The sequence below is a fragment of the Ctenopharyngodon idella genome, chromosome 16 (genome assembly GCF_019924925.1).
Source record: "Ctenopharyngodon idella isolate HZGC_01 chromosome 16, HZGC01, whole genome shotgun sequence".
In the NCBI taxonomy this organism is placed as follows: Eukaryota; Metazoa; Chordata; class Actinopteri; order Cypriniformes; family Xenocyprididae; genus Ctenopharyngodon; species Ctenopharyngodon idella.
In genome coordinates, this window is record NC_067235.1 from 34,232,593 (window position 1) to 34,300,000 (window position 67,408).

Here is a 67,408-nt window from a genome sequence, read left to right on the forward strand (position 1 = left end):
CTTTAAAGCGGTCATGAATTGAGAAATCAACTTTTCCTTGAGCTTATATATAGGACGTCAAATACTAAAAAAATATAAGTACTTTTATTGACACCAGGCCCAGCGAACGACTCGTCCTGGAATGTGCCTAGAGATACGTGAAACTCCGCCTCCGCAGAAGAAATCAACTCCTACTTCATCATTGCATCATTAGCCCCGCCCACTGGTGTGTTAGTGAGATGAGGAGGAGAGAAGAGCGATACAGGACTAAAATAACATTACCTTTCAAAGGATCCTAATGCTAGGAATATGGTTATTTATTTTCAACAATGTGAATGTCTCAGTTGAGCTTTATTTATTTGTATTCGGTACATTTCACTGTGGATTCTTTGTTAAATCAATCGCATTTCGGACTTTAGACTCTTACGACAGTAATGCAACAACATGTCAGTAACTGTGTTAATTAATGCCTGATCTGATATTAATGATTCATGTACAGTCAGATGTTCTTTGTCTATGTGTCAGTAAATCAAACCAGTGACTAAACGCTCAACTTCACATTGTTTCTCTTAGTAGGATGAAAATAATCTGTTGTTTAAACGGTGATTAAATTATACATGGAAAGCGATCAAAGAACGCTCCCTTTACAATCGCTGGAGCTGTCAATCAAACAGAGCGAGTTTATCAGTGACTGAGTTCTGGACTCGCGCTAAAACTCCCGTTTTATTTTATAAAGCATTCGTTAGTGTGCAGAAATTGAGTTGCAATGACGAGATCACTGCTTTCATGCGCTCAACAACATGTCTGTGATCGGCTACAATGTTCATCACTGCAACCTTTCACGCCACGATCGAAATATAATGCCATAGATCTAAATGTAAGTTTTCGAGAGAGTAATACTGTTAAATAATTTCTTATTTCTTGGGCTTCACTTTTTTACTTTCTTTGTGTTTTGGGCTTTTTCCATTGTGCGTGCAACATCATGTACCTACTTAGACAAAACAAGAAGTAGTAGTCCTTGGACACACTGACACTCTCACACGCAACCAGAAGTTGAAGACAGACACACACACACACACACACACATACATTTCTTGTTAATATATTCCTCGAAATGCCATACATGGTAAGGTTTGATTCTTAAGTCATATGATTGGATGCTCAAGCCATCCTGGATGTTGTTATTTGACCTATGTCTATAAATATGACCCTACTTCCTGAATAAATCAGAGAATGCTTTGTACCACATTCGCTCTGTGTCTGCTTGGTCATTCTCCCGAGATCTCATGCTACCACTGCCACACATCACAGGGGTTGAGGCGCCTGTTTCTAAACTGATGACTGAGACTACAAATATTCTACATAAGATTGAGATTTTAATCTAAAAAATACTTAGCTATTTCATATGCAAAGATGTCAGCCAATCACAGCAGTGGGCGTTTACACTGAAGTCTCACAGCAGACACGCCCCTTAAAACAGAGCGTTCAAATCAGAGGGATAAAATCAGGGTAGGAAAAATGCCTTTTATTTCTAAATTATGATGATTTTTTTTATGTAAAAAGCATACTAACATTATAAGTGCACCCCAGGAAACATTATAAAACAATAAAACAACGCAGTTCATGACCCCTTTAAAATATAACATCCTGTGCAGAATTCAAATGGGTCTGATACGTTATGTGGTCTGCGGCGACTCTCCTGCATATGATCCGCTCTGTGCTCTCTTGTGTCTCTGAACCGGAGCAGACTGTGCTCACGCTGCCGCAGTTCATGTGACACTAACGAGAAAACTGACTGTGACAAGCAGGGCGGGGCGAGAGCCTTGAGGGAACGACGCGGGGCCGGTGGCGTGATTGCCAAAGAGCGTCACCTGCGCTTGGCACCGGTCTCGTATCTCTCACGGAGGAGCTCCGGAAGCATAAAAGGAGGAGTGACGACAGTGATGGACGAGAGAGGACCAGGCCTGGACTTTATGTTTGTGTGGTCGGCAGTCGGCCGTGAGGGACTGTCGGCATTTTACTTTCATTTTGTTGTTTGTTTATTTTATATTAAAGTCTGTTAAAACGTTCGCCGGTTCCCGCCTCCTTCTTCCCATATCTACTAACCTCGTTAAACAGACTACATTCGTGTCTGAATCGTTCCCTATCCCCTATATAGTGCACTATGTGCCATTCACCATGTAAAAAATAGTCAATGTGAGAACAAGTGACCGATTTCAGCCGCAGCTTCAGCGTCTATTATAATGTAGGGGGCGGGGCTTCAGATTCTAGAGAGCATTTGATTGGACAGAAGACCTGATGAGAAGCTGGTGATATCATGAAAATCCGTGATCCATTTTAGCGGAAGTAAGAGACTCTTATATTTGTAGTTTTCATGTTTCTCTTTAAAATATAGCATTACAAATATTGCTATTTAGGTTTAATTTATTTTATTTGAGTTTTAGTTTTTATTTTTATTTATTTCCAGTTAATAATTTTAGTGATTCAACTTAAACTTATTTCAGTTTATTGCCAAGGCAACATTTAAAATTTTTGTTCAGTTTAAGTTTTTCAACAAACATTTATATTTTATTTAGCTTTATTTCAATTAACGGAAATGTTTTTCGTAGTTTTAGTTAATGATAATAACCCTTCAAATCCTAAAAAACAACAGATAGTGTTTAAAGACAAAAACTGAGGCTGCGTCTGAAATCGCATACTTCCCTACTATATAGAAGGACAAAAGAAGTATGTCCGAATTCACAGCACTCATAAAAGAGTCAAAAAATGACCTACTTCTTCTAGCGAGATTCTGATGTGTGCATACGATGGACACTTTACTATCCCATGAGGCCACGGGAGAGGATTTGTGAATGGCAGAGAAGCGACGCAACTGACTCTGTCATGATGATGACAACAACATGGCGAATGTAGTGCGTCTGGATTACATTCATACTATAAAGAGAGTATGTGATTTGACCAACATGAGGGAAGGTCAGGCCTCTTATGTGAAGCTGTGTTCATGTTGTAATTACCGCAATTTCGTGAGAACAACATGTGACGTTCGGATTATGCATTTCTATGGCAACACTATCAACAAATCAATCTGCAGCGGTCAAGTGGGAGCTCTCCGGAAATTCCCAGGTTACAAGTTGGAATTACAGTTGGAATCGTGGAATTACAGTAATTACAAATGCACCGTTTGCAGTGTTGCCAAGTCCGTGTTTTTCCCACAGAATTGGGCTACTTTAAAAGTGTTCTCGCGGGTTGTTTTTCATGTCCGTGGTTTGAAGCGACCCCAATAACGTGATATTTAGCCCCTGGAATGCTAATTTTACCAGGGGAACCCCGCCAAAAAAACGCAGATTTTACTTCATGGGACACGATTTTTAGCGGGGGACGCTATTGGGCTAATTTTGGGCTTGTTTTGAGTAGCAATTGGCACCATGTCATAATAACCGTAACTATTCTGACTTGTAAAAGACATGATCGAAAAACTCGTAATTTCTGAGAGCTACGACTTATACCACGCAACCATCGTTTTTTTTATTTTGGAGTTAATAGTGCAAGAGAAACGCATACGTCCGAATCCGAGGACGTGAACAGCTCTAAATATTTACGGTAATTACGACATGTCGTGAACGTGGCGTTTATTCTCTTCTTTCGGATTGGTGACATAGGTGAGCAGTCGCGAGGCTAATGAGAGCACGAGACACGCGGCTCTGACTTTAAACTATGGTTCAGTGCGCAGGATGTGTTTTAACACACGCTGAAGGTCACACATGATGTTCTCACCCCTGCTTAATGAGGCGCTTCATTGAGGGACAGACGCTAGAGACCGAGCTACTCGTCAGGTGTTGTTCACAAATCACCAGCCATACTGTTAGCATTGGTAATTAGCATTTGTCATGCCTGGTTTTACACGAGCACCCCCTGCGGGGATCAGGTTTATGAACGTGACGCTGCCTGAACAGGACCAGCCATTTGTACTCAATTACAAGATCATGAGGCAGAAAATGTTTGCATGCAAGTAAATAAATAAATAATAACTGCAGTAATGAACACAATGTCGAGGTTCTGAAATGTAACGCTCTACTCTGAAGAAGTTAAGTAATTTAGGCCAGAAACATGCAGCATTTTCACAAAGATCTCACGTGTTGTTTTCTAAGGCTGTGTTTCAACATATTTATAAATGATTATTAATGCAAATAAATACACATAAATGAAATGTCAAAGATATAAATACAAATTAATTTCAGAAACATACCTGTATTTGCTTGGTAAAACATATTAATGAAAATACGTGTCCTTTAGTGTGGACTGTAAATAAATAAATAAATAAGGTGAATAACATTTATTATAATGGGTTTATGTGAAGATTGTTCACTTATATTAAAGTATATATTTTAGAGCCTATTAAGTGTATTTAAAAATTTTGGCTTATTCATACTTAATGATTTTGCTTGTTAAAATTTTTAATGAAAACATTAATATATAAATATAGATTAATAAATATATAAGTTAACTGTCAAAGATATGCATGCAAATACATTTCAGAAACAATGAATTTGCTCAGTATAAAAAATATGAATGAAAATATGTCCTTTCATGTGGACATTTGTGTTATTTAATTATTTATTATCATTTTATATATTAGATTATTCCATACTAAGTAATAATACATATATCGCGGTCAATCAATTAAAAAAAATAACTAATTAATCGCACATTTTCTGTAATTAATCACTATTAATCGCATCCTAACATTAAAGTTATTTTTATATTGTAATAATTTCACTTTTAATCTCCAAATTAATAGACAGTACATTTTAAATATTTGATCAAACAGGTAGGAAATATACAGAAGTTGAATTAAGTTATCAAACACTTCAGTTTTCACTGCATAAATAAAATAAATATAGATTAATCCTTATTAAAGCTACAAAAGTGATTCAGTCAAGAGCAGTGAGTGATTTTCTCTGTCTTTTGTTCTTTGATTAACATTAATGAGTTTTATTAGGCTGCTGTCGCTTTAAGAGCTGACGCACATGACGCGGATCTGACACACATTCGGTGTCCTCACAACTTTTTACGGTCATTTAACTTATTTAGGACTTTGCGATCTTAAACTTAGAAGTGATCCTGTGCGATGATACTCGACAAAGCGTGCATTATGACATATATTTGTGTGTTTTTGTCCGTTCAAGAGCGAAAGAAAAATTCAATGCAGCTGCTACTTCTCTCTAGGCTTGTTTGAGGTGCATCGACGCTGCGCAGACCGATCGGTACTTTGATGCACCTTCACTCTCGTCCATTGTAGTAGTGAAGCCGCCAGTGTGCCAATATGGCGCTGACATCTTGAGTCAGTGAGCGCGAAGTGGAGCCGCGATATCAAAGCCCCGCCCACACTCACGCAGAATCGGTTAATAAAGCAGAACAACTCATTATGTCGGTATGAAATAACTAGTTCTGTAGAAATTAAAGTTAAAGCTTCAATCTCCTCCGGAAGATCCAGAAAAGTACGTTGGTGCTTCAGTGACTACTTCCCTCAGAGAAGCTGTCAATCTCAGCTGTCATGACCTCAAAACCCGCGTTTTTATAGCATCAAATAAACGTATTTAAGTAACGAACACTTTAACTAACATCAGCGTGATAAAAACGGCCTAAAATGACAGAAACCATCTTTGGAGAAAAATATATTTTACGTGTATTTGACAGTTTAGTTTGTCTCAGGTCTCAGGGATGACGTGTTTTTGTAGGCCAACCCGGAAGTTAGCGGCGCACGGGTTCCCTCGATCGAAAGCCAATGCATTTTTCCCATAGACTTTTGGAAAATCGCAAAAAATAAGCTCTGTGTTTAACAAAGGGTTATAACACGTTTTGTCTATCAAGATAATCTTTAGAAATTAACACAACATTTGTACATTTTGAAGCTGAAATAAAGTCGTCAGATATAAAAAGCTAACAGTGGGCTATAAACGGACTACAGCACACCATGGTCGCCAAGCTTCCTCAAACTTTATTTAAAAAACAACTTTATTTAAAAACATGCTCGCTGATTATGATCTGTGCTGTGTATGAATACTTATCCACTTTTTCATGAGAAATGCTGTCCAAATGTCCTGTTTGTCATGATGACGTCTAAAGTCCCCGCCAAAGGAAGTAGTCCCTTTTAGCAACTTGTTAGCAACCGCCGTTTTTAAAGACACAATAAAGGTTTAAAAAAAAAATAAATAAAAAAATCACAAGCGAGTTATAACTGGTGTGTTTTATGTCATAGATCAAAACGTTAAAATATTTAGTGGATTTGTTAATCAAATTTCAGGCAATTTAGCAAAAACACATTCAAAAAACCCATAGACTTCGGGGAGATGGAACCAGAAGTCCTAAAATGCTAACTCGCTTCTGGGTTTTGCCTACAAAAACACGTCATCCCTGAGGTACTCTATTACATTTCATGGAGAGGGCGGGGTTTATGACCTATACTGCATCCAGCCACCTGGGGGCGATCGAGATGCTTTGGCTTCAATTTTCAGAACTTGTGAGGCACGTTTTTTTTTTTTTTTTTTTTTAAACCTTTTTCTTTTATTATTTGTTTTAAAATTAAACTTGTGAGGCACGCTTGGACGAGACACACATGGGCGAGTGACATGTATGCAATTTCCCGTGAAAATCATACACAATATAAACATATTAAACTTACAATAGGAAGGAGTATGTATGTATGTATATTGACATTTAAATTTTGAACAAAAACAAAGTGTACCTTGACTAAAGTATTAAATTAATTTAATCTTCGAGTGAGCTTATGAGACACAGTAGAACAAAAGCGTAACAATCACCCAAATTTAATATTATGATCATTGGTTCTTGTACAAAAAGATTGTATGTATTTGCAGCAGATTTGTAAGATAACTCTAGATGACCTCAACCTGTATCATCACAAGTTTATTAAGAGACTGTACAATACAAATGAAAAATAAAATTAAAAATACATAGATGGAGAACATAAGAAAAACAAGTTTTGGACTGGTTCTGTCCTATAACAGCTGGAAATACTGTACAGCAGACAAACATGCTGAAACCAGTCGACCGTTCAAGAGTAATAAAGACCGTCCATGTATTAAGACACCAGTCTGCGGAGTACTCTAATAAACATACAAAAAAATATTACGTTAGCTGTCTTGGTGTACGTATACATATTTATATATAATATATAAAAAAATAACTGAAATAACATTAATGAAGTTATAGGAGGTGGTCAAAGGATATTGACGAGACAGACACTATATTTTGAAACACTTCTGCAGTAAGAGAAAAACTAAATCATAAGCCAAAAGGAGCAAATAATACGTTTGCCCATCCCCTCCGGACGCCATTTGTGCATTTACAATTGTTTAATTTGGCCACGTTATATGGGTTTCTTCAGGTTTACATGTTTTCAAGGGGGGAAAATAGAGCACAGTCATATTCTGTTATGGAGGTTCGTGTTATTTGGTTGATGAGTATCGCTAAATTTGGAATATAACAGCAGACATCAGCTGGTAAGTGAATTTGTTTTAGATCGGTAAGGGTTTGGCTTGACGTTCATGAAGGTCCACGAACAGCTCCGAGTCTGAAGGCGACGCGGGTGTCGGGTCGGGGAGGATTGGCCAATGAGAACAACCTGATCATCATCGAAATCATCTTAAAAGATCTTCCCTTTCTTCTTGTTCTTTTCCAAAGTCCTGTGAGGGAAAAAAAACAGAATGATGATTTCAAAAACACTTTCAGTGGCGGATTTTGTCATTAATTTCTTTTTAGATCATCATTCACAGTGCTTCATGGGAGTGGGCGGGGATTAAGAGCTCTTTTTTTTGCTTATCATGACTCTGATTGGTGGGATTTTCCATAGAGCATTATGGGTAATGTAGTTTTTCACCACAAATTCCCGTTAAAGGGTTTGTTCACCCAAAAATGAAATTTCTGTCATTAATTACTCACCCTTGCACACAAAAATTATTCTCGTTGCTTCATAACATTAAGGTTGAACCACTGCAGTCACATCGACTGTTTTAACGATGTTTTTACTACTTTTCTGGACCTTGAATGTGGTAATTTCATTGCTTTCTATTGAAGATAAAAAAAACCCTCTCGGATTTCATCAAAAATATCTTAATTTGTGTTCAGAAGATGAACGAAGGTCTTACGGGTGTGGAACGACATGAGGGTGAGTAATTAATGACAGAAATTATATTTTTGGGTGAACTAACCCTTTAAACAATTATTTTAAAAATAAGTTGAAATAATGCAGGTTGACGGCTTGTCATGTTACCATGTTTTACCATGTTATTACTACATTTACCCCCTTTTTAATTAAAAAAAAATAATTAAGAATTCTTTGAAATATAAAATTTTACAATGACTACAGCAAAAACCAGGGTGATGCAAGAAAATATATATATTTTTATTAATACTTATGAGAAATTTTATTTGAATATATTACTATATTAAATTTATAAGAACATATAATATGAGAATTACCATGAAGTCCATTGACTTTAATTAAATTCCTTTGAACTTATAGCTCATGACTGCTCAAAACAATCTAAATTTATGAAACCTACATATTCCTTTTCTAACAAAACAATATCAGTATTACTCTGAAATGTTTTCAAACTAAATATATTAATTTTACTTGTGTATGAAAAAAGATGATAAACAGGCTGAATCTGGTGTTCATGCTGCAGTGGTTCATCAGTAGGGGGCAGCAGAGCGAAATGGGCACTTATTTTTCAAACTCTCTTTTTCAAATTTAGACTATTTTTGGTTTATTTTAATTTCAGAATTATCATGTGTTTGCATGTGTGAGCATGTTTGTAAACAAAAAATGTGTGTGAGTGTAATAAAGAGGATAAATGTATTTTACAGAAGTCATTTGAGACGAATCTTACTAATAGATGTATATAAAAAAAAAAAAAAAAAAAAAAGTATAATTTGAAGTATAAAACCACAGTTCACTTTCAGGCCAAAACGGACCAGAACGCAAAAGGTGTAACAATTTAGTTTAAATGGTTATATCTCTTACATTTTTTATTTTAAAAATATCTGAAAAACAAATGATGTGTATTTTGACAAAAAAAAAAAATCCATAGTTTTTAGTACAAAAATGAAACTCTGGACATGTGTTATGTACCTCCTCTGGGTCAAAACAGACCCGAATGCAACAGAAAGAAGATGTAAAAGCAGTGTTGTGATCACATACATTTTCTGCTGCTCCAGGATTCTCTGCTGGGTCTCCCAGGTCGATCTCTCCTCCTCAAACTGACGCCGTCTCTCCTCCAGCTCCTTATGCTGAGCCTCCAGGTTCTTCTTCATCTGCTCATGACGCCGCTGCAGCTGCACACATCACACAGACACACACCAAATCAAATCAAACACAGAATTACACTGAAGTGTAAGAGTTCTGAAAGCATTTCGAACTCGAGTGTGAAACAGCGTTATTTTAGTATCATTAGGAAACTACTTTTATTTAAATTTTATTTTGTTATTATTATATTAGTTTTTACTGTTTTAATTTTAAAGTTTCAATAAATGATTTTTTTTATTTTTTTATTTAAAATGTCTAGTTTTTATTAATTTTTAATTCAGTTTTAGTTATTTTAGTACATCAATTTAAACTAAATAAATGAAAATGAGAATTGCTGAAATAAGTTTGTTTTTTATCATTTATTTTAAAGGGTTAGTTCACCAAAAAATGTAATTTCTGTCATGTCGTTCCACACCTGTATGTCCATCAAATTCATCTTCAGAACAAAATTTAAAGGGGTGGTTCATTGCGATTTCACTTTTTTAACTTTAGTTAGTGTGTAATGTTGCTGCGTGAGCATAAACAACATCTGCAAAGTTACAGCGCTGAAAGGTCAATGCAAACAGAGATATTGTCTTTTAAAGTTATGGCAGTTTAATGCCTACAATTACGACCGGTTTGGACTACAACGAGCTTCTTCCCGGGTTGGTGACATTATAAACCCTGCAATTAACATAAACCCTGCCCCCGGGAACACGCAAAAAAGTAGGCGAGGCCATGTCGCGTGCATACAAGTCTTCCTCCTAGAGACGCTGGACTTCGTGAACAATGTTTAAAATTTATGTTTAATTCTGTTCCTGACAATTATAATGCTAATTTAGCTGTCTGTGCTGCACATTTTACAGAAGACAGCTTCCAGAATCTACACAAGTTCAATGCTGGATTTACACAAAGGCTTTTACTGAAAGATGAAGCAGTTCCCACTTCAGCAATTCACTTCTGCTTGACCCTCTTACTGCTATCTGGGTCTGATTCGGGCTCAAATTGATATGGCAATATAGACGCCATTATTTACATTTCCACTGAAAGCAAGCAACTATTACCCGTAATGGTAAGGGGCGTGGCGTTTCCGGACAACATGAATCGTGACAACATATTCCGGACAGCGAATCACAATACACAGGGCCAGCTAACCAATCTGAGCCCATTGCGTATTTCTGAGGGAGGGGCTTCATAGAACCAGGAACTCAACAGAGTGTTTTTAGGAGAAGGGAAACAGCGGTGTAGAATAAAGGTAAAATATATGAGAAATACGGTATCAAAAGAAGAATTAAGCCATGTTAAACTGCGCCCCATAAACACAATCAAGCCTAGAAAAAAAACAGTGAACCACCCCTTTAAGATATTTTTGATGAAATCCAAGAGGTTTTTTTTTATCCTCAATAGAAAGCAATAAAATTACCACATTCAAGGTCCGGGAAAGTAGTAAAAACATCGTTAAAACAGTCATGTGACTGCAGTGGTTCAACCTTAATGCTATGAAGAGATGAAAATACTTTGTGCGCAAAAACAAAACAAAAATAATGACTCTATTCAACAAATTCATCTCTCCCCGGTCAGTCTGTTATGCTTTTTACGTTCAGCGCTTCCAGGTTCTACGTCAGAACGCAGTCTCAGTATTGGCCGACGCTGATCACGTGATCAGCGCGACGCATGCGTGTGATGCTGACGCAGGAGCCGGCCAATAACGAGTCGCCATTCTGACACAAAACACGGGGAGCGCTCAACTGCGTACGAGTCTGACGGGAGAGAAGATATTGTTGAATAAAGTCATTATTTTTGTTTTGTTTTTGCGCACAAAAAGTATTCTCGTCTCTTCATAACATTAAGGTTGAACCACTGCAGTCACATGACTGTTTTAACGATGTTTTTACTACTTTCCCGGACCTTGAATGTGGTAATTTCATTACTTTCTACTGAGGATACTTTCTACTCTTGGATTTCATCAAAAATATCTTAATTTGTGTTCTGAAGATGAATGAACGGGTGTGGAATGACAGAATATTTTTATTTCTGGGTAAATTAACCCTTTAAAAAAATTTTTTTTTTAAGTTTTAGTAGCTTAAATGACTTAAACATGACTTTTTACTGTTTTACTAGCATTTTGAATGTACAATGGCAATGTGGATCAAACTATGGTTCCTTCTAAAATAGTCTAAAATAAAGTAAAACAAAATAAAAGTTTATATTATACTACAAAAATATAATATACTGAAAAATATAGGAGCATAATTCTTTCAGCTTTATCATCCAATCGATGTATTAGTGTTAGTACCTCCGCCTCTGAATCTTTCAGCTTCTGGATCTTCTCCTTGACTTTCATCTCAAAGACCTGCTCCATCTCCATCTCCATCTTCTTCATCTTGGTCACATGCTCCCTTCTCTCCTCCTCCATCTGGGCGAGGGGACTCCTAGGATTGACACATGCAATTAACAATCACGTCCCACAGACAGTTCCCTCAGAGCGATGCATCGCTGTGCATCTTCAGAAGACAAGAAGAGACGGAAAGGTGAACCAACAAAGCCCTCGATGCCCTGTGCGAGACACCCGTGACCAACCGCTCCTGCAAAACATCTCTGCGCTTCAGTCTTGCCCAGGCAGACAGACAAACAAACAAACAAATATCCTGGTTTAACTGTTAATGGCCAAAGCGTTAGTGAGCGCTGCAGGAAAGCTGCGAAGAGGAACATATGCCAGATGGAAAAAATGAACAGGAATCTTTAGATTCGATTTTGAACTCTCTAAATGATTCATCGATGATGCATCTCAATTTCTGCCACTCAAAACAATCAATAGATCTTATTCATGATAAGATATGAGCAGAATGAATCTCTTGTGCGCGTTTTTTGTGAATCAAAGTGCGAGAAAGAATTGTGATGCATCAGTGAATCAATGAGACCAGAGTCCTGGAGCACATTTCACATCAGGAACATAAGGAAGGGCTTGTCTTCCGCTGATCTAATCAATACAACAGGGTCAACAAGGTCGATTACTCCCCGGAAAAATTGGTGGAAAAGGAGGGATGATGACAGACACTGTTCCCAGAGGAAGAGAGGATCCATACTACACAGGGATTTGGAAAAATGTAAATGACCACTTACATGCCTTCAACCGTGTCACCTCTAAAAAACAAAAACACACACACACTTAGCATGCTGCAGATCATACACTAAAGAGCAAAACAATGTGTGAACAGAAGCAGATAAGACAAAAACGCTAGTCTGGATTATAACACTTTTAATGTGGTTTCCTGCAAGGCGATATTTCAGGTTAGAGGTGACGGACTCGTTGGAAGCTGCACGGCGTGATCTGTGAGCGTGTGTTCATGCATATTCGTGCTTGTGTTAAGAGTTTGGCTTCTTAAATTAGGGGTTAGCGGCCAGAGCAAACTGTGAAGCGAGCTCTTATTATAAACCAAGACAAAAGTTATTTTTTTCAAGCTATTTAACCCCTTAACTGTCACCATCTTGGTGCTCTTTTTACTTAGCGCACATATTTTAGTCATCATCATAATTTGATGGCAATTTTAGAGTAAAACAAAATGATAAAATACACATGTTACATAAAATAAAAATGTTTAGTATAGTACAATTGATTTACAGTAAATAAACTTCCATAACTTTTTCAGACTTATTTTTTTGTGCTTTTTTAGTAATATTTTAGTAATCATAATAATTTAGGTATAATTCAAAAGCTTACAAACTCAAAATTCATCCTGTGAAAACCGTTTTGAAATTCGATGTTGCATTACCATGAAAAACACTGCAAATTCTTTTAGTGAGCTCCTCCCCTAGTGGGCGGTGTCAGGTTTCGTATTACAAATTTTATTTTAACTACTTTATATTTAAAACTTTTTCTAATCTTGACAAAACATGTCTGAAGGTCTCAATGTTCCATATTTGGTGATTGTTTTGTGATATTTGGATAGAATTTTATAAATTTGTTACCAGGAGAGTGCATCAATTTTTTTTTAATGGAATGTGGGTGACACCCGGTGGATATTTTTAGTACAGCGCCTAAACAAAATTTCATGGGAACTTTAATTTTTGTGATATCAACTTCAAATTTGGAACTCAGCTTGTTTAGACATATGGCTTTGATTTGATGGCAACTTTAGAGTAAAACAAAATTTGATAAAATACACGTTACATAAAATAAAAATGTTTAGTATAGTACAATTGATTTACAGTAAATATAACTTCCATAGCTTTTTCAGACTTTATTTTTTGATGTGCTTTTTTTTAGTAATATTTTAGTAATCATAATAATTTAGGTATCATTCGAAAGCTTACGAACTAAAAATTCATCCTGTGAAAACTATTTTGAAATTGGACGTTGCGTTACCATGAAAAACACTGTAAATTCTTTAGCGAGCTCCTCCCCTAGTGGGCGGTGTCAGGTTTCGTATTACAAATTTTATTTGAACTACTTTATATTTAAAACTTTTTCTAATCTTCACAAAACATGTCGTCGGAAAGTCTCAAGGTTCCATATTTGGTGATTGTTTTGTGATATTTGAATAGAGATTTATAAATTTGTAACATGAGAGCGCGTCAAAATGTTTTTAAATGGAATGTGGGTGACACCCGGTGGATATTTTTGGTACAGCGCCTAAACAAAATTTCATTGGAACTTTAATTTTTGTGTTATCAACTTATTTAGAAATATGGCTTTGATTTGATAGCAATTAAAAAAAAAAAAAAAAAAAAAAATGATAGAATATATATTATATAAAAAATGTTTAGTATAAACATTTTATTTACAGTAAATATAAACTTCCATAACTTTTTCAGACTTTTATTTTTATTTATATAATCTGCTGAGTGTCTTCTTTAAAACGAGACCAACTTTATGTCTATATTCCATAGTATTCTTGAATTACATCCATTTAGGTTTGGATAGTGCATTTTCATGTCTATGCTCAAAACAGTTAAGGGGTTAAGCGATCTGGAAATTAAAAGTCAACATGGAATCAAAACAGACCTCATTTACTTCGTCAATTTTTTTTTTTTTTAATTATATATTAAATTACATATTATATAACATATTTGAGTATTCATTATATTTTTCAATCACACTTTTTAACTGCCTCTTCTCATGAACCAATCACTCTAATGGACAAAATAAAGCCCTGCCCTACATTTTCCCCTCAATGAATATCCTGTTTAACTTGTAAACTGCATTTCATGTTGATTTAAAAAACAGAAGTGGGCCGGCCACAAATGTAAGTATGGTGGTTTAAAGTGTGCTCATCATTTTACCAAAGAACAGGAAATGATGCAACATAAAATTTAACAATGCCGTTTGACAACTGAGCATTACTTAAATAAACTGATCTTAAACCTCAAAAAAAAAAAAAAAAAACTTTTTTTTAAATCTACTTCAAAGTGTATTTATGTAATAATTATGGAATTATGTATATTCTAATCATTGAATTAAATGGCATATAAAGTTTATTTTGTAACAAAATAATCAATAATATCAGAACAACAAATGTTCTGTTTAATGCTTAATTATAAACAAGTCCAAAATACACCGGGACTCTTATTTTGAAATGTATTTACTGCTTTTAGCTGCTCATTCACACATATGAGGGAGCTGCTCTGAAACGGCAAGTCTGTAGAACGAGCAACAGCGCTGTGTTTTAACTTTAAACATGCTCATGTTTATTTAATTAAATCATCGTCAATGGTTGAGCATGTTCTAAGTGTCTGAAATGGATTAGTATGGAACGTAACCACACATATAATGGATGCAATCTGTCGCTTTACGTTATTCCAAGCATTTCTGCTCACACTTATAAACATCTTGAATCTGCATGTTGAAGTGCATGTTCTTGGATCAAACAGATAGAGAATTGCTTAATATTAGTGATATAATGTTCCTAAACAACTTACTTGGTGAGCTGGCCTTTGGTTTTGTTGTTGTCGATTCCGTTACAGGTGACGGCCGCAAGCTTCCTGCTTCTGTAGTTCTCATAATGGACGTTATTCGTCACGTCCTTGAGGTCCTGCATGTGGGTTCTGACACAAAACACCTCATACTTACAATCAGTTCCATTTTTATACAAAGAAGCCACAAAGTATAAAGACAGTACAGCCATAATTACAGTATGCAAGTCATTATATTAGATACATAAAACATCAAACCAAATGACCATTTATGGGCACTGAAAATGGCAAGAGAACACTTCCTAAGCAATGCATTTCACTTTCACTCTCCAAAAGCTATTGCTGTTGTGTTTCCACAAAACATTGGATGTTTTTACCTGATGAGCATATTCCTTAAGAGTGTGAAATCACAGTGGTCTCCATTCTCAACTGAGGAGAAAGAAAAGAGAATGAGGTTTTAAACATATTAAGATATTATTCAAATGCCATTTATAGTTGTTGCTGGACAAATATTGACCTCAAAAACAGCAATTTCTAGCTTATGGAATTAGAGCATCAGCTAAAACTGCTCACCAAGACTTCATTTATTTGATTAAAAATACACTAAAATCAGAAATATTGTGAAAAATTATTATAATTTAAAACAGCTGTTTTCTATGTGAATATATAGTAAAGTGTAATTTATTTCTGTGATCAAAGCTGGATTTTCAGCATCATTATTCCAGTCTTCAGTGTCACATGATCCTTCAGAAATCATTCTGATATGATTTGCTGTTTAATTAAATATTCTCAAATGAACTGATTCTTCACAAAAAGTAAATTACCATCCATAGTTTTTTAATGTTACCTTCTCAACGAAACGATCGCACATTTGAGATTAAAACTGTAACTCTAAAAATTGTGACATCTACCTTCTGCCACTCCCCACGGGTACTGCCTTCCTCTAACCTTCTTGCCGTTCGCCTCGATGATAGTGTTGCTTCCGACCACAGCCAGGGGCAACCGATCCTTGAGAGAGAGAGAGAGAGAGAGAGAGAGAGAGAGAGACTCATGGATGGCTGTGTACAAGGAATCCGTCTGCTAAAGCAACATGCAAAGCTTGGCAGTCGTTTAATGTGCAGTAGCCACCTGTGAACCGCATGTACCGCCCACCGCCAGATTCAGACTCATTAGAGGAGAGACTTCATTCTCCTATATGAACAGCATTTAAAGGGGACACATCACAGAAAACTGAATATTTCGTACTTTTTCTTTTGAAATAAGTGCGTTTGATATAAAGTACAACACAAGGCTCCTCCTTCAGAACATTTAATGAAACTAAAGACATAAAACAACTTGTTTAGAAACTGTCTTGTTCATGATATCACAACCTTGAGCTCATTAACCAGGGCTTGACGCTGACTTTTCCCCCCAAGGAGCACATGTGCTCTTAATTTTCTTATAAGTGCTGTCAAAATTAGTGTGTTAACGCATGTGATTAATTTTTTTTTCAGTTTAACGTGTTAATATTTAACGCAGCATCCGTTTTTTCCATCATAATTTGGCTAGCGTTACATAATGATCACGCTCTTATTCACGCAAATGCTTTTAAACCATTCAAGCGCCACAGGACAAACGAGAACGAGCCGTCTGTGAATGCCGTGTCATGTGACACACACACGACTTGTGCGCACAGAAAGACACGCGCCAGTATGGAGTTCCCTTTCACGCTTGAACAAACAATAACACGCATTATTATGCCAAAATGCCCGTTTTGTGGAGTATCCTCATAAGAGCAGTCCTAAATGAGTTAAATAACGTCTTAAATTAACTTATAGAGTTGAAAATGAGATGCACGTCAGATCCGCGTCATGTTCGGCAGCGGCAGCTCTTAAAGTGACAGCAGCCTAATAAACCAGTTGCTGTGATGACTGTCATTAATGTTCAAAGAACAAAGATAACAGAAAACTGTAGCCTTAATAAGGATTAATCTATATTCAATTTATAATTTATGCTGTAAAGTGTTTGATAACTTTATTCAATTTCTGTATATTTCCTACCTGTTAGACAGGTAAATATGACATTATTATAATGGGTTTGTGTGGAGATTGTTTTAAGTGCACTTAAATTAAGACTTTTTTTATAAAGTCTAATAAATGTTGAAATTAATTGTTTTAGTTATACTGTAATGTTTAAGGTCTATAATTAATGTTTTAAAAAATCAATTTCATAGAGACATCAGTACAGTATTAGTATCAGTGATACTGACCTTCATTCATAAAAAGATGCCATTAAACAAATATTTAAAATATTCTGTCTTTAAGTTGTTTCTATTCATTTGGAGAGTAACTGTGAAATTATTTCAATACAAAAATATAAAAAAAAACGGCAATTTTTTTTAATTGTGATTTATAGTGATTAATTACAGAACAAATGTGCGATTAATTTTTTTTTTTTTTTTAATCGATTGACAGGACATATATATATATATATATATATATATATATATATAAATAATTCTCAAAGGGATAAAGAGATATTTACAAGTAAAATTATTTCATTTATTTGAATACAAAAACGACATGATTTTTAAATAATTTTGCATCAATTTATATTTGTATTTTTTTTTTAAATGATGTATATTCTAATTATATATATATATATATATTCTGATGTATATCCAATTAAATGCCAGATAAAGTTTATTTTGTAACAATAATAACCAAAAAAAAAAAAATCTGCTTAATGCAAGACTTAATTATAAACAAGTCCAAAATACACTGGGACTCTTATTTTGAAATGTCTTTACTGCTTCTACCTGCTCATTCACACATATGAGGGAGCACTCTTACAACCATCTAAAACATATTACAATACAAACACCATAAACATTGTCATAATTCATCAACAGTGGATCATTAATAATATATTAGCATAAACGCACAGTATTTATTGATTGTGAACTGCTCTGAAACTGAGCCTGTAGACTTTGAATGTGCAGCACTCATATTTATTTGATAAAATCATCACCTATAAATCACATTAAGCTGTAACGTGTAATATATATGATTTATATATAAGTCACAAGTCATTATATAAATGGATATTATACCGTTTAAAATATTTAAGACTTCATGACCTGAAAAAAACTAAATTTAAGACTTTCAAAAGTACTTTTTATGTATTTTTACAGTTCACACACATCTATTTTTAGTCGCAAATGCTGTCAAGTCCTGATAACGTTGTCAAAAAACAATAAAAAAATGTTACACAAATGTGGAACTCTTACTTTGATTTTCTTCACGATCTTGTTTTCTTCCTCATCATCCGTCTCTGGAAACTCGTAGATTTTGATCTTGTGCTCCAGAATTTCTCGCATAATCTAGAAAAACATAAAAACGTCACACAAACCCCATGTGATTCCGTCGGGCCAGCACACAACCTCCAGAGGATCGCCAAGAACGATTGTTTAGGGTTGAGGAACATCCTCTGTTTATTTATTTGTGCATGTGCTCAAATCTTTTCATCTGATCTTTCCTGTCTGGGCGGTAATGCCGCGCTCCTGCTCCTGGTTCCTGCAGAGATAATACTCTGACAGATGGTGAAATGCTCAAGACACACATGGTGCCGGAGGCTTGAACTCCTGCCGTCTCTTCTTGCCTTCTTAATCAGGAGTTTAAACAGACATGACTTAGAGGCCGACTGACCTGTTTCTTGAACTGTTGGCACTCTTCGGGGGTCAGGGTATCTGCTTTGGCAATTAGCGGGATGATGTTGACCTTCTCATGCAACCGTTTCATAAACTCGATGTCCAAAGGTTTCAGTCTGGTGGAAAAATACACAACACAACACCATGATAAAGATGCAATGATTACATGGTTCTCTCAGTCACTGTAATGGATAACGCAAGAATCACTGAAACTACAGTAGTGGGCAAACATCTTCATTCAGTCAAATATTATAATATTAAAGCTTTGACAAGTACATTCAAATCTGCGTTCTGATCCAGAGAGAGCAGCTATCATGTATAATAATTCAGATTATCACAGAGATAAAAAAGTTTATAGTTCGGATATAAACACTGATGTCTATGATTGTGATCAAAATAGAGTAAATCACCTTTTGAAAGTAGCTTGACACGTCAAATAAAGATTTGTTACACCAGTAGGTGGCGACAAGTGACTTGCATTTGTAGTTGAATCATTCATTCAAAAGATTCGTTCAAAAACGCTGATTCATCCAGTAATGAAACAAGAGATTTACGAGATTATAAATTCTAAACTAATTAATTACATAATGTGCTGATTAATTAATCGCACATCAAATTTGGCTGAGAAATTACCCCCAAAAGATCATTTAAAGTCATTGCACCGTGTCCTAATCACAGTTTGTCTATTCACACCAGCTATGAGACGCAATACAGTCAATCAAAAATCACAGCCAATCAGAAGAGCACGTGGGCGGAGTCTCTCTGCAAGCTCTTGGCACTCGCAATGAAATTGATAAGTACATAGCCTAATCAAATTCATGAATATTACACCATTTTAACATCATTAAAAATACATATTGTGAACAGACAAGTGTATTCTATGACAAAGATTGTTTCAGTAACTTGTTTCAGTAACGTTTTTGTTTCCTTTTATTTATTTCGAAGATCTGAGATGAATTGTCCATTGTTGCTTTCAGTACGGCTATAAAAAACAATGATATTCAAACTCACATTAGACGCTTTTAACCTTAAATAAAGCACATAAACAGTACCTGAGATTATCATCTCCATACTTTGTGTTGTTGTTCCAGCCGCGACGTCGCAGAAAAATAGAAACCGTTTCTAAAATAGAATCGTTGCGCGTCGCCGTCGCGGCTAGTTAGGACAAAAACTCTGATTAACATGGAAAAGATACATTATCGCGTGTTGCGGTGTCGCGTCTGGTTATGACACGGTGTTATTGTGTTAAATTAGAAAGGCATCAAATAATGGGAATGCAGAATTGGAATCGATATCGTTAAAATTCAAATAAGCATATTTTTAAATAGACTGCAGCAATTAACATTTTGTCAGAACCTCTAGTAAATTACATGTTATTTTGTTTAGATGTCTATTCAGAATCATGGGAGAATCGTGATCTCCATTTTAAATAAAACATGTCAAATTGTGCTAACATAAAATGTTAGTGGCCGTGTGTTATAGAAAAGTCCTTTCTGTGCTGGTTTAGAAAGAAATAAACAGAAAATCACAACATATGTTGGACGTGATCTTTATGTTATGAAGAGGAGCGACTTTTCCACTAAATTGAAAGACTTTCCTGCCATCGAGGAGAATGTGAAGCTTCAGGTCTATTCTGGTTTGTTTATATCGCGCTACATTTCAGCTAGTGAAGTTAGGGCAGTATTTTTGATTTTTTGTCGTGATTGTGAAAAATGTCGCCATTGTAGGTCATTTATGCTGAATCGAGAATTGCAACAGGAGCTCACATCATCGTTCAAAGAAAAAACTGGACGGTGTAATACAATTGTCGCCTTTTATACGTGTAAAAACACACTAAGGGAAGCAGGTTGAGGAGGTGATGGGAAGACGACGTATAGCAAATGTAATGTCACTGATTAAACCCACTCCCTATCACTCAATAAAATAATCACAAGTGTTGTATTTTGTTTTGGTGTAATAACATTAACGTTACATCTGCGAGTATTACTCTCACCCGGCTTGTGAATGAGTATAACTTGCACACAGCCACTTCAAAACTGTTCAGCTTCTATGGGTTTGATTTTGGCTGTCATATGTCATTTGTTGAAATAAATAAAAAAATTAAAAAAATACAGTGTGTCGGTGTCTGTCATAGACTGTAAAAAAGGGTGACTGTCCACTGAATGTGACTCCTCTGTGGTCATATGGGAAAGTGAATATTTACAAAGACAACATTAAAACTACAGTTACATTTAACGTTACACCCTTCCAACAAAGAAATGAATTGACTGTCAGCTTGTTAAACATTTATTTATTCTGACATTTTCTACCATATGATGGCTGAAGCAGCAGCGCGTGACACTGTTACTCATAGTAACCAGATCAACATTGTGAACGAAATTCTACAAAACTGAAGTGAAAACACCAAATTATCATTCAGTGGGATAAAAAAAGCTTCTTTTCCCTGCAAACGATACCATGAAGAATGTGGATATTTAACCAAGTCAAAAACAAAAGGTAAGTAGGTATCCATATTCATTTCAGTCTCAAAACGCTATAAAAGGCGACAACTTTTAAAAAGTTAAAAAACTATATAAGTTATAAAAAAACGGTATAAGTTATGTAAACGATATAAACACCTTCTGGGTTCTCGATTTTATCGATTTGAGCAACCATAAACGACGCAAAACATACGAATTTTGATTTTTTGATAGGATTCCTATATAGAAAAATCACTCCCTGCCCTCCGGACTCATTCGCGCTGCTGCAGTGACGTCATGTGCAAACAACCGATTAAGCTATTTACTTCCTACCACGCTTCAGTTCTGATAATCATCAGGATTGTGTGGACACAAGACTGAATAGAGCCACACGTTCCTGTGTCTTCACTGCAACTGCGCACAGATCAGCTATTGTCTGAGAACAGCTGCTTACAGTAACAGTCATTCTCATGCTTTCACTGACTAAGAGGAAAATTACAGCGACCTCAGCTCCAGTTTGTAAATGAAATCCATTATAAGAGCTCTTAGAGGGAAAAAAAACCTGACAAACATAAGAGGAAAAAACTGCTAAATTGAAGTATGCCACACACAAAGAGGAGGATTAAAAAAAAATTCTCAGATTTGCATACAAATACACTAATATAGTTTTGTTGTATGCAAACCTGAGAATCCCAAACATGCTCAATCACAACACACTTGCCCAGCCGACCAATCAGAGCACATTATGCTTTTCAGAAGGAGGGGCTTCATAGTGACAGGAACTAAACAGAGCGTTACTGACAGACTGGGAAGAGAGGAGCTGCAACAATGGAGAATATGTGTTTTTGAACACTCAAGCATGAAAATATTGTAAATGGGCATAATAGATCTTCTTTAAGAATAGTAAGGAGCAAGAGAGCAGAAAGACTCACCCATGACCTGAGGGAGCGATGAAGTACAGGCAGCAGTGCACTCTGCTGTCCGGCATCTGCCGTCTGTTCACGCGGGACTCGGCGTTCAGATAATCCTCAAACTTACTGTCGATGTGATCAATGACCGGCTGCCAGCTGGAGCATAACACACGGGAGAGTCAGGTCACGCTTTCGGTTCACATACACATCCAATTACATCAAGCAACCTGATATTAAACCATGATAATTATATCTGGCACTCTACCAAAATCCTTCTCACCAGTTGCTGTTGTCCACAGCGTCTCCAAATCCAGGAGTGTCCACTATCGTGAGAAGAAGCTGACGCCCCCCTCCTTCATCAACACTTTAGATTGCTCCACCTGTGGTTAACAGACCAGCTGAATGACCATTTCTACAACATATGCTCGAGTAAACATGGCTGGTGTAAACGCTAGTCTGCATGGTCACTTTTGGTGTCTTATACACACGCTTTATGTAGCACTGGGTATTAGTGGCGTGTGATGCAAAAACAATTATCATAAAAATGAAATGTAGTGTGAAGCTTTGGACTCAGTCACTGTAAAAGCTACAAGTACAAACTTGCAGGACATAGCATAGCTATTAGTGAAGTATTACTTAAGTATGCTGGAGAAGCCAGAAGTATAGTGGCATAGGAAGTTCTGATCCCATCAAGGCCTTCTAAAAACCTTTATAAAGCAATTTTCCTGGTGCACGACTTATACGAAACAAGCAGCATCTATTCACATTTAGGAAACAGAACTTCACGCTTTATACCTGAACTGTTTTCTTGATTCTGTGCGAAGGCCCGGGGTATTCTCCAGAGTACAGATCCGTCAGGAACAGAGAGTTTATCAGCGTGGACTTTCCCAACCCTGACTCTCCTGAAAAAAGGAAAGAAAACACAGAAACGAAGTTAAAATGAGACCCGAATTCAGCACAACATCCTATAAAAAAAAACAGATTTACTGAGGGAAATACCAGTGCTTTCAACAGAGTTTTAGATGAGCTTAGGTTTTATATACGCTACCATTTAAAAGTTTGGGGTCAGTATGATTTTTTTTTTTATTTGAAAGTAACATTTATAATGTTACAAAAGATTTCTCTTTCGAACGTTCAATTCATCAAAGAATCCTGAAAAATAAAATGTATCATGGTTTTCACAAAAATATGAAACTGTTTTTAACATTGATAATAATCAGAAATGTTACTTGAGCAGCAAATCGGCATATTAGAATGATTTCTGAAGGATCATGTGACACTGAAGACTGGAGTAATGATGCTGAAAATTCAGCTTTGACCACAGGAATAAATTACACTTTACTATATAGTCACACAGAAAACAGTTATTTTAATTAGTAATTATATTTCACAATTTTTACTGTATTTTTTTTAAATCAAATAAATGCAGCCCTGGTGAGCAGAAGAGACTTGTTTCAAAAACATCTTACCGATGCTTACCAAACTTTTGAACGGTTTTAATTTCTTTGGACTCCATTTTAACGGTTAAATTAAATTTTAGTAATCAAAAAGAATGTCTAATTAATTGAAATCATGAAACTTATACAATTTAACAACAAATTACTAAAAGTTTAACAAAAATTAAATTTTTTAGGGTCCTATGAACTACGACCTATGAATTTTTTTTTTTTTTTTTTTCCCCTCTCAAATTCCATTTTATTTTTACCAAATTCTGTGTTTTGTGTTTTAAGTTTTCTGGACTTCATTTTAATGGTTTAATTTAATTTTAATAATCAAAAAGAATGTCTAATCAACTGAATTCATAAAAACAACAACATTTATTAATTAAAAAAAAAAAAAAAAATTCTAAATGTGAAGGCATAATTAATTTAATTTATCTTTTAATCATATGAAATTAAACTTTTTTGCCAAACAAAGTGCTGCACAACAGAGCTTTACTGTTAAAATTAAAACATGGAAGAAAAACTGTGATTATTCCTTAAAAAAATGTGTTAGTATTTTTATTACACTGAGACGCAGGTAAATTCTACTGTACACTGTCACTATTTCTTCACAATGTTACAAAAGATTTCTCTTTCGAACATTTAATTCATCAAAGAATCCTGAAAAATAAAACGTATCATAGTTTCCACAAAAATATGAAACTGTTTTCAACATTGATAATAATCAGAAATGTTACTTGAGCAGCAAATCATCATATTAGAATGATTTCTGAAGGATCATGTGACACTGAAGACTGGAGTAATGATGCTGAAAATTCATCTTTGATCACAGGAATAAATTACACTTTACTATATAGTCACACAGAAAACAGCTGTTTTAAATAGTAATAATATTTCACAATTTTTACTCTATTTTTGATTACATAAATGCAGCCTTGGTGAGCAGGAGAGACTTGTTTCAAAAGCATCTTACAGATTAAAAAAACCTCACCGAACCCAAACTTTTGAACGGTACTGTATAAAATCAGACTAGACAACATAACTGGCTAATAATCATATCCACTTAGTTAACAGTTGGGTATAACAGCAATAGATGGGTAAAATAAAATTTTATAACAACATTATGTTGGTTCTCTAGGGTCCTGGTATTAAGATGTGTTTTGGTCGATCAGATCACAAGTGAATGACACTAAATACAGGTGTAAACGAGGTCTAAAACATTTTGAGCTTGTCCACTTTCAACCACTTCCAGAGGTAGTCGACACATAACACAAAACAGGGGGAAAAGCAGCACTTAATAATCTCAAATGGCCATTTAATGGCAGATTTATGTGTTCCACTATAATTAATTTAAAGTCTTAACATGTGACAGTCATGGCATGAGACATAAAAATAATAGTGCAGATGGAATGCAAGGACATGCCCCGTGTGAACTGCCCCTAAACGTATTACGTCAATGCTGGAGGGAACAGCTTTTTTTTGCATCCAATTGGAATGACTGTCTAAGAACCACATGGAAGAAGAGTGGAATTAACCTCACAAGCAGCTTCTTTAGTAAATCCGTTAATGGCCAAGATGTGACTGAGGGCAGCTTCATTCTGTCTAAATATCACCGCTAATTTAGAGCTGCATAATTAATCGCTAAAAGATTGTGATCTCGACTCAAATACCCACTAAATGACAGTGATTCGGCAATGTCTATTAAAGTACGATCTCAGTGAACATTCAGATCTGCGTTCTGACCCAGAGAGAGCAGTTATCATGTTATTTCTGTCTTATAATCATTCAAATTATCACCGGGATAAAAGTTTATAGTTCAGATATAAACACTTATGTCTATGGTAGAGATCAAAATAGAGCCGCAAATCACCTTTTGAAAGTAATTTGATGCGTCAAATAAAATTCGTATCAGTTACATCGTTACACCAGTAGGTGGCGACAAGTGACTTGACTTAAATGCCACTGAATCATTCAAGAGATTTGTATGGAACTTGTTTCCGCCACTAAATAAAAAAATTAAAAGGGTAATTTTTATCTCAAAATTCTGACTTTTTTCTCAGAATTTGTGAGATTTAAACTCCCAATTGCGAGTTATAAAGTCAGAATTGCGTGTTATAACATCAGAATTGAGAGATAAAGTCGCAATTCTGCCTTTTTTCCCCTCACAATTTTGAGTTATCACGCAATTCTGACTTTATATCTCACAATTCTGACTTTTTTTCCTCAGAATTGCGTTATATAAACTCGCAATTGCGACTTATAGGGTCAGAAAAGCAAGATATAAACTCACATTTCTGACTTTTTTCTCACAACTGTGAGTTATAAAGTCAGAATTGTTAGATATGAACTCGCAATTCTGAGAAGAAACGCCAGTATTTTTTCCCCTCACAATTGCACATTATGACACACAATTTTGAGTTTTTATCTCACAATTCTGACTTTATAACTCACAATTGTGAGAAAAAAAAGTCAGAATTGTGAGATAAAAAGGCAGAAACAAGCTTCCATAGATTTGCTCGAAAACATCCAATGACGAAACAAGTGAAGTCTTTATGAGTGAGTCATTGAATCATTCACTCAACCAATTAAATGAGTAAATATTTAAATAGACTAAAGCAATGAACCTTTTGTCAGAACCTCTAGTAAATTTTATTATTTAGTTTTTGTTTATTTTTCTTCAGAATCGTGAGAGATATAAAGAGATATATCAATAAATCATGAGACATAGAGAGAGATCGTGATTCCCATTTTTCCAGAATTGCGCATCTCTACGCTAATTGTTTTCGAAAAGTCAAACATGACTGACTCGATATGATGATGATGCTTCATTATTACGTATTTAGCATTAAAGTGTGAACGCAGAGCACAAGCAGCGGGACTAAACCAGAGTGAACGGATGAGCGCTGGATGAAGGCTAGAACTAATCGAGCGCAGCATTCATCTGCACGCTCTCACGCAGTGAGGTCAGCACACTAACTAGAGTAAATTGCTTCTGGCAGTGCGAGTGGCTGGCACAATTGCAGACTTGGCCGTTTTCCATACCCTAAACACTAATGCAAGAACAACTGGGTAAAGTCCACCTGCACAGCCAATTTGTATTGCAGAACAGCAACAGAGAGCACTCTAAAACCTCATTATTGACAGAAAGTCAGTTAAATATTGGGATATTATGGGATGAAAAAGACACTTATAAAAATATTTTCAGCTATGAAGACCACAAATAATGCCTTTCACTTGTGAAAATAACTCAAGCACGCGCAACCACAAGTCCTCGGGTCAGAGTCATAAATGCAGAGGACGTCGTCTACAAAAACCACAGCTCGCACGCAAAGCCAAAGCAAACAGACCAATTCTAGTAAAAACAGGACAGACCCCGTATCACTTGCTTAATTGTAAAAGAATCAATTTCAAAGCTAAGCTTTCTTAAAATGTCAGCCATTTAAGGTGCTCTTCACTGCAAAGTCCTTGCATTTTTCAAGATGAACAGGATGTGAAATCACTGCCATTCAACCCCAGCTTCCTGTGTGGTTATCCAAACAGCATTTAGACCAAATGTCAAGAATGTAGTCTCAAACTGGCAAATGTTCAAAACTAGACAGGAAGCTTCTCAAGTGGTCATTACGACTGTGGCGCACACTGAATCCATCACATGCAATGTGTCGCTAACTTCATTACACGTCAAGTGTAGTTTTGTAGTTGCAAGCTGCATATAAAGTAGATCAATGTTTCCTTACCCACAACCATCAGAGTGAACTCAAAGCCCCGCTTCACTGACTTTCTGTACACTTGGTTGGGGAGGCTTGCAAAGCCCACGTATCCCTCCAGATTCTTCTGCTGCTGAAAACAGACAAACACGTTTGATCAGGGAGACTTGCTGGGAAAAGCTCCGCCGTAAATAATACAATCTTCACTCTTGAATAAGCCAAGAGAAGGCGTTTACAGTGCTGGTCATACTTACTGCTGTGTATTTGAATCCCACAAGTGCATGTTATTAGTTGAAGATGTTTTGCACGTCCATAAGTCCAGCATTTTCGGATAAGAAGGGAGAGAAAAAAAGAGAGAAATTTATGACATGCACACAGTCATAACTATATAAATGCCCCAAAATTGAATGCCAAATGCCTAAAATTGGCTTTGGCAAGTAAACAGAAACAGAGATTAGCTGGTAACTTTAATAGGAACGGAAACAAGGACAGTGGTTTTCAAAGTGGGGTCCGTGGAAGAGTTTAGAGAAAAACAGTGTAAAGATGTACAGCTAAATAAGATTAAGGGTGACATATAAAAAAAATCTGACTTTTTCTGTATTTAAGTGCTATAATCAGGTCCCCGATGCATCTACCAACTCAGAAAACGTGAAAAGGACAACCCAGTGACTTTGTTTTGGCAAGCCTTTCTCTGAAAGCATGTGAAAAAATGAGCCGCTCAGATTTCGCTCCCCTTGTGACGTAGGAAGGGGATCTTATTATAATATTACCGCCCCTTAATCTGCACTTTCCACCCACGGAGCCACCAATTTTGTTTTTGCAAGTGAAAACGGTGTACCAGTTCTAACGGCATGGCAAAAGTTGGAGCAAAGCATGCTAACTGTTCTGTCGTTGGCTGCACAGACGAACACTATTTTGAGTCATTGTTAACTTGCATAGCCTGCAAGTTGACCCTGGCAAGCTCGATTGCTAAAGGAGCGTTTCTGTCTGAGCGATATTTTGGAAAAAATATTAGACCATTCACAGCATTTGATAGCAATCATAAACGTTAGTGTCCATGTCCGACTCCGGTTTGATCAATGTAAGGCTGAACACCGTTACTGACAATCCTCATTTTGGCTGCGTGAGATTCTCCAGCTTTGTTGTTGTTGAGCGACCGAAGCGCGAGCCGTTAAAGCTCCACCCTCTTCTGGAAAGAAGAGCTTATTTGCATTTAAAGGGACACACACAAAAACGGCGTGTTTTTGCTCACACCCAAATGGGGCAAATTTAACAAGCTATAATAAATGATCTGTGGGGTATTTTGAGCTGAAACTTCACAGACACATTCTGGAGACACCAGAGACTGATATTACATCTTGTGAAAGGGGCATTATAGGTCCACTTTAACTAAATTAAATTTGACTAAAATAAAAAAGTATTTAAATACATTTAAGAGTGTTTCTATTCCAAATTATGAATTCTACTTGTGAGCAAAATTGGAATATGGCATAAAACATTTTCAAATAAAGCAGCGTTTCCATCCCATGTGTTCAAAAGAACAAAATCGTCACTTCTTAGGAAATTAGTGCAAAATATCAGTACTAAAAATGTAAGTTGCTGCAATCGAGCTCTTTTTTCCTCCATCATAAATGAGTTGGTCTCAGAGCGGCAGATGAAACACAATAAACGCTGTCATGTGATCTTGCATTAGGATGCTGGTGTTTGGGAACACAACCAATCATGTGAGACGCTGCTGGAGGGATTTAAACCAAATCATTCTGATGACAGACTTTGACTCAGAACCACAAAACCAACATTTGAGATGCTGCAAGGCGATTGGTCTGCTGGTTAGTCCAGTTATCCAATCACAGCAAAGTCACATGAGTTTATTGAGAGATTTATTCAGTAAATGTTTTTCCATCGTAGTTTATGCGCATGTCTTCTTATCGGATAAAAAAACGTATCCACCTCAATTGAGTGCATATAAGTTTTTTTATGTGCATTTTCATAATTTATGTGCATCTTGCCGTTTCCATCCAGCGTTATCCCAAAATGCGCATAAAAAAACTCATATATGTAATCAATAATCAATTGCATTTACATTTCTCATGATCCTAGGAACCTTTCCATCTAAAGACTTATACTTACATGCTTGAAATATGTTTGTGCCTGCATATGAATTATATTATTTATAAAATCTAGACATGGCTACTTCAAAGAAGCTCAAATAGCTTTGATTTGAGAGCAAAATGTAGGCTGAATTCTCTTTCATTTTGTTACAATTACTAGAAAGTCAAATAAGAGCATTATTTCGTTAAGACGGCTTTAAAACGTGCGACCGTACTGTCGGTTAAATGTCACAGCATCATTCATTCTGCATGATAACTTGAATTCTTTTAGCAATAAATCTCGTGATCGCCCTTTACAGTATTGCTTTAATTAGTCTCTGAAGTACCCGAGGCACTCAAACATGCAATAAGAAGCCAACACTAAAGTCACACATTTCAAACTAAACCATACAAACCTAGTGTCAGACTAGGTGAAGCACTGAGTTATTTAAAACAGATCTGTGTACAGGATGTGAGAGCCTGACCGCAGTCTGAATGACATGCAGCATCTGGTTTGATGTGAAGGAGTTAACTGAGGAAAATGACATTTAATAGCAGAGTTTGTCTGCTTTTATTCACCAAATCACTAACAAATTGCTGGGGGAATAAATAAACAAACATTCTTTGAGCTTTTGCAGAGCTTTATCTGTCCCTCAATCACTACATCAGCAGGTATGGAAGTCATTTGGAGTGATAAATATGACCCATTTAATGGAAACAGCTTTTAAATTAGATTATTATGGAATAATAATGCAAAACAACATTGAATTTTCAGTTTTCAAACCTGTTCGCAGGTCTTTTTTCTGTCTAGTATCCACCTAAACAACATCTCTGCACGACATGCTTACATTAAACTCCAAAAAACCGTCTATTTAATAAGTAACGTTAAATTTAACGCAGAAATTAAACAGCTGCGTTAATTCAGTAGTTGTGTGATTAGCTGCTAACCTACATTAGCTTGCTTATGTTCTAAAAAATAAGTATTTCCGCATATGATGTGCGTGTGATATTTAAGAATGATGAAAAACTTAGGAAACTTGATGTATTTGGTTAATTTTGATTAAATCATAACGAACGTAACCCGTTTTTCGCTCTTGAATGACTCGCGAGAGGAAAAAAAAACTGACAGGAAATGCCTCGCGCGCTATCACTAACCTAAATTACAGTAAAAGCACTCGCGCAAGTCGCGAACGTCGATTTAAACCACCGAAACACATCCGATGCTATTAGTAAACGTTACCGATGCTCAAACGGCGGTGTTTTGGTAGATGGTATATCGTTAAAGTGAGCGGAACTTACCCATGATGTTGATGTTCAAATGCCGCTTTAGAAACCGATCGTTCTTTGGCAGCCCTACATTCCCCTTGTTACCACTTCCGCAAAACTCTGCTACGCCAACGGCGTAGAGACCGTTCATATGAATGGAGAATGATTACACAAAGTACGTACCTCAACTTTGGTGAATAGCCAGGCAAATCAATAAATCTCGCGATATTAAGTGCGCACGCACACCTCCCAGAGGCAGATCAGACAGAGAGAGAGAGAGAGAGAGAGAGAGAGAGAGAGAGAGAGAGAGAGAGAGAGAGAGAGAGAGATTTAGGAAAAATAAAATAATATTTTTTTCCCTTATGACCTACATACTTGTACTACAAGCATTCAATCATTAAATATTTATTATAATTTATTATATTTTGTTATTTGTAGTATAATAATATGAAAGTACTTTTTACTATTTGGTATTTTAAAGGTTATCATACTTTTAGTTATTTTTTTTGTATTATATCACATGTAAATAATATAAAAAGATAGACTAGACTAAATGTCTTTTAAACGTCACCAAAACAATGTCAGTTAGTCTTTATAGCGAAGTGTTACAGAAGTTCACAAAAGTAAAAAAGACTATCAATAAAATTATGTGGCTTGTTTTACTGATAGAATAAAGTAATTATACATGCATTTATTATATCATTATTTATTAAGACATGTAAATTCGATGCTTTGCGTAACTGTATTTAGCTTTAAATGGAGAGAATTTAAAATTCGGACTTAAATGATGAGTCTATAAAATAAATAAAATCTCCTATAAAATCTCGTATAAAAATAATAAATCTTCTATTCACAATATATTTTAAAATTAATGGCTCCTAATGTAACTCAGAGGACAACAACATTAAAGGAAAAAATATTATTATTATAAGGAAAAAAAAAAAAAAGAAAAATAATACACAAAATATGGTACATAAATAATTACTATACTGTCAGCTGCTATTACACACACACATATATATATATATATATAATTTTCTTATTTCCGCTACAGTACGTTCCCGTCAAAGACTCTTGTTTTGACATTCAATGTTGCGCATGCGCAGTTTGTGTTGTGTGAAGCGCCATGTTCCAGTTTCAGCATGTTTCCAAATCATCGCTGCTGTCACTGTACATGATCTGACATTTACCGGTAAGGTCATGGACATCGTTTATTTTTACTGAAACTTTGGCTTTTGCCAGCTGTGATAGCAAACCCCACAAAGTTCTTTCATAGTAGAACTGGTATAAAACGATTGAGTAATATGTTGAAGTTAAAGTGGGTGATTTTGTGTGTTGAACCACAGCACGGGAGCGGTCATGAGCCCCAGTCCCAGCCCGGGCTCCCCTGTCCCGCTGACCCTCTCCCTGCAGAGGCTCTTCAGCCACGTGAAGATCGAGAATCTAATAGCAGGGCTCAGTGGAGGGGTGGCGTCCACACTAGTGCTGCATCCCCTGGATCTGGTCAAAATTAGGTTTGCAGGTATGTTTTCAAAACCAAAACCAGTATGTAATTAACTTTTTATTTTATTAAAACAGGTCCATATGTTAACATTATTTAAAGCTGCTATCCGTAACTTTTTTGTGTGTTCAAAATGTACAAAAATTATATAATTAGCGAGTACATCATGAATCCGTTTTCCAAACCGTGTTTTTGTCTTATCCTGAATCACTAAGGTACACCTGTAATAAGTGTTTATATTCGGACTATTTTAGACTGGTTCGGGTCGTACCACAGTACCTGCGTGACTCCTCATAGACATAAACAGAGAGAAGTAGCTCCGGCTGCAGTGTTCTTCCTCAAGACACATTCAATTCTGTTTATTACCCGCGAGAGCGCCAAAAGTTACAGACTGCAGCTTTAATAAATCAGTTAATTTTACAAAAGTCCTTTTAGGACAAGTCATTTCACTCGGCGGCCATCTTTAAAAAATCTCTTTGAATGGGGAAACATCAAATTCTCCAAAGCTGTTTGCCAAGCTTTCGATTAAATTTCATACTTGAAATCACCAATGAAATCTGACATCAACTGCCTCATAAATTTTCAAGCTAATGCGCATGCGCAGTCGTAAATGCGCGTCTCTCTTGTCTCACTTCGGAGGCGCGCGTCTGACTGTTTCTATAGGAACCGGAGCGTCTAACTGCCGCTGCAGTGACGCGATGACTTTACCAATGGGCGATTGGCTCCTATTTAGAAGGCGGGACTTATTCCGCCATATTGTGCGTTGCACTTTTTCCCATTCAAAGCAATAAGAGTGACGCGTCTTGTGTTATTCTGTAGTCTTTGGTTTTACTCAATATAGTGATCAATTTTGCTCTATCCCAGCATGCAGTGCTAAAATGTGTGGTGTGAGTAATTCTGCCTTCATGTGCTTCAAAAATATGAGTTTCCTAGTCGGAAATTGGACATGAACTGGCTGCTTTCCGCTCAAGCGTTTCACTCTTTCCTGTATTGCAGTGAGTGATGGGCTGGACGTGAGACCGAAATACAACGGCATTCTGCACTGCATGAAGAGCATCTGGCACCAGGAGGGTCTCCGGGGCCTTTATCAAGGCGTCACCCCCAATATCTGGGGTGCTGGAGCATCATGGGGGCTCTACTTTTTCTTGTATGTGTTTATTATGCATTTATCTTGCATGTATGTATTTATCTTGTGTGTATTTTAAAACATTGTTGTGGCAATTTTTAACGAAAAAAGTAATATTAAGTAGGGTATTTCCAAATCAATTTAAAGGGGTCATGACATTAGAAATCAAATTTACCTTCATCTTTTGACTTATAAGAGGTCTTTGTTTCATTAAAACATCCTGGAAGTGTCATAGCTTAAAACGTCCTCCTCATTATAAATGAAGCATTTATTTAATCAAGCTCCAAAAACAGCTTGTTTTGATATTGCGAGATCTGTGACATCACACGGGCAAATACATTTGCATATGCCCGCCTCCACAGCACAACATTGACAAATAGTTATACATCATCGCACCATAGGCCCCGCCCACTGTAACTGTAAATGACGGTTTGATATGGATAATGTTTTTAAAACACTTATGTGCAATACTGAGAGGCCAATGATACTGTTTCCTATGCAATGACATTAGCCAATCAGAACAGTGGGCGTTTCCTGATAAGCCTTAAAGGAGCCACGCCTTAAAAACGGATCATTTCAGACAGAGGCTCAGAATGAAGGTTAAAAATAATTGTTTTTACGCATATATGTTTGTTTTTTTGTGCAAAAAAATTATTAACATTATAAGTGAACCTCAAGGAATATATTAAAATAATAATAATAAAAATCCATGTCATGACCTCTTTAAATGTATGATGATGTTGAGTAAATCAAATAAATTGGTACATAAATTGATTGGTAACATCACTGAGATACTATTATATTTTTATCAATATTTTGAATTTGGTTTTTTTTTTATTAGTTAATTTTTTTTTTTTTTTTTTTTTTACACTTTAATTATTATTTTAGTTAAAATGTATTTTATTTCAAGTGAGAGTTTTTTTGTTTTATTTTTTTAGATTTAGTTCATTATAATAACCCTGGTGGTCTGGTATATATTTTTGCGTACTTTTCAATAATTTAACAGTTCAGAGTTATTTATTCTGCCTACCAAGATAAATCAATATACATATCTCACGTAAAATAACTTTTTTTTTATTCATAGTTACAATGCAATCAAAGCGTACACCAAAGAGGGCCGACAGACGGAGCTGAGCGCTGCTGAACACCTGCTGTCCGCCGCCGGAGCAGGTCAGTGACTGACACACATGAACATCACAGTGTCATTCTCATCCCAAAACCACAAGAAAGAAATATTATCAATATATGTGCTTAAATGGTAACACTTTACATATACATATATATATTGAATTGAAAACTAAAACTAGCTCAAATAAATTCTCAGTTAGTTTTCACTAACACAATATCTCAACTTCACTTAAAAGACGAAGAGCAAGTACTCAAGTATTCCCTTTGTTTTCCTGTATTGCTCATTGATTTTCTCCCATCAGTCAAAATGATAAAGATGCTGACAAAATGAATTTCAGCACATGCCTTTCTAATCAGTCTGGACAGATAAACTGGAGCATAACGAATGAGGCAGAGCTCAGATATTGATTGGTTGAAAGTCTTTAAGTCTGAAAGACGTCTGCTCTCGTGTAAAAATGGGTTGCATGTCTGTTCTAAAGTACAGAGAGCATGAAAATGTAATCAAAATTCAAGAGATTAAATAATTATCAAAAAAAGAAAATCACACTTCTGTTGTTGCTTATGCATTTACAAAATTCCCAGTAAAACTTTATAATAATGTCTTATTTGTTAACATTAATAAATGCATTTGCAATATTTTTAAAACCTTTTTTAATCTTTGTTAATGTTAGTAAAAATATAATTGTTCATATATATATGTCGGGGGCAAAAATATCTCCAATATAGTACAGTAATACAAATACAGTTTAATGACACCAAATTAAATGTTCTCAGAGTTGCTGAAATTAAACGAGCCCTTATTTTTATAGCCATGTGATTAGCAGAGCAATCTATCACTAGACCAGCAGTCCTTGCCACATCTTAGATTAAATGACCACCGACTAAGTCACGATTTGTTCATTAATATCATAAAAAGCTTTTTGTGACATTAAACGCGATGCAAATTGATCCGGGGGACGGTCGGTATATAATCTAAACTTCAAGCAAAGAGCTCATGTTCAAGAGTGTGTGTCACGGGTTTCTCTAATTGAATTAGGCACATCCTTCATTTAAACGACTCGCCGTGAGCCAGTAATGACTCTTTTCATGTGGATCTTGGTTTTACAACAGCTGCCGTTCATTTACTTTATATTCTGTGTCACTGTTAGGGGCGATGACGCTTTGCCTGACCAATCCAATCTGGGTCACCAAAACCCGCCTCGTTCTGCAGTACAGCGCCGATCCGTCTGGGAAGCAGTACAGGGGCATGATGGATGCGCTGGTGAAAATCTACCGGCACGAAGGGATCGCGGGACTCTATCGGGTACGGCTCTTTTGAAAGGGTTTCTATGGCAGCATGCAGGATAATGAATGCTTGTTTTGTGCAGCTGGTGGGTGGATTGTTTCCTTTAACAGGAAATAGTTCAAGCATGAGATTCCACACTGTGCCACTAGGAGGAGCACTTGCATAAGGAAATTAGAAGCATGCATGGGAATTTTTGTGATTGTGCTTCAGTTGCATGCTGTGGGGTTTGTTTGTTTGTTTCATCTAGCTGAGTTAACGGTTGTGATCCCTAGGGGTTTGTTCCGGGTTTGTTTGGAACCTCCCATGGTGCACTGCAGTTCATGGCGTACGAAGAGCTGAAGAGAGAATATAACAAATACAGAAAGATGCAATCAGATGCTAAACTGGTTAGTATATGCAATGCACACAATAGAAATCTCATTATACAGCAATAAACATTTCAAACTGTAGCTACATTGTTGTCACATGACCTTATTACGTTGCATGTTTAATTTTAAATTGCACCTATTGTGCTTTTTACCATGTTCATCTTTCTTTAGTGTGTAATGTTGCTGTTTAAGCATGAAAAAGCTCTGGAAAGTTCACAAAGTCCCTCCAACGGGGACTGAATTCTCATTGTAGTCTTGTAGTCCGGGAACGAACATTTAAATAATTCATATGCAGAATAAAGGGGCGGGGCCTGGTCGAGTTGGTTAGTAGTGTGTTGAAACTGCCGGTTATGGTAAGGGGCGGGACATTTCCCAAACACCAATCACAACACACTGCTCCAGCCGACCAATCAGAGCACACGGTGCTTTTCAGAAGGAGGGGCTTCATAGAGACAGGAACTAAACAGAGTGATACTGACAGACTGGGAAGAGAGGAGCTGAACAATGGAGAATATGAGGAAAATAATCAACATTCAAGCATGAAAACCTGTTCTAGTAGAGCCCAAAAACATCAAGACTTTGAGAAAGGGCATAATAGGTCCCCTTTAAGTGGTATTATGCTAACCAGCCACATTTATCAGTGCATTAATGGGGTTTGTAGTAACTCGCACTCTATTTTCTCTCCAGAATCCATTAGAATACATTACTATGGCAGCTTTGTCCAAAATATTCGCAGTGGCTACGACATACCCATATCAGGTGATCCGAGCCCGTCTGCAGGATCAGCACAACACGTATGATGGATTGGTGGATGTCATCCGGAGAACATGGAGGTAAGCCTGGGATTCACATGCACTCGTTTTTATTTCTTTGAAAGAAGTCTCTTCTGCTCAACAAGGGTGTTTTTATTTGATCAGAAATACAGTAAAAATTCTGAAATACTTTTACAATTTAAAACATCTGTTTTCTATGTGAATATATATAGTAGTGTAATTTATTCCTGTGAATTTTCCTGCTGAATTTTCAGCATCATTACTCCAGTCTTCAGTGTCACATGATCCTTCAGAAATCATTCTTTATATTTGCTGCTGAAGAAACATTCATCTATTTTCTGGCAGAATGTAATCGTCCTGTAATAATGTTTGTGTTTGCTCAGAAACGAGGGCCTGTTGGGGTTCTACAAAGGCATGGTGCCCAACCTGATCCGCGTCACTCCGGCCTGCTGCATAACATTTGTGGTCTATGAGAATGTGTCCCGCTTCCTCCTGGACCGGCACCAGTGAACTGAGAACAGGTGCGACTGCGACCAAACCGTCTGCCATGGAGCAGAGCCGGACCTGGGATGGGTCGTCCCGTCAGCGACAGTGTTTCGCAGCTACGGACGAGTCATAATTGTGAATAGAGAGAAATAAAACAACTGGAAAACTGAACTGCATGATGTCACGGAGTTCAAAGTGTAATTTGTGTCGTCACTGCTTCAGAAACTGCTGAAACTACTGGTGAATATGGACATGAGGGATTGATTATGTGACTTTTTTTTCTTTTCTTTTTTTTAAATGGATGTAAGTTATATTCTCTTAAAGGCTGTTTGTTTTATCTAATTAAAAAGTGTAAAAATCAAAACAAGGTTTACACTTTTAATGAGGAGATAATGATGAATTGTGGTAACTACTATAGGGCTGGGCAATGTGTGAAATATCCATGACATATTTGTAAAGAATTTGCTGGCAATATAAAATTAAACAACATAATCACAATGATTTTAAAGGGGCTATTAGCGACACCGGTGGCCGTTAAGTGAACTGCAGCCAGCGACTTGCAGACGTAACGTTCAAGAGACTACACGTGATTAAATGGAACGATATACTAACAGCGAAGTTCTTTTTCGTCCTTTGCTTAGAAGTAAAAAGAAGTTGGAAATACCTTTGCAGCGATTATACTTTTAAGGAACTGCTGAGAGCGATGTTTAGATGTAAATATGTGCTTTCCTCTCAATAACAAAATAAACAACAAAAATGACAGCGGTGAGAAAGCGATTCAACATGTCAACAGATGAGGAACCGGATCTTCTAACGCCCACTGCAGTGACACGATGACTTTACCAATTGGTGATTGGCTCTTATTTAAAAGGCGGGACTTATTCCGCCATATTGTGCGTTATACTTTATCCCATTCATAATAATACACCGAGTGCACCTTCTTTCTATAAAGCTTTTGTTACAGTACAGAGCGGCTCTTTCGGCATTATCCTGACTAAGCATTCGTGTGCTTTGAACCTAAGAGAGGCTCTCGGGAGCGCGCGTAACCGTCACATCGTTTGAATTTTCCCGGCAAAACCGGACCGCATCCTGCACATAAAAATCAGTCTACAGGCTTTCATATAGACAACTTAGGAAGTCGGGGAAGGTCTCTCTTTTTTTTTTTTTTTTTTTTTTTTTTTTTTTTAATTTTCGTTACAAACTGTTCACACATTGGCAATACAATAAGCAATTAATACATACAAATAGGGGCTATGCGCAATCTAACTTTCGTTTTCTGTAAACAGATTAGATCGCTCCGGTTTAGGTCTTGTATGCGCTTCATGAAAAATTAGCTGTTTTATTCAAGATAACTTAAAAGGAGCGGTCAAAGATGAGCATAACTGATGTCCCCCACATATGCAGATTGATATTTAAAAGCTTTTTTAATTTTTCTTCTTCACACTAACGTTTAGATATTTAATAGAATAAAACACCTATAACAATGTGAACTAGGCAGATTCGCTAATTACCTTAAAAGTCCATAGATATGCCGTCAGTTCATACTGCTGTTAACACTTTCTCTGACAAGCGGATGCAATGAGAACAGTTTTCCGGTTTGGTCACGTGACGTTCGACGTATATCCTATTCTTATATGTAGCCTCTTTATCATTTCACAATTCATTTCTGTGACTCAGTTTATCTGTCTGTTTCAACGAATCAATTCAAAACTCTGATTCAACGATTCTTTTTTCATCACGCCATTTGCCATTCTATACGTTAAAATGTTACTTAAAATAACAATATTTCTTATTTTTATCACTGTTGAAAACAACAATAAATAAGGTCATTTAAAAAAAAAAAAAAACTTTGTTGTGGAAACTGATACATTTTTATGTTTAAGATTTCATTAATGAATAAGAAAGTTCAGCATTTATTTGAAATAGAATTTTATTTATTTGAAATAGAATCTATTTATTTTTTAAGATGTCAATTTAATGCACCCTTGCTGACTTATAAGTATTCATTTATTTAAAATAATAATAATAATCTTACTGACCCCACACTTTTGAATGGTAATGTAGGTAAATTTTTATTTATGCTATTTATTAGCATGTATTTTATATAAATCCTATTAAAAATCCACATTAAACATAAAAAATCACATTTAGAATCGAATTGGCTACAAAGTATGTTTGGATGAAATCATGGTTCCTCTGATTAGGGAAAATATAAAGCCATTCCAGAGCAAATATGTATTGGAACTAGTGTCAGAAAGCTGAAAAGCAGAGACATAATTGTTTTGTGTATATTGCCCGGCCCTAAAGGTGAAACTGTGTTTTATGTGTATGTTTGTACATCTACTCCATGTTTACATCCTTGTTGTATTGTGTGTCCTGCACAATGGCCAAACCAAACCTCAGGCTTTATTCCTCAAACCACAAACGCACAGATTTACAGAATCTGACATTTCTGGCTCATTGCTGACATTTGTGTTAATGAGCTCAAGTCATGGCCTTAAAATTTGTAATGCTCATAGGTTAATAACCAACGCTCTTTAAAGAACATGTACCCAAAGTTAGGAATTGTTTAAAAAAAAACATTTATTGACATTTAGAAAATATCCAATAAAAGGTATTCAGAGTTTTTACAGTACCTGTCCAGACTTAAATTGTTCAATATGAGGCTCGACTAGAAAACTTACTTTTGCAGCAAAAGAACAGCATTTATTTTCATTTTAATGCATCCTTGCTAAATAAAAATATAAATTTCTTACTGACCCCAAACTTTTCAATGGTAATGCATTACATTAGAGGCATTTATCTAAGTGAGAAATCACAATTTTTGATGCAGTAAGTGTGTTGATGGTGGAAGAGTTTCCTGATGATCTCAGCTGCTCTGAGGAAGCTCTTCTATGATCACCCGGGAAACAGAATTCCATCCGGTGGAAGCGTCTCCATGGGGATAGTCGCCACAGGTTCCCACCCAGATAGCAACATCCACCAGGCCTCTCCGAACTCCTTCACACAAACCTTCAACTGAAACCAGCAGATGGTGTGTTAGTCCGACTATTCTGTTCTGATACTCAGATGACCATCTCGGACTTAAAAACTATTAGACAAACAGACATGCTCTATTGCACCCTGCGGGGAAATGAGAAACTTCAAGATAACCTTATCTGCTGTAATTAATCCATTTGCAGTGTTTGGAGCCACAAAACATGCAAACGAGCGGTTTCTCGGCCCTGACCTGATGTGGTTCTGTGTATGTTGATGGTGGAGTTGAACTCTGGACTGCCCTGATCCAGGTAAATGATGGACTCTACAGGCAGCGGAGCGGCACATTCTGCCCCATTAAATGTGAAGTACCAGCGCTGGCAACAAGCCGTCTTACACTTCAGCCTGAGCGAGCCGCTGAACAGCACACGCAGAGCACTGTCCGCACGCTGCTTAGTGAACGTACACTCCTGAGGAGGGGAACACAGGAGGAGCGGATGAAGAACAGCTGCTCTAAACAGTATATACTGGAGAAAAGATACCGCGGTATGATGATGCTGTAAGATTACTACTATAGTACTGTCACTGGACTGAATGATTACCAAGGTGTTTCCACACCTTTCTATGACTTTCCCATACATTAGGATTACTAAAATCATTCTATAGAATTTGCACTTACAAAGAGCATGTAAAATATTCTAGAACTAAGCAAATCTTCCAATTTTGAGATTTTTTAAGACTTTCCAAGCTTGAAAAATAGCATTTGAAGTAGCAATTGGTTCCCTAATTCCAATTCATGTTAACAACATGTTAAAACATGCTAGCAAAACATGCTAATTCATGCTAGCAATGTGCTAAAACATGTTAACAAAACATGCTAATTCATGCTAGCAACACGTTAAGACATGCTAGCAAAACATGCTAATTCATGCTAGCAATGTGTTAAAACATGTTAACAAAACATGCTAATTCATGCTAGAATCACGTTAAGACATGCTAACAACATGTTAATTCATGTTAGCAAACGTGTTAAAACATGGTATCAACAAATGCCAATTCATGTTAACAATGCGGTAAAACATGCTAGCAACATGCTAATTCATGCTAGCAATGTGCTAAAACATGTTAACAAAACATGCTAATTCATGCTAGCAACACGTTAAGACATGCTAACAACATGTTAATTCATGTTAGCAACGTGTTAAAACATGGTATCAACAAATGCCAATTTAACAAAACATGCTAATGCATGCTAGCAACACGTTAAGACATGCTAACAACATGTTAATACATGGTATCAACATGCCAATTCATGTTAACAATGTGGTAAAACATTAATTAGCAACATGCTAATTCATGTTAGCAATGTGGTAAAACATGTTAACATGCTAACTCATTCTAACATCATGTTAAAACATATTAGCAACATGCTAATTCATGTTAGGATAATGCTAGCAATGTGATAAATCATGTTAGCAATCATGCTAATTTATGCTAACAACATGCTAAACATGTTAGCAAAACATGCTAATTCATGCTAGCAATGTGCTAAAACATGTTATCAACATGCTAATTCATGCTTTAATTTTAATTAAACTTAGTAATTGTGTGTTTTTATCATTTTTTGTATTGTTTTAAAATGTCTATTTTTTTTTTAATTTTTATTTCAGTTTTAGTTTTAATTATTTTAGTACATCAAGTTCAACTAAATGAATACGAGAGATGTTCTTTTGGCAACTAGATTAAATAAAATAAGGTTTTTAAATTTTATTTTAATTCAGTTAAGTTTATTTCATTAAACAATTTATTTTTATTTTTAGTTACCTATAATAAGTTGAAGTACTAAAATTACTTAAATAAAAATTAATTCAAGCTATATAGAAATATTTAAACACAAATAATAATTATAATGACAAACTCAAATTAACATGAAAACTGAAAATATTAAAATAAAAGCTCATTTCTTGCTCTTCTGGACATGAATCATGGTATTCCTGCACCGTTTCATTCATCATCAGCTCGTACTGTGATTTTGCCCAGGTCAATGCCGTAGTTGAGAGAGTTCCAGGCGCACTGCTTGTAGTTGGGCTTCCACGGCTCTTCAAACCTCTCCATCACACAATCACCCTTCTGCCCTTTCGCACCATCCCGGCCCGGAACACCCGGAGTGCCTGGGATTCCGTTCACTCCTGGATTTCCTTCCCTTCCTGGGGGGCCTGCCGGACCCTGGAGGCAGCTGGAATACTGAAACAGACAGGATTCAGCAGGCGTGATATTAAACAGCATATTTGGACTGCCTGTACAAGGTATTAACAATCTCATCCAACTCGAGTAGGTGTAATGCGTCTGGAATGAGTCTGTGGTTACTGATGAAAATACCATGCTAAGGCTAATAGTCACCGCTGTGCCACTTTTGCACAATATTACTAAAGGACATGGAGAGAAAGCTGCCCGCATAAAGACTCATCTGTCCATTCAGGGCAGGTCATTATTACCGAGATTCATTATATGCTTCTTTCTTTGATTACAGTTGTTCACAGTGTCTCAGATAAACGGGCATTCAGCATCGCCACCCACACAGTATGGCAAACGTGCCTTGATTTAGATGCTACAACAATAGTGTTCAACTATTAATGCATGATAGTGTTTTAGTAGACAAGATAGCCACTTACTGTGAATTAATTATACACTGTAAAAACATTTCAACTCATTAAGTTGGCTTGACAAAGATCAACATATTGATCTAGTGTTTAAGCTTCTTCTTCTGAGACTAGATTTAAATAGTATCTCCTCCTAAAGCTTTAGAGCTACAACCACCAAACTCAGCTCTGACATTCAGACTGTGCGTGCGTCTCAATCAGCTCCCTAGTTCAGTAGTCAGAGCACTGATAAGGGGGTCGGCCACATTCATTTAAACGATATACTGATTCACGACCTAGGGAGCTGATTGAGACGCAGGACAAATCTTTTCTAACTCATTAGACTTACGATTTTCGTTAAATGGATGATCAAAACTACGAAAAGTCCCACAGACTTTCATTAAGGGGGTCAAAACGTTTTAAGCTTCATCCACCAAGTATCTATCACTAGCAAAGCCTAGCACCTAGCTTAGAACATGTTAGCAGTGTGCTAATTCATGTTAGCACAATGCTAAAACTTGCTAGCAATGTGCTAAAACAAGCTATGACCATGCTAGCAACATGATAGAACATGCTAGCAATGCCCTAAAACATGCTAGGATCTTGCTAACAACATGCTAAGATCATGTTAGCAACATGATAAAACATGCTAGGATCATGCTAACAACATCCTAAAATCATGCTAACAACATGATAAAACATGCTAGGATCATGCTAGTAACATGTTAATAACATGCTAGCAACATGCTAATTCATGTTAGCAGTGTGTTAAAAGTTGCTATCAGCATGACAATTCATGTTAATGTGCTAAAACATGTTAGCAACATGTTAACTCATGCTAGCATCATGTTAAAACATGTTAGCAACATGCTAATTCGTACTAGGATCATGCTAGCAAACATGCTAATTCATGTTAAAATGTATTAGCAAAACATATTAATTCATACTAATTTGTGTTAAAACATGCTAACAACATGTTGATTCATGTTATCAAATGTGCTAAAAACATTGTATCAACATGCCAATTCATATTAACAATGTGGTAAAACATGCTAGCAAAATGCCAATTCATGCTAGCAATGTGTTAAAACATGTTAACAACATGCTAATTAATTCTAGCATCATGTTAAAACATGTTATCAACATGCTAGTTCATGTTAGCAGTGTGCAAAAAAATGTGCTATCAACATGCCAATTCATGTTAACAACATGTTAATTCATGCTAGCAATGTGTTAAAACATGGTATCAACATGCTAATTCATGTTAACAATGTGTTAAAACATGGTAGCAACTTGTTAATTTATGTTAGCAACATAACAATTCATGCTAACAACATACTGATTCATGTTAGCAATATGTTAAAAGATGTTAGGGTCATGCTAGCAATGTGCTAAAGCATGCTATCAACATGCTAATTCATGCTAGGATTATGTTAGCAAACATGTTAATTTGTGTTAAAACATACTAGCAACCATGCTAATTCATGTTAGCAAGTGTGCTAAAACACGCTAGCAACGTGCCAATTCATGTTTGCCACATGCTAATTCATGCTAAAACCTGCTAGCAAAACGTTAAATCACGCTAGAAACATGCTAGCACCATGGTAAATCATGCTAAAACATGTTAGCAACTTGCTAAACAATGTTAACAATGTGTTAAAATAGGTTAGCGACTTGTGTGTCAATGTGTTACAACACATTTCCACACTTTGAGTAAAGCGGTCACACAATTCTGACTTTATATCTCGCAATTCTGACTTTATATTACGAAAAAAAGTCAGAATTGTGAGATATAAACTCGCAATTGCAAGAAAAAAGTGAGAATTGTGAGATAAAATGTCGCAATTACCTTTTTTATTTTTTATTTCATGGCAGAAACAAGCTTCCACACATAACACATAACAGTAACTGTAAAATATGTATTTTAGCCACTAACACTCAAAATATGATATGATGTTATGCAAGGAACGTTTGATCTTCTATACCAGGACTGAAAAACAGTTTATTAATGCTGCAGAGCCAACGTGAGCAAAAAAAAAAAAAAAGGCATTTTAATGAACAGTTGCTCAGGGGCTGTAGACTAATGCCACTGCCACTGATAGATGGGAAACCTATAGCCAAAATGCCAGGTGGAACAACCAGCGGTCTCTCCGATCATGCAGAAAAAGCGCATGCATAATAGGCTGTTTAGAGTTTTGTGCGAATGTTCGTGCATTAGCGAGTCAGTGACACACCAAACATTTACATCTCAATAAGGCGGCGGCAGGGTCGAATATGAAGCAATGAACAACACGCGACTCTGAGCGCAGGAGGTCTGGCTTCAGCATTAAGCAGCTCCGCTGTCACCTGAGTCTCTCCTGCAAGAGTAATGCAGCTTCTAATCAGCATGCCTGCGAGCAGAGAGCTGTGGAAATAAGGGCCCTTAAATAGGTAATAAATCTTCCCGATACAGGCCACGGGCGAGCCAGGAAGTGAAATGTATTCATATTCATAAGCTTGCTGTGCCGTGGCCGTGCTCAAGCCTTCAGTGCGTCTGGCTCCGCTGCTTTTTATTGACAGAACACACCTGAGTGTCCCGCAAACAAAGCCTTCCAACTCACAGAACATCATTTTCCTCGGTGGCTGGTCGTGCCAGCTTCATTAGTGATGCTTCCCCGACTGGCCTGAATGAGAAATTCACCCTCCATATAATCTACCCACCGCGAGCAAATTCAGAAGGATTACCACTCCTGTTTTTCATTACAATGATGAATCTAGTGGAATGGTTAGCTGATACAATCATTTACAATAAAACACTTTTTGGTGATCGAGTAGCTCTGATCCAGGAGGGAAGACTTTTTTTCCAGTCCATGATCAATAGAGCTCTTGATTTGTTTTATTGCACTGATTACAGTTTATGATAAACCATCCTAACTAATTTGTCGTAGCCTGTAACGTACAGGCTGAAATAAAGCATTACTAACAATTCATGTCAGCAATGTGCTAAAACATGTTAGAAGCATGCTAATTCATGTTAGCATCATGTTAAAACATGTTAGCAAAATGCTAATTCATGCTAGCAATGTGCTAAAATGCTAACAATATGCTAATCCATGCTAGGCTCATGCTAGCAATGTGCTAATTAATGCTAAAAACATAAAAAATGTTAACAACATGCTAATTCATGGTAGCAACATGCTATTTCATGTTAGTAATGTGTTAAAACATGCTAGGGTCATGCTAGCAATGTAGCAAAATGCCCATGCTAATTAATGCTAGGATAATGTTAGTATGTTAGTTAATTTTTTGCCAAAACATGCTAGTAATATGCTAATTCATGCTAGGACCATGCTAGCAATGTGATAAATCATGCTAGCAAACATGCTAATTCATGCTACCAATGTGCTAATTCATGTTAACAACATAAAAAAGTTAACAACATGCTAATCCATGTTAACAACATGCTAATTCATGTTAATAATGTGTTAAAACATGCTAGGGTCATGCTAGCAATGTGCTTAACATGATAGCAACATGAACATGCTAATTTAATGATAGGATCAAGTTAGCATTTTAGCTAATTTGTGCTAATTTGTAACATGCTATCAAACATGTTAATTCATGCTAGGACCATGCAATGTGATAAATCATGCTAGCAAACATGCTAATTCATGTTAGCAATGTGCTAATTCATGTTAACAACAAAAATGTTAACATTTTAGCACGTTAGCTAATTTGTGTCAAAACATGCTAACAACATGCCAATTAATGCTAACAATGTGCTAGAAATCCTAGCAATATGCTAATTCGTGTTAGGGCCATGGTAGCAATGTGATAAATCATGCTAGCAAACATGCCAATTCATGCTAGCAAATGTGCTAATTCATGCTAGCAACATGATAATTCATGTTAGTAATGTGCTAAAACATGCTAGGGTCATGCTAACAATGTGCTTAACATGCTAGCAACATGCACATGCTAATTAATGATAGGATCAAGTTAGCATGTTAACTAGTTAGTGACAAAACATGGTAACAACATGCTAATTCATGCTAACAATATGGTAAGAAATGATAGCAATATGCTAATTCATGCTAGGACCATGCTAGCAATGTGATAAAACATGCTAGCAACATGCTAATTCATGCTAGCAATGTGCTGAAACATGTTAACGACATGCTAATTCACGTTAGCAATGTGATAATAATAATGATTCTAATTCATGTGAGTACTGTGCTAAAACATGCTAGGGTCATGCTAGCAATGTGCTAAAACATGTTAGCAACATGCACATGCTAATTAATGCTATCATAGATCATGTTAGCATGTGATCTAATTTGTGCCAAAACAAGCTAGCAAAATGTTCATTCATGCTAGCAATGTGCTAAAACATGTTAGTATGCTAATTCACATTAGCAATGTGTTAAAACATGCTAGCAACCATGCTAATTCATGTTAGCAACGTGCTAAAACATGCTAGCAACCTGAGCTCCTTGTGAAAACAAATTGTTTATTAGTTAAAATTGTGTATAACACACAACAGTGACTGTAAATTGAAAATTGACTTCACCCTTTATTCAAATATTATTCAAAATGTGTTAAAGATTTTGTAATCATATTGCCTAGTTGTGCTTGCAGTCGATTGTTTTATATGTGATAATAACTAACATCCAGCCGACCAATCAGAGCACATTGTGCTTTCAGAAGGAGGGGCTTCATAGAAACAGGAACTAAACAGAGCTGTGTTTCCCAAAAGCATCGTTAGCCAACTATGGTTGCAAGTTCCATCGTTATCAGCATAGTTCAATGAGTCAGTGTTTCCTGAAACCTTAGTTCCATTGAACATTCGCAAACAGCATTGGAAAATTGTGTGATTGGAACGACAGCTCTCGACCTGTGGTTAGAAGCATATCTTCTTGTTTGTATGACATGTGGAGAGGAGCTGCAACAATGTAAAATATTCTAGTAAAGCCCAAAAACAAAATCAAGACTTTATAAAAGAGCGTAATAAGGTCCTCTTTATTATGCGACCTTGCATTACTGAGGAGTTTACAAACAGGGGGCGCTAGAGTCAAGCTCTAATGTGCTAATGTCTGCTATACCAATGAGAACTGCAATGGATATATACTGGCATCGTGTTTTGAATTGTAGTTAGACATTGCACTCCATCTCAACAAAGCACGAAATACTTGGATAGAGTATGTTTCAGGCCTTAAGAGTTCAATCACATCTCCACAGTCTTAAAAGAAGAACATGATTCAACACCTCGTAGAACGAATAACTTTGTATCCACTGAGTCTTGTTATGTCTTGTTGTAGCTGGAGATCTGGGATATCAGACACGCATGGCTTGCCAGTTTTGTCTGGACTATTCAAAGTTAAACTTTGTTACTTACTAATAAAAATGCAGATGGTTCCACTGGCAAGATTGTTGAATAAAATTATGCAAAAGATGAATATCAAATTCGTCTTGAATCGGACCTCGGGAGATTTCGAAGCAATCAAGGGATGAAATGAGGCGAAGAATTTTTAACAGCTAACAGCTGTAAATTCAATTGACTTTGATGACGAGAGACAGAGACAGTGTTCAGAATGGAATACTAGTGTACTGCATACTATTCAACAAAATATATGAAAAAAATAATGGTTTAATCAAGTGACAAACTATAATATGCTGCTTTTGACCTCATCACATTAGCGGTATTAGCATTTTGGTGATCTTATTTTGCATTTTTAATGCAAATTAAGTACTAAAAAAATGTATAAACGCATAAATAAATATGCAGCTAAACTTCAAGTTGGCATGAAATGGACGTTTCTTCTCTATTGTGCCGTATATGCAAGTAAAAAGGCTTCTCAAACAAGAACAAATGTAGGGCAGGGCTTGATTTTGTCCGTGGGGTATTGATTGGATGGTTGTGGTTTGCTATTGGTGGATCTCATGTTTCAGAAACAGTTGGTCTGCAACAATTGCTAATAGCTAAACAGACTAACCTGTTTTGATAGATGAAAACTAATTTTAGTAAGTGTTGTGTCTCTCACCGGAGAGTTTCTAACACGTCATTCTAGTTTCCTGCACACTCTTTAGAAGCAGTTCACACAGTTTAAACGGCTTTGTCACATCCTTTTTAGGATCATCCTGTGACTCATATTCTTCTCGCATCTGCAAGAATGAATCTGGCATTGTTCATTATTGGCAAAGGCTTTAGTCAATAAGAAAACCTTGCACTGTCTGCAGGAAATCAGTTATAATATTGATTCCTTTAAGAGACAGAATCAGTCAGCGTAGCCAATTTTATAGTCACTCATACACTTAAAACAGAAGTATCTGAAGATTTGATTACCTCTTTCACACAATAAAGCCAAGGGTTTCTAGATCTTCTGCAAAGATAAACTGGTAAGACTTTACTTAAAGGGGACCTATTATACCCCCTTTTCACAAGATGTAATATAAGTCTCTGGTGTCCCAGAATGTGTCTGTGAAGTTTCAGCTCAAAATACCCCACAGATCATTTATTATAGCTTGTCAAATTCACCCCTATTTGGGTGTGAGCAAAAACACATTTTTTGTGTGTGTGTCCCTTTAAATGCAAATGAGCTGCTGCTCCCGGCCCCCTTTCCAGAAGAGGGCAGAGCTTTAACGGCTCGCGCTTCGGTCGCTCAACAACAACAAAGCTGGAGAATCTCACGCAGCCAAAATGAGGATTGTCAGTAACGGTGTTCAGCCTTACATTGTTCAAACCGGAGTCGACACTGATGGAGAGACTCAGGAAGAAGTTACAACTTTTAGACGTTTCTGAATGGTTAGTGGATAAATTTATGTAGTTGCTGTGGAGTTAACTCATCCACTAGCATGTGCTGTCATGTTAATCTTTTTTCGTTGAATTGATCCTCGTTTGTGAAGCAGTCCGGTGTAAAATGACGGCATGTCAACAACACTCTACTACAACAACTCTTCCTCTTCTCTAAAGCAGCCCAACATGGCCACACCCCCTTTGTTGTGTGTTCTCAGGCGTGGGGTTTATGTAAATTTTAGGATTAGTGATGTTACTAACCAAGGAAGAAGCTCGTTGTAGTCCCTACCAGCCATTTGTTGTAGTCGAATTATTTAAAATAAAATATCTCCCTTTGCATTGAACTTTGAGCGTCGTAACTTTGCAGATGTTGTTTATGCTCAAACAGCAACATTACACACTAACTAAAGTTAAAAAAGTGAATTCATAATCAACCCCCCCTTTAAAGCCTTTATATATAATGCATTATAAAAGTATTTTAATGCATTAATTATTAATGATCTCATGAATAATTGTAACCACAGTTATATTACCTATTAATCAAACTCACCTTTAGAAAGTATAATGCATTAAAACACACAACAAACAACCAATTTCAGATGTAACAAGGAATCTGCGAATATTATAAGGCATTTTAACTTTGGTTACAATTATTAATGAAAAGATTATTACGTACATTATGAATACCTTTATAATGCATTATATTTAAAGACTTGAAGTTAAGAGTTATTGACTCTATACGTAAGACAAAGCATGAAATCTCTTTAATATCTCAATTATTTGTCCTTGAGAATGGAGAGAAAATTGAGACTTACTGCTTCTCAGAGGTTTGAAAATCTCACATTTCTCCTCTAGAGGTTGAGAAGAGATCTCAAACTATGCAAACAAAGTTTGCAAACAAAAGTCAGTGATCTCAGTATGATCTCAAACTTTTTTTTTGTCAAATTATTATTCCAAGAACGAGTGATCTGAGCTGCTATGCTCAGCTTTACACAAATCAGCATCTGACTGGAATTTTAGGACAAACATCTTAATTAAGTGAAACATAATTATGTTTCCGGAGTGCAACCTGTGAGCAATTAAAGTTTCCTTTGGATTTAAATGCATTGCATAAATACACAAACGATAATGAACTTAATTTGTGGCATAAATAATACAATAAGTACTTAAAAGTCTTACTTTCTCCATGTAGTCAACATCCTTATGGCGCAGACCTCTGGTTTTTAATTTCTCTGCTTTGCAACATGTAAATAATAAGCAGGAGATGATCAATACTGGTGTCCTGAAGTATCCCATATCTGAGTTGAGCAGTTAGAGAGGACAAGGCTTCTTACATCTGTTGAGCTCGAGAGAGAGAGAGAGAGAGAGAGAGAGAGGCAGAGAGAGAGAGAGAGACAGAGAGAGACAGAGAGAGAGAGAGAGAGGGAGGGAGGTGGGGCTGATGTCTGATGTGATCTCTCTCCAGGGACCAATTATTCCCAGACCGCCGGTGAAACTTCCCTCTACATGTAGAATTGGAATATAATGGGTTATGATATGACATAAAACAAGAATCAATATTTCTGATGGTCTGATCAGTGGAGCCTACTGATGTTTTGCACAGGTGAGATGATGACTTTTGACCTTTTCTCCCTCGTCCAATTATGCTTTTTGTTAGCAATTTGAGGAACAGCTGAAAATGTGTTGCATTTAAAGGGACAGTTCACCCACAGATGACAACTCTAGGGCTTCTCACACTTGAAATAGCTAGTCCAGAATCCTGGGTTATCTTGCTTAACGTTTCACATTTACCCGGGGTTAACAATTAATCCTGGGGGTTCATGAGTGCCATTTCACACTGTACTCACCTAAACCCTGGGTTAATGTCCTCATTTGCATATTTGCGGTGTCAGTGTCATTGATTGGACGACCTGTTTACAGTGTGCGTCTCATATTACACACTGCAGTCTGTGCTATTAAATTTGTTTTCTCAATGGACTTTTCAGGCTATAAAGGTGAGAATGAAACAATCTTTTCTTTAATTGACACGTTTTCCGTCGCCGTTTGTAATTTTTCCTATCAAACACTGAAAGGACTTTGTGAAGAACAGACTGAAATAAAAGCCTTTATTTGCTGAAAATAATAAAGACAAAATAAATAAATAAAAATAAACATGAGATTAAATACTTAAAGGGATAATTCAACATTTAAATCTCAAATTTTCATTTGCATACATTCAAATGTGCCATGCATGCAAATGAGGTTTAGGAACTTTAAATTTCAGTTTTTGGATGAATTATTCCTCTATTCAAATTGCAGGTTGATTTTTTATGTATGCCGAGTGTCTCTGATGCGATGCACACAACATTACAACTTTAATGTTCTTATTTTATTATCAGATATTGGTCTTAAAATAACTTCGGATGTTCTCCTAAGATAGTATAATCTCCTCTGATAATCGAGAAACCGTCCCGCTATAAAAAGATCCAGTAATTATAGTGCTGGGAGTTTTCAACCCCCTAAAGGAAAAGTTTAGTGCTCCCAAAAATTAAATATCAGCCTCCAAACTGTTTAATAATAACTTAATAATACCTTTGAATTCTTGAAATCTAAAGTTTAAAGGGGTGGTTGATTATGATTTAACTTTTTTAACTTTAGTTAGTGTGTAATGTTGCTGTTTGAGCATAAACAACATCTGCAAAGTTACGACGCTCAAAGTTCAATGCAAAGGGAGATATTTTCTTTTACAGAATTCGCTTTTTAAGGACTGCAACAAACGGCTGGTAGGGACTACAACAAGCTTCTTCCTGGGTTGGTGACATCACTAACCCTAAAATTTACATAAACCCCGCCCCTGAGAACACACAACAAAGGGGGTGTGGCCATGTTGGGCTGCTTTAGAGAAGAGGAAGAGTTGTTGTAGTAGAGTGTTGTTGACATGCCGTCATTTTACGCCAAACGAGGGTGAATTCAACGCTGGATTTGCACAAAAGATTAACATGACGGCACATGCTAGTGGATGAGTTGAATCAACTCCACAGCAACTACATAAATTTATCCACTAACCATTCAGAAACGTCTAAAAGTTGTAACTTCTTCCTGAATCTCTCCATCAGTGTCGACTCCGGTTTGAACAATGTAAGGCTGAACACCGTTACTGACAATCCTCATTTTGACTGCGTGAGATTCTCCAGCTTTGTTGTTGTTGAGCGACCGAAGCGCGAGCTGTTAAAGCTCCGCCCTCTTCTGGAAAGGGGGCCGGGAGCAGCAGCTCATTTGCATTTAAAGGGACACACACAAAAACGCTGTGTTTTTGCTCACACCCAAATAGGGGCAAATTTGACAAGCTATAATAAATGATCTGTGGGGTATTTTGAGCTGAAACTTCACTGGGGACACCAGAGACTTATATTACATCTTGTAAAAGGGGCATTATAGGTCCACTTTAAGGCATTATTCACAAATATTCGTAAATATATGTTAGTTTGTTCCTACGTGGGATATAGTGTATGAGTCTTATGAACCAGTTTTATGTTTTCCTGCTTGAATGTTCATTATTTTCCTCATATTCTCCATTGTTCAGCTCCTCTCTTCCCAGTCTGTCAGTAACGCTCTGTTTAGTTCCTGTCTCTATGAAGCCCCTCCTTCTGAAAAGCACAATGTTCTCTGATTGGTCGGCTGGAGCGGTGTGTTGTGATTGGTGTTTGGGAAATGTCCCGCCCCTTACCATAACCGCCAGTTTCAACACACTACTAACTAACTCAACCAGGCCCCGCCCCTTTATTCTGCATATTAATTATTTAAATGAGGAATATTGTGACGTGTTCGTTCCCTGAAGAAAACTTAAGACTACAACGGAGGCGTTTCAGGGAGTTCAGAAACTCTGCAGAGCTTTTTTCATGCTCAAACAGCAAAACTAAAGCACAATAGATGCTCTTTAATGTCTAAAGTTTAGGCTTAGAACCTCCATCCGATGCTGCATGTACTGGCCAACTTAGATGTTAGAAAGTTTCCTCCAACTTTTTCCAACTGAAACAAGTTCTCCATTCAATATTTCCGTCTCCCTCCATTTTCCCTGACCGGAAGCCCCCTGGCGACATCCCAAGACCGGAGCAGAAAGCAGATGTGTGTGCTTACTGTACAGAGCGCCGTTTCTCTCCCTCTCTCTGCTGAATCGGCTCTTTCTCCTCGCATCACAGCCATCCATTCATCGCCCCGCATGTCGAGACACTGTAAATATGAAGAGTTTTGTATTTTTCGAGTCATGGATTAAGGCTGTGCTGTAAAGTAAACACTCTGCTCTGTGACTCTAGTAATATTTCCTGAGCTTCACTGTTAGTTTTGTGTGTGGTTTACTTGTACGTACAGCTGAAGGCTCTGTCAGGCTGTAGTATTTATTTTCAGGCCAAGTATTGAGTGATGAAGAGCCTGTTCAATGAACTCCAGTGCAGTTGGGTCATCGTTAGAGAACCAGGGCTGGTATCTTAAAGGTTGCAGGTCAAATCCCAAAAGGGTCGACTAATGAATCCAGGGTCACTTACTTATTCGACAGACAGAAACTCGGATGCACACCGTCTGTGAGTTTTTCTATTTCAGACGAACCCTTAAACGCACACCATGAGAAAACCGCTGACCTCGAGGTAAATGTTCATATATTTTCCGTGTTACTCTCTCTGTCCTGATGTGTTTTATACTCCTCTTGCAGCGTTCTGAGTCTTAAAGTCTCAATCAGAATAATACACAATATATTTTCAGACAGATTATGACAGCGCTGCACACCGTACATCACTTCCACATGCCACACGGGTCAATGCGTGCGCTGAATGCGGATGGAAGAGAACTGATATCCGTCCCCATGGTTACCAATTTATGATGACACGTCCTAATAGAGGTACTGAAAGAGAGGAAGAAATCTTGACATCTGCATTTTCCCATCACTCTGAGGAAAGAAAGCATCAGACACAGTCTGTACTGAATAATTGCCATATTTATGTATCATGGAATTTACGTGTCATATATTCAAAGTGACAATGACATTATATTCAATGACAACAAATAAGTGAAACTTGTTAACATACTGTTACCATGGTATTCTTGGGAGTAGCATGTAAATACATGAATTTTACCATGGGATAAATCATTGTATAGCAAGATACCACCTCTGAACTTTTTGTCGGGAAGAAATAAATGTTAAAAGGTATAAATATAAAATGAAACATGGTATTACCGTGATGCACTGTCAAAAAATTCCATAGTATTGCCATAATAATAATAATAATAATAATAATAATAATTATAATAATCAAGGTGTCAAAACAAAAGGAAAAACAACACAAAGCAATAAAAAACAGGCTATAATCAGGATACAATAAAAAAAATATAGAAACCAATAAAATAATAAATAAATAATAAACACGGTATTATCATGGTATATGTAAATAATAATAATAATAATAATAATAATAATAATAATGATAATAATCTATATAAATAAAAAATAAAAAGAAATAATAAACATGATTTGATCATGGTACATGTAAAAAATAAATAAATAAATAAATAAATAAAACAATTATTACTGATACCATTGTTGTACCATGGTAAAACCCTCTGTACTTTTTGTCAGGAGGTTCAAGAATGTCAAAAGGTATAAACATAAAACAAAATATGGTGTTACCATGATGCAAAACTGTTCATAGAATTATCATAATAAATAAATAAATAAATAAACTAAACAAGATATCAAAACTGACCTAAAAACAAAAGGAAAAACAAAACAAAACAGGAAAAAATATGTAAAAAAAAAAAAAAAAAAAAAAAAAATCAATTAATCAATACAGTAAAAACTGTATTATCACGGCATATGTAAATAATAATAATAATAAATAAAAAAATCTATTAAAAATAAACGTTATCATGGTACATGTAAAATAAAATAAAAATAAATCAATAAAATAAAAAAATAAATAAAACTATTATCATGGTATATGTAAATAATAATAATAATAATAATAATAATATAAAAACTAATAAGCATGATATTATCATGTAAAATAAAATAAAACAAATCACTAAAATAAATAAAATGGTATTATTCCTTGTCTTTTCTGTGGAGGATACAGTACGTCTCTTACAGTAAAGAGCTGAAATATTGAAGAGAATAAACACTGGGGGGCAACAGTGTCATGTGGTGTCAGTGCAGCTGTCAGATTGGCTGATTATTCCGTGGATTTCTCCAGTCGGGGTGATATTCCCGTCAGGGTCTGTCCGTGAAGAGATCGGCTGGAAATGAGTCTCCCCATGATGCTAATTACAACTCACAGCTGCAGGATTTCTGCGGTTAAATAAAGCTTTAATTCTCTCATATGTAAGCCGTGGTCAATTTCTCATAATGTACAGCTTTTATAAAATCACCAGAATGTGCACTTACAGGTGTGTTAATTGACATTCACAGGATTTCATGGAGTTGCATAATATTTTAAATATTCATGAAGAGTTGTTGCAGAACAGGATGTGTCCTGAGGGCACTATAGACGAGGTTTGATAGCGGCAGTCTTACCTGAACCGCACAGGAGTTTGACAGTCGAAGGAGGAAACCGTCGCCGGACGGGACCCTCTTTGTCTGACGCCCAGGGAGTCGCACAAAAGAAGCCATTTCATGTGTCACGTTGCCATCAAAAGATGCCCATTTCTACTCAGGCTTTTTACCCCCGTAGATTCAGCGAGCAGATGGAAGTCATCGGGCGTGACAGACAGCTGAGACAGAGAGAGAGACGAGGGCCCGAGAATCTGAGAGGCTTCTGAGCGCGTGCAGAACGCGGCCCTAATATAACAGACGCCGTTCAGCAAACAGTCATTTCTCAAAGCCATTCACAAAGCACACAATCTCTCACATGAGTGACCATATCAGTGCAGAACTCCTCAACGCTTTCTGTTTGATGACGTGAGGTTATTAAAAGCAAAGTTAGCCCGGAAAATGAAAAGTGGGTCATTTACTCCAAATGTCAAGGACTTTCTGGCATGTAACACAAAACTCTTTTCTATATATATATATTTATAAAACGGTTAGTTCCTGTCCTTAACTCTGATTGGTCAATAGCTGTGTTTTATGCACGATAAAACACGGCTATGACCGCTTCACCCAACGCTTCTGTGTATCACTACACAGCAACCACTCTTAGCAATGTAAACTGTATGTTCTCAATTGATATTGTTCATTGAAGCTTACTGTATTATGTAGAGTGTTGTGAGAAAGAGTTCGATTGTTTAGATCGAGTTTATTACCTGCATTCAGATTTAGCATTTTCCTTCAGGTCAGTCCTATGTTCATCATAAAAAATCTGTTTAAATGTCCGATGTATTATCTTGTCCTTTTAACAGTTAAGGGGTTTTCCCATGACTGACAGCATTTGTCAGCTGCGGCTTTGTTCCGTGTTCACAACAATTCAGTCTTTTCAATGTAAAAGTCTTCGCTACTGACTGACACACTCATAAAGACGGTCTTTGTCGCCATCTAATGGCGTAATAATGTAACTTCTGTTGCTGTTCACGGTCAGGGACTATTTTTTCCGGCGGAAGGAAGGCTTTTAGAAAAAGTTTACTTCATGAAAGTTGCATTGATACATATTTCTGGCTTTAATATTTGTATTGTGTGGAAGCCGCAATAAGGTACGAGAGGCTGTGCTGTATTGTGAATAAGTCACGGCTGAAGTTAGCTGTTAGGCACGACGTGAAGCCTTCCTCTCATACCTTATTGCTTACGTCATGTTTCGGTGCATACAATCAGGCGACGAATACAGTCGGTCACAGGTGATCCATACTCCAGTCCAGAAGGAGGCGTGTGCGGTAATGCAACTCTGTTTGCTAACCGCCACAACAGGAAAAAGCACTGAAGAAGAACAGATGATCTATGCATAGATATGTTTACATGTAATCTCTCAACCAGTGTTTCAACTGCAGAAAGACATCAATAAAACAGCGTGAGAATAATATCTCACGTAGCATTACATTTACCTCAGGCAAGTCATTTAGTGTCCACAGCATGTTAGTTCACTAGAGAAATGAACTCTAGAGGGAGAATATATGCACTATATTAGCTTATATATTCATTATATTTACTTTACCTGTTAGTAATGTCTTAATTAATAAATTTGTCATGAAAACAAGTTATGACAGTAACTGTGTAAATATTTCAAAAAATGAATTGGAGTAGAAAAATCATTGAAAACTAATTTTATAATTAAAGGGTTAGTTCACCCAAAAATGAAATTTCTGTCATTAATTACTCACCCTCATGTTGTTCCACACCCGTAAGACCTTTGTTCATCTTCAGGACACAAATTGATAAAATCCGATGGCTCAGTGAGGCCTCCATTAAATTAATTAAGTGATAATTTACACTTTCAATATCCAGAAAGCTACTAAAGACATATTTAAAACAGTTCATGTGACTACAGTGGTTCAACCTTAATGTTATGAAGCGACAAGAATACTTTTTGTGTGCCAAAAAAAACAAAATAACGACTTTATTTAACAATATCTAGTGATGGACGATTTCAAAACACTGCTTCATGAAGCTTTACAAATCTTTTGTTTCGAATCAGTGGTTCGGAGTGTATATCAAACTGCCAAAGTCATGTGATTTCAGTAAATGAGGCTTTGTTACATCATAAGAGTTTCGAAACGTTTCTAAATTTCAATGGTTCATGTGCTGATATGCTTTCATTGTAAGTAAAAGAGCAGCATGAAGATTCTGCAAACAATTTTACTGTGTTTTTTGACCGGTTCACCTTGAGAATTCACTGCAATAGAGACTGTAGTTTTGTAAAAGTTTGAGAGTCTCTCAGTAAGTCTCAGCATATTGTGACTCTCTGATGAAACGACTGTAGAAGATGTGCTGAACGAGTCTCTGAGGGACGCTTCGGTCCAAAGAGACTCCTGCGTTTGGGACTTAAAATAGCGTCTCGTCGTGTGCATCGACACCACATCTACTCCTGCAGCATCAGGCTTTATCTGCTGTAATCTAAAGTGCTGTCCCCTGCCAAAATGTCAAGTATGCTATGATAGACTGCAAAGCTGCAGCTTGTCTGTTATCCTGGAGAAAATGTCAGCTTCAGATTCATAACGCCAGCCGCTCTTCCCTTCGGCTCGGAAATCCGTAAAATATCCCCCCCGTTTTCGTTAAGAATGTTTTGGACTATCAAGGACGATTTATGTAAATTATATTCATATTTCATGCATGATAAGCACCATTACCTTGATAATTACTGCAGTTGTGAGAGAGACGCAGATGGAGGAGAAAAACTCAATCTGCTAGAGGAAAATGTTCTCCAACTGCTTCCCGACTTTGTTTTATTGAAATCCAAAGACTTTCTGGAAGCACGTGACGTCATTCGTTTTACAACACAGAGACTGAAAGGATTCTTGTGAAAATGATTAGATTTGCTCAGCAGGCTGAAAACGGAGCATTATACGTTTTTAATTCATCCCCTATGAAGTACGTAGCAGGAAGAAAGAGTTCAACTTAGCAGTTTTCAATTCAAAGTTTTCAATCTACGATATTTAATTACACGGCTCATCAAAAAAGACCCTTCATCAGCAGATTAAATATATTCTAGCCCCAAAAACAGAGCTCCGCTGAGTAATTACCCAGCAAGGTAATTGCAGAGCAGTGACACTCTGGGTTTTTCTCTTCCTTATGCAGTAGGTTGCTTGGGAAATTACTGTTTTTGCTTGCTGTCTTCCCTCTATTGTTGTTGTTGTTGTTTCCGTAGCTGCCGTGATGTGTTTACTCTTATGACGGCAGGTCCCATTTAAAAGAGAGCTACTGCAAACCAGAATCATATGGGCGGCTCTTCTTTCTGGCAAACACATCAGCTCATCAGCTCTTCTAACTCTTCAAACACATCAGCTCTTCTACCTGTACTGCAACCTGACTGTGTGACTAATCAGAGCATTATAATAAGATCAAATTACAATTAAAAAGTCCTAAAAGTCCTGGTTTTAGCTTTTTGGGTCATTTTTTGAGTTATTTTCCCAGTGTTTGGGTAGTTTTTGTGTTACCAGATCCTGGATCAGACGTAACAACCCAGTGTTTGGGTAGTTTTTGTTTTACCCAGATCCTGGGTCAGACGTAACAACCCAGCGTTTGGGTAGTTTTTGCGTTACCAGATCATGGGTCAGACGTAACAACCCAGTGTTTGGGTAGTTTTTGTTTTATCCAGATCCTGGGTCAGACGTAACAACCCAGTGTTTGGGTAGTTTTTGTTTTATCCAGATCCTGGGTCAGACGTAACAACCCAGTGTTTGGGTAGTTTTTGTGTTACCAGATCCTGGGTCAGACGTAACAACCCAGTGTTTGTGTAGTTTTTGTGTTACCAGATCCTGGGTCAGATGTAACAACCCAGTGTTTGGGTAGTTTTTGCGTTACCAGATCCTGGGTCAGACGTAACAACCCAGCGTTTGTGTAGTTTTTGTGTTACCAGATCCTGGGTCAGACGTAACAACCCAGTGTTTGGGTAGTTTTTGCGTTACCAGATCATGGGTCAGACGTAACAACCCAGTGTTTGGGTAGTTTTTGTTTTATCCAGATCCTGGGTCAGATGTAACAACCCAGTGTTTGGGTAGTTTTTGCGTTACCAGATCCTGGGTCAGACGTAACAACCCAGCGTTTGTGTAGTTTTTGTGTTACCAGATCCTGGGTCAGACGTAACAACCCAGTGTTTGTGTAGTTTTTGTGTTACCAGATCCTGGGTCAGACGTAACAACCCAGTGTTTGTGTAGTTTTTGCGTTACCAGATCATGGGTCAGACGTAACAACCCAGTGTTTGGGTAGTTTTTGTTTTATCCAGATCCTGGGTCAGACGTAACAACCCAGTGTTTGGCTAGTTTTTGTTTTATCCAGATCCTGGGTCAGATGTAACAACCCAGTGTTTGGGTAGTTTTTGTGTTACCAGATCCTGGGTCAGACGTAACAACCCAGCGTTTGTGTAGTTTTTGTGTTACCAGATCCTGGGTCAGACGTAACAACCCAGTGTTTGTGTAGTTTTTGTGTTACCCAGATCCTGGGTCAGACGTAACAACCCAGTGTTTGGGTAGTTTTTGTTTTATCCAGATCCTGGGTCAGACGTAACAACCCAGTGTTTGGGTAGTTTTTGTGTTACCAGATCCTGGGTCAGACGTAACAACCCAGCGTTTGTGTAGTTTTTGTGTTACCAGATCCTGGGTCAGACGTAACAACCCAGTGTTTGTGTAGTTTTTGTGTTACCAGATCCTGGGTCAGACGTAACAACCCAGTGTTTGGGTAGTTTTTGTTTTATCCAGATCCTGGGTCAGACGTAACAACCCAGTGTTTGGCTAGTTTTTGTTTTATCCAGATCCTGGGTCAGATGTAACAACCCAGTGTTTGGGTAGTTTTTGTGTTACCAGATCCTGGGTCAGACGTAACAACCCAGCGTTTGTGTAGTTTTTGTGTTACCAGATCCTGGGTCAGACGTAACAACCCAGTGTTTGTGTAGTTTTTGCGTTACCAGATCATGGGTCAGACGTAACAACCCAGTGTTTGGGTAGTTTTTGTGTTACCAGATCCTGGGTCAGATGTAACAACCCAGTGTTTGGGTAGTTTTTGTGTTACCAGATCCTGGGTCAGATGTAACAACCCAGTGTTTGGGTAGTTTTTGCGTTACCCAGATCATGGGTCAGACGTAACAACCCAGTGTTTGGGTAGTTTGTGCGTTACACAGATCCGGGGTCAGACGTAACCCAGTGTTTGAGATATTTATTGCGGGTTTTATTTCGCCCCCTTCAGGAGAGAGCAGTGCAGCTCCTTCAAGTTGGTGCATGTCTTTAGTAAAATACAGGTTTGTGTACGTTTTATTATATCTAAAAATTCATTATTGTTCTGTATATCGTTTAATTTTATGCAAAGAAACATACAGGGGCGCGATGTGAATCACCTAAACGAGTGTCGCGTCTGTCTTTTCGCGTGATGAAATGCCTGATGCCTTGTATAAAATGTTATGATTTTATTCAAAAAGATACAGAATATAAATACTTCGGATGTTAAATATGTTCTCAGAACTGTACACTGATTATTTATGGACAGGTTATAGAGTCAGTCACAGCATTTTCAGCTACGAGTGAAACACAGGCGGCGGTCTGAAGTTATCAGTTCCCCCGCCGAACGCGATCCATCTCCGGCACGAGATCCAGCGCCGTTCCGGTAGAACCAGGACAACAGAGACTGGTCGATTACACTTGAATTACTTCTAAATTACTTCTAAACAACTGAAATTGCTTTGTTTTTAACCCAGTGATTTTTAGAGTGTAGGCTGGTGAAGTTCATATTATGAAGTGTGTGTGAATGTGTGTGTGTCTGAGGTACCTCATCATCACCTCGGTGTCACCTGCGCTTCACTCAGAAGCAGACGCTGTGAGTGACTCAGCTTCAGCTTCAGCAGAGAGAATTCAGAGAAGCTCATCAAAACCTGCTGAGAGAAAAAAAACATTACATTTCCTCATTCATTTTTTTTTTTTTATTTAAACAAGTGTTTTTGTCTTGTTTACCAGTAACAAAATCTAAAAAATCTTTAAAATGACACATTTTATGATACATAATATATTAAAACTTTTCAAGGATATACAGTAGTGGCCAAAAGTGCTAGACATCTTCACCCTTTATTCAAATATCATTAATAATGGAGTCAATTGTTTTATTAGTGATAATAACGCCTCATATTTTGATGGTTTAATCAAACTTCTAGGGTCATTAAACACAAACATCCCCTCTGGACTTTTGGCCACTACTGTATTTTGAATTATGTTTATTTTTAACATATGCTCTTAAAAATAAATGTTCCAAAATGGGGGTTTTGTAGAAATACCATAGAAGAACAATTTTTTTCTTAGTGTGAAGAACATTTTAATAATCTGAATAACCTTTTGTGGAATGGAAAGATTCCATTGATGCCAATAAAAACCTTTATTTTTAGGAGTGTAGTTGTCTTTTTCTTGTTTTAAGCACAAATCTAAGTTAATGTTTAAAATAAGAAGAAAAGAAAATACAACCTTGCTTGTCTGTTGCACTGGATGTCACATGCAGCCCAGGACAGTCCCTAGTGGGCGTGTTCTTGTGCTGCCATCAGCGATGTCATTTCCTGCTGCTTCAGAGTGCCTATAAGCAAAGAAGGCGGCGTGCAGGTTGCAGACTTTCAGGAGGGCTGCCTGCTAATTGGGACAGACTTCACCTCAGATGCCTGATATCTTGCTGCCTATGTAGTCAGCTCACTAAATCAGAGCATTGCTTTGTCACTAATGAAGTGAAACCAAAGGCAATGCATTTCATTTACTTGCTGGTCTTTGAGAACTGCTGCTCTCTTCCTTTTAATTCACTGACTTTTATTTACAAGGGACTGGACAAATTGTCCTGTTGTATCGTGCTCCATTTGATCAACATCGGCTTTGTTTATACGCCGTCACCACCTGTAAACCTGTCGCTCTCACTCCATTCCTCATCAATAACTTGATCTCGTGTCAATCCTGGAAGGAACTAACAGCATCCAGTTTGAAGTTCGGCAGCGTAGAAGTTCCACGATCTGTTTGATCTTTCATGTCACATGTAGCTTTCAAGTACTGCTAGTGTTCAAGATCGCATGAAACATCATCATTCATCATGCAGAATCATGCCGGACAAACCCTGCGTCCCAAAAAAAGCATGCAAGATTAGAACTGATGTGACCCAAATGACAGAAAAAACATGCACAAGTTCCAGTGTGCATACTAATACTGAGCTAATATTATCCTCTTACGCAAGGCTCACTTTCAATTTGAAATAAAGCTGAAATAAAATAAAAAAAACATCAATAGTTGAATAATGTAGAAATGTTGCCTTGGAAATAAACTGAAACAAGTTTAAGTACTAAAATTATTAACTGGAAATAAATAAAAGCTAAATCTGAAATGAAAATAAATTAAAACCTAAATAAATATATATATATATATTAAAATATATAGTTAAACTATTAAAATGATATAAGCACAATGGAATGATTAAAGAGTAAACTAAAATTAACATGAAAACTGAAAATATAAAAGTAAATACAAATTTAAAATAATAATAAAACTATAATAAAAACTAAAATAACACTGGGCTGAAGCTGGGTGAAATTACACTCTAAAAAATGCTGGGTTAAAAACAACCCAAGTTGGGTTGAAAACGGACAAACCCAGTGATTGGGTTAAATGTTTGCCCAACCTGCTTTTAACTCAACTATTGTTTAAAAATGACTGTACGTCTGGCTTAAAATGAACCCAAAATATGTTGGAAATTAACATGTATTAATATGTTTAATAAATGAACATTTATTAATGAGTTTAATAAATAATAAACATTAATTAAATTGCTTATTAATGAATGTTCACCTTTGGATTATTATTGTTGCCTCTAGTAATTATGTGTCCTTTTTTATAATTTCCAACATATTTTGTGTTCATTTGAAGCCAGACATATAGTCATTTTTAAACAATAGTTGAGTTAAATAAAACTACCCAGCAAACATTTAACCCAATCGCTGGGTTAAAACAACCGAATCGCTGGGTTAAAACAACCCATTTGCTAGGTTAAAACAACCCAATCGCTTGGAAAAAACAACCCAATCGCTGGGTTAAAACAACCCAATCGCTTGGATAAAACAACCCAATCGCTTGGAAAAAACGACCCAATCGCTTGGATAAAACGACCCAATCGCTGGGTTAAAACAACCCAATCGCTTGGATAAAACAACCCAATCGCTGGGTTAAAACAACCCAATCGCTTGGATAAAACAACCCAATCGCTTGGAAAAAACGACCCAATCGCTTGGATAAAACAACCCAATCGCTGGGTTAAAACAACCCAATCGCTTGGATAAAACAACCCAATCGCTGGGTTAAAACAACCCAATCGCTTGGAAAAAACGACCCAATCGCTTGGATAAAACAACCCAATCGCTGGGTTAAAACAACCCAATTGCTTGGAAAAAACAACCCATTCGCTGGGATAAAACGACCCAATCGCTGGGTTAAAACAACCCAACCGCTAGGTTAAAACAACCCAATTGCTTGGAAAAAACAGACCCAATCGCTTGGATAAAGCAACCCAATCCCTGAGTTAAAAATACCCAATCACTGGGTCAAAACAACCCATTTGCTGGGTTTGTCCATTTTTAACCCAACTTGGGTTGTTTTTGAACAGGCATTTTTTAGAGTGTAGTAATAACCTCAAAGTTTATAAATATTGAGACCTTTACAGACAGTTTTGTTGTTATTTCATCCAAATGAACTAAAATACTGTTTTAGCAAATGAATCTAAATAAACTAAATGTTCACTACCAAAGAAGATCCAATAGATACTTAGTGGGAAATATTTTAGCACAACCTGTAAAATCATTCATTATTAGCTGATCGATTAGTAAATTCAGTGCTTTTTATGAACGATAATAATTTCATTTATTTTTAGGTCCATTTTTTTTTTTTTTTTTTTTCAGCAAGGATGCATTAAATTGATCAAAAGTGACAGAAAAGACATTTATAAAATGATTCTACTGAAAATACATGCTGTTCTTTTGAACTTTTTATTCATCAAAGAATCCTGAAAAATAATTGTGCTGTTTTCAACATTAATAATAATCATAAATGTTTCTTGATCATCAAATCATCATATTATGATTTCTGAAGGATCATGTGACACTGAAGACTGGAGTAATGATGCTGAAAATCCAGGAATAAATTACACTTTACTATATATTCACATAGAAAACAGCTGATTTACATTGTAAAAATATTTCACAATTTTTACTGTATTTTTGATCAAAGAAATGCAGTCTTGATGAGCAGAAGAGACTTTAAAACTTGAACGGAAGTGTACATATATCGTGTTTCTACATTTATCAGTGAATAAACAGGCAAAATGAGCAAATTAATGATGCAATTACTTATTACTCCTTCCAGTTCAACGGTTCAAATTCACACTTATGAAGCATTTTTACTGTATTTTTGTTGTGTGATTTTGAAGCGTTTCATGCAGTCATTCCTCATCCGCTCATCACACAGACACAGCTGTAAGAAATAATCCAGCAGATGTAAAAAAGCAAATTACTTTTTATTTGTAAATGGCATTTACAAATGGATATTTACATAACCTTTTATTTTACAAATTTCTCACAAAAATATAACTCTTTTCAAAAAAGTTTAAATATCTGTACATTTGATATGAATGCATTTACAAGGGCGACGGACCCGTCTGAGGGAGCCAGTGTCTAAAAGCAATCCTAAATCTTTGTCAGTGTTTGATATTTCACGTCACTGATGGGAATAGTGAGAGGAAAACACATCGAACAAAACACTGAGCAAAAACATCTGTGTAAATGAGGGACATGATGAGCCGCGGCACAGAGAGCTCAAACATAGCACTGACGCTATATCTGATTATATTTGGCAGGTATGTGCAAAAGTGACTTTCTGTGGGACAATTAAGCCATTACTAACTGTAGTTGATAAATAGATAAACAGAAAACTAAACCCCAAATTCTCCCCCCAAAACACCAGTGAAATATCATACAAGGCACTATTATGAGTTATGAAACGGAGCGTTTAGAAGCAGGAAATCTGCTATTAGCCAGTCACATGATCTGAAACATTGGTGAATACTCAATATAAATATAAATAAAACATGATGTATAACCCAATAGGTGAAATTACTTAAAGAGGACCTATTATGCTTTTTATGCAGTTATGTGTTTCTGAACACGTCACAATGTTCCTCATTTAAATAATTCATATGCAGAATAAAGGGGCGGGGCCTGGTTGAGTTAGTTAGTAGTGTGTTGAAACTAATGGTTATGGTAAGGGGCGGGACATTTCCCAAACACCAATCACAACACACTGCTCCAGCCGACCAATCAGAGCACATTGTGCTTTTCAGAAGGAGGGGCTTCATAGAGACAGGAACTAAACAGAGCGTTACTGACAGACTGGGAAGAGAGGAGCTGAACAATGGAGAATATGAGGAAAATAATCAACATTCAAGCAGGAAAACCTGTTCTAGTAGAGCACAAAAACAACATCAACACATGATAGGTCCTCTTTAAAAAGTTAATATCTCTAATTTAAAGGTGAAGAGTGTAATTTTAGAACGTGTTCCACGCCAGAAAATGATCGATCAAAAGAGAAATGTAGTGAAAAGCACCACAGTGTTTCGCTCCTCAGAAAGTCAACCTAAGAATGGCTTGCTTACATCGAGAGAGAACGCATTCAAACATTGAAAAAAATGACAAACTTCACCTTTAAAACACTCGCAGATGGAAATGATTTTTACTAGCAATCTTTCCTCATTTAAAAACGTGATGAAGTTTACGCTTGAATGGCGAGCATCATCCAATAAGCGGCTTGATCTGCAGGAGGTTTGTAGGTTTAAGCGCACTGCGATGACGGGACGATGTCTGAAGGGACGTTCACACATACAGCCGCTCTATCTCACGCTGGCGGTAAAAAACAAGCTAATTTGATAAAGAACCAGTTTTCTTGCCGCTACAAATGAGCAAAGAGTTGGAGTATAAATCGCAGCAGCACTGAAGCATTATA

General features: G+C 36.7%; 5 protein-coding genes and 1 long non-coding RNA gene across 8 annotated transcripts in view; 3 read left to right on the forward strand and 3 right to left on the reverse strand.

The window, feature by feature from the left end:
• Positions 1 to 1,227, forward strand: part of LOC127497491 (G-protein-signaling modulator 1) — a 6,320-nt gene extending 5,093 nt beyond the window's left edge. Inside the window, exon 5 of the mRNA XM_051865964.1 lies at positions 1 to 1,227. This exon is cut by the window's left edge and continues 956 nt beyond it. The gene's annotated coding sequence lies outside the window, so the exon portion shown is untranslated.
• A 5,666-nt stretch (positions 1,228 to 6,893) lies between these two features.
• septin7b (septin 7b) lies at positions 6,894 to 27,535 on the reverse strand. Its single transcript, XM_051864924.1, is given in 13 exon segments — positions 6,894 to 7,685; positions 9,203 to 9,336; positions 11,583 to 11,718; positions 15,206 to 15,331; positions 15,577 to 15,628; positions 16,111 to 16,207; positions 18,468 to 18,560; positions 18,886 to 19,003; positions 22,279 to 22,413; positions 22,538 to 22,601; positions 22,604 to 22,637; positions 23,053 to 23,159; positions 27,434 to 27,535. Coding segments are annotated over 13 exon segments (1,146 nt in total). The 5' UTR covers positions 27,444 to 27,535; the 3' UTR covers positions 6,894 to 7,645.
• On the forward strand, positions 12,437 to 14,318 carry LOC127496934 (uncharacterized). The gene is made up of 2 exons (XR_007925399.1): positions 12,437 to 12,988; positions 13,582 to 14,318. It is a non-coding gene; the product is annotated as an uncharacterized LOC127496934 (long non-coding RNA).
• Positions 27,536 to 31,798: 4,263 nt separating the features above from the next.
• slc25a32b (solute carrier family 25 member 32b) lies at positions 31,799 to 37,793 on the forward strand. The gene is made up of 8 exons (XM_051864925.1): positions 31,799 to 31,951; positions 32,106 to 32,281; positions 33,257 to 33,407; positions 34,471 to 34,556; positions 35,663 to 35,817; positions 36,072 to 36,185; positions 36,855 to 37,000; positions 37,324 to 37,793. Exons 2-8 carry the CDS (start codon positions 32,119 to 32,121, stop codon positions 37,448 to 37,450), a joined length of 942 nt encoding a protein of 313 aa, XP_051720885.1. The 5' UTR covers positions 31,799 to 31,951; positions 32,106 to 32,118; the 3' UTR covers positions 37,451 to 37,793.
• A 787-nt stretch (positions 37,794 to 38,580) lies between these two features.
• Positions 38,581 to 51,221, reverse strand: cthrc1b (collagen triple helix repeat containing 1b). Its single transcript, XM_051864926.1, has 4 exons — positions 50,993 to 51,221; positions 42,428 to 42,646; positions 40,656 to 40,872; positions 38,581 to 40,444 (listed from the first exon to the last, which is right to left on the reverse strand). The coding sequence occupies exons 1-4, from the start codon at positions 51,107 to 51,109 to the stop codon at positions 40,296 to 40,298; spliced, it is 702 nt and encodes a 233-aa protein (XP_051720886.1). The 5' UTR covers positions 51,110 to 51,221; the 3' UTR covers positions 38,581 to 40,295.
• Positions 51,222 to 65,908: 14,687 nt separating this feature from the next.
• csmd3a (CUB and Sushi multiple domains 3a) overlaps positions 65,909 to 67,408 on the reverse strand; it is a 305,727-nt gene continuing 304,227 nt past the window's right edge. For all 3 annotated transcript variants that reach the window (XM_051864521.1, XM_051864522.1, XM_051864520.1), the window contains exon 70: positions 65,909 to 67,408. This exon is cut by the window's right edge and continues 2,705 nt beyond it. The gene's annotated coding sequence lies outside the window, so the exon portion shown is untranslated.

Coding starts and splice junctions, on each gene's coding strand:
- slc25a32b (XM_051864925.1), top strand. CDS start 32,119: ATGAGCCCCAGTCCCAGCCCGGGCTCCCCTGTCCCGCTGACCCTCTCC. Junction 36,186..36,854: donor TGCAATCAGATGCTAAACTG/GTTAGTATATGC, acceptor TTTTCTCTCCAG/AATCCATTAGAATACATTAC. Junction 37,001..37,323: donor GTCATCCGGAGAACATGGAG/GTAAGCCTGGGA, acceptor GTGTTTGCTCAG/AAACGAGGGCCTGTTGGGGT.
- cthrc1b (XM_051864926.1), bottom strand. CDS start 51,109: ATGGGATACTTCAGGACACCAGTATTGATCATCTCCTGCTTATTATTT. Junction 42,647..50,992: donor ATGTTGACTACATGGAGAAA/GTAAGACTTTTA, acceptor TGTCTGTTTCAG/TATTCCAGCTGCCTCCAGGG. Junction 40,873..42,427: donor TTGACCTGGGCAAAATCACA/GTACGAGCTGAT, acceptor TCCCCTCCTCAG/GAGTGTACGTTCACTAAGCA.